This window comes from Elaeis guineensis, chromosome 10, assembly GCF_000442705.2.
Source record: "Elaeis guineensis isolate ETL-2024a chromosome 10, EG11, whole genome shotgun sequence".
NCBI classification, from domain to species: domain Eukaryota; kingdom Viridiplantae; phylum Streptophyta; class Magnoliopsida; order Arecales; family Arecaceae; genus Elaeis; species Elaeis guineensis.
In genome coordinates, this window is record NC_026002.2 from 73555614 (window position 1) to 73627702 (window position 72089).

General features: G+C 42.5%; 1 long non-coding RNA gene and 2 other non-coding genes across 3 annotated transcripts; 2 read left to right on the forward strand and 1 right to left on the reverse strand.

Moving 5' to 3' along the window:
• Nucleotides 1–2000: 2000 nt before the first annotated feature.
• Nucleotides 2001–17257, reverse strand: LOC140852131 (uncharacterized). The gene is made up of 2 exons (XR_012135058.1): nt 16717–17257; nt 2001–2251 (listed from the first exon to the last, which is right to left on the reverse strand). It is a non-coding gene; the product is annotated as an uncharacterized lncRNA (long non-coding RNA).
• Nucleotides 17258–46825: 29568 nt separating this feature from the next.
• Nucleotides 46826–46932, forward strand: LOC114912942 (small nucleolar RNA R71). The gene has a single exon (XR_003798960.1). It is a non-coding gene; the product is annotated as a small nucleolar RNA R71 (small nucleolar RNA).
• An 8443-nt stretch (nt 46933–55375) lies between these two features.
• Nucleotides 55376–55482, forward strand: LOC114912941 (small nucleolar RNA R71). The gene has a single exon (XR_003798959.1). It is a non-coding gene; the product is annotated as a small nucleolar RNA R71 (small nucleolar RNA).
• The last annotated feature ends 16607 nt before the right edge of the window (nt 55483–72089 follow it).

Sequence of the window (72089 nt, forward strand, 5' to 3'; positions counted from 1 at the left end):
ATTTGCTATTAACTTAGTTAGTAAAAATTTACAATCAAAAAATATGCATATTGATGTTGCTATAAAACAACTAAAAGGTCTTCTTTCTATTTTTGAAAAATATAGAGAATATAGATTTGCATCTACTATAATTTTTTTAAAAAAATTATATTTGAAATAAAAATAGAGCCTAAATTTTATGATAAATGTATCATTTATAGAAAAAAATAATTTGATGAGAATATTTACAATAAAATAATAAAATCTCTTGAAGAAATATTTAGAATTAATTATTTCTTATATATAGTAAATCAAGCAATTTTTTCACTCCAAAGAAAATTAGAATAGTTTCAGATATATTGAAAATATATTTAGTTTTGTATTTAGTGATAAAAAATCGAAGTCATTAGACAATGATAGTTTGAAAGAATATTATCTTAATCTTGAATGTTTCTTAAAATATAATAACTACTCTGATATTGATGATTTAGATTTATTTTCAGAGCTAACAATTTAAAAAAAATTATACAAGTAAAAAATAACAGTCCAATAAACATACTCAATCATATAAAATGAGTCGATTCTTTTTCAAATGCATATATTACTTTTAGAATAATATTAATAATTTTAATAAGTATTGCTTCGGTAGAAAAAAAATTTAAAATTAAAATTAATAAAATCTTATTTAAGATCAATAATATTTCAAAAAAGATTAAATAGATTAACTATATTATAAATTGAAAAAAAAATATTAGAAGAACTTTATTATAAAAATTTAATTAAAAATTTTGCATCTCAAAAAGTTAGAAAAATAAAATTTCAGTAAAAAATTTATATAAAGTTCAATAAAAAAAAATCATATTTTAGTATTTAGCTTTAGACATCCCAATGTGTTGAGCCACCCTCGCTCCCCTGATTCACTGAATGGCCTTCGGCCCTCTGGTCACTGGGCTGGGCCTGTCTTCCACTGTTGGTCCGGATATGAATTCTTGGTGCCACAAGGCGGGCCAGACTAACCTACCGAACAGCCCAGCCTCAAAGGGCACGATTGTTCCATTGGCACTTGGCAGTTCACTTTGGTTGGGTGAAGAGAACATCTACTTATAAGAAACCAGAGTTAACATGCTAGACCGAAACAAGACAAACATATCCATAACTACTTCAAGTTAATTGGGCAAAGACTTTAACTGACATTAATTGGCAGCCCGCAGAATTCCAATCACGAGTGGAGTTTTGAATAGATTCTCTCTTCCACATTTGAGATCCTGAGTCACGTGATAAGTCATATATGGAGCACATAGGAACACAAGGCTTTGGGTGTCCACTCAGTGCAATTCCTCGTCGCCTGTATATCTGATGATACCTCCTGGGCGTAATGCATGTGATATAACCTGGCCTGCAACAAGGCCAGATACAGCACAGGACTCACATGATTCGGCCCCAGCTTGGTTTATTTTCCACGTTCATGATTTTAAGCCCAAGCCCAAAAAGTTAGGTAATCGGACGGCTCAAGCCAGGTTGGATCAGGGATAATTGGAATCCAGTTTTTCACATCAAAGTCCAGAGTTGGGCTGGCCTCGAGCACGGATCCAATATAAAGTTTTGATAAAACTAGCTTAGAGAAATTCTTTCTGCACCACGTACAGTACGGAACATAAGCATTGCACACGATAATTGACTCACACATGAGGCTGGATAGTGGTGCGATTTTTTTTTTTTTGTCTGGCCCCATGCACGGTGCACAAAAAATTTCTCAATTAGCTTATACTTCTTTACGATGCATAGAATGTAATTTTTTAAAATTATATTTAATTATATTTATCTATTTTATTATATCTATTATCGAGATATCTATGATTAAGATACATTATCTATTTAAAATATCTATAATTTTAAATAATATGTATTTATCTATTTTAATAAATATAAATATTTTATTATATTTATTTTTCTTACCCCCAATGCAGACGTTTCCATTTTAAATCTGGTTTTTATGATTCCAAGCACAACCCCTTCCAAGCTTTCAAAATACATCATCTATCTCACAAAGCTAGTGTTCGGAAAGTAAAGAACATATTACACCATAAGCCTTGGTCTCCGCCTCTCTCAGAGAAAGAACTTCCCAATTGCAACGCAGGTTAAACAAAAGAGAAAACTATTAATTTCCATAGTGCACCCGCATCTCTGGGGAAGAGAAACTGAAGACTCTCACCAGCTTGTAAAGAAGTCCAAATGCGATTACAAAAAGATCTCTTTCAAGTTCAAACATGCTCTGAAGACAACCAAAAGTTTTCCAACAATATCGATGATCAAATGAAGCTCTCAATGCAAAAAAAAAAAAAGGTTGGAATAAAACTGCAGAAATAAATCAAAGTCTCTTAAATTAGAAATCATCATAATGCGGTAAGGAATAACAAAGATCAGAATAGTTGGTCAAACAAAAAGACAGAAGAAAAACCAAATAAACTGAGTCTATCTAGGTATAATTTCAGAATAGAGGAATTATGGGTGGCACTAGGCTTGGACGACCTAGATCCTAAGGTGAGAAATCTGCAGAATATGAATTCATTTATGCCTCAAACTTTTTTAATTTAAAGCAGTCATGTAATCAATTTTAAACAAAGAGTTTAATCATGAGATAGTGATCTATCATGTTTGTTTGAAGCAACATCGACTTTATCACTGGAATGATATCAATTTTCATTAACAATTTCACTTATAATTAGCTGGGAATGAAATTTAGAACTATGGATACCCAAGAGAAAAAGTCAATAAACAAAAATAACGGTAAGTTTCTATCAAGCAATCCTCTCTATTATTGCTTGCCCGTAGTTTACGCTTGAGGGCCCTCCTTAAACCTAACAAGCCAATTTAGACAGCGCAGCAAGTTCTATCATTATCTTTGTATTAGTACAGGCCTACGTAACATCTTAGGACGCACATCTCTACCTCGTTCACTGTACTTCAATTTAGAAACCACTATAGATCCCTCAGTCCATTCAACCAATATAAATAAATTTAACAAAAATAATTTGATTCAAGAATTTCTACTACCTCTGTTTAGCACAACCTTAACTCTGAATCCCACCAACGTTGCATACCTTTTTTGTTTTTCCAATACAAATTGAGAGTTCTTATCAAAGTTCTAATTTGGTGTCCAGCATTTCCCCAGTCTCACCATCATTTCATCTACCTATAAAATGCGCCAAAAGCCTTCATTTGTATAACAGAAATTTCTAAAAGAAGTATCCGAAGTTAAGGAGTCTAATTGTCCTTCTCCTGAGGTAACAGGACTCTCCAGTCTCTTGATAAGCTCTCCATAAACATTCCTGCTCTTTATATCTTCATAAACAAATCTGATAAGCATTTCTTCCAGAACATAGCTTCCAGAACGTGCATATGAATACCAAAAATAACCAAGAAACCCCTTACAACTGTTGTAACAAATGGCCCAGACTAATAAGATAATGAACTGCTATCACACTGTTCAGAGATGCTTTAAACGAAAGAAAACACGATCAGGGGGACAATAGCTCCTTCACCGACCAACGGAAACTTTTGGGCGGTTAAGAATGATTATTAAAGAATAAAAAGAAAAGCTGGGTGGCAGAAAAGTAAATCACTTACTCGTGCAAACCAAGGATGACGCGTGTGGAAGAACCTATACAACTATATTAGGGTTGCATTTGGTGCATCGCCACGCAATCTTGAAGGATAATATAAATTATTTTTAAGATAAATTATCATTATTAGATTGTCAGTAATATTGAATACTGTTGGGTGTAAAACCCCCCAGCCGAAGTTCGTGTCAGGAGTGACCCCGCGGGAGCCGAACTCCGTCTCCAACTTCGACTGCAGGCAAACTTCGTCCGGACTCCTACGGGAGCCGGACTCCGTCTCCAACTTCGACTGCAGGTAAACCTCGTCCGGACTCCTACGGGAGCCGGACTCCGTCTCCAACTTCGACTGCAGGCAAACTTCGTCCGGACTCCTACGGGAGCCGGACTTCGTCTCCAACTTCGACTGTAGGCAAACTTCGTCCGGACTCCTACGGGAGCCGGACTCCGTCTCCGACTTCAGCTGCGGGTAAACTTCGTCCGGACTCCTACGGGAGCCGGACTCCGTCTCCAACTTCAGCTGCAGGTAAACTTCGTCCGGACTCCTATGGGAGTCGGACTCCGTCTCCAACTTCAACTGCAGGTAAACTTCGTCCGGATTTCTACGGGAGTCGGACTCCATCTCCGACTTCAGCTGCGGGTAAACTTCGTCTGGACTCCTACGGGAGCCGGACTCCATCTCCAACTTCAGCTGCAGGTAAACTTCATCCGGACTCCTATGGGAGCCGGACTCCGTCTCCAACTTCAACTGCAGGTAACTTCGTCCGGACTCCTACGGGAGCCGGACTCCGTCTCCAACTTTGACTGCAGGCAAACTTCGTCCGGACTCCTACGGGAGCCGGACTCCGTCTCCGACTTCAGCTGCGGGTAAACTTCGTCCGGACTCCTACGAGAGCCGGACTCCGTCTCCAACTTCAACTGCAGGTAAACTTCGTCCGGACTCCTATGGGAGTCGGACTCCGTCTCCAATTTCGACTGCAGGCAAACTTCGTCCGGACTCCTACGGGAGCCAGACTCCGTCTCCAACTTCGACTGCAGGCAAACTTCATCCAGACTCCTACGGGAGCCGGACTCCGTCTCCAACTTCGACTGCAGGCAAACTTCGTCTGGACTCCTACGGGAGCCGGACTCCGTCTCCAACTTCAGCTGCAGGTAAACTTCGTCTGGACTCCTATGGGAGCCGGACTCCGTCTCCAACTTCAACTGCAGGTAAACTTCGTCCGGACTCCTACGGGAGCCGGACCCCATCTCCAACTTCAACTGCAAGTAAACTTCGTCCAGACTCCTATGGGAGCCGGACTCCTTCTCCAACTTCGATTGCAGGAAGACTTCGTCCGAGCTCCTACGGGAGTCGGATTTCGCCTCCGACTCCAGCTACAGGTGGGATTTGTCCGGGCCCCCACAGGAGCCGGACTTCCATCCTGAACTCCTGCTGAAGGTCTTGGCCTAGATTTCTCGATAAATGATCCCCATCCGGGCTTCTGCGGAAATCAGACTCCAACCGAACTTCAGCTGACAAGTCTGGACCCCCTGGCAGGCCGCAGTAACGGCCATGACTCTGCTCCACTCCCTGCGGTGGATCCTACGCGGCTTCATTACTCTCTGGCGGGTCGCAGCAACGGTCACGACTCTGCCCCACTCCCTGCGGTAGATCCTGTGCAGTTCCACTACTTTCTGGCGAGTCGCGACAACGGACGTCGCTCCGCTCCCCGCAACTGATTCCACATGGCGAGCCATGATGACAGCCACGACTCCATCCCATTACTCTTCATGATTAATTCCTTCTGGCCCCGTACGGCCCACGATGAGGCAATCATAGACAGTCGCTATCAATCCTTTGCTCCCCCCGTCTATAAAAGGGGATCCCAGATACGTTATTCTCTAAGCTCTATTTTCTATCCCAAAACTCTGTTAAAATTTTCGTTCGAACACTCCATTCTTGTTGAGGCAGAGAACTGATTTAAGCGTCGGAGGGTCTTGCCGGAGCAAGCCCACCTCCGATTTAGACTTTTTTTGCAGGTCCCGACGGCGACCGCGACTCCCTCGACTCCAGCTTCTCCGACGCAGGTGGATTTTTGCACCAACAGGATTGGCGCTAGAGGAAGGGGCCTGTGTCTTCGCAGTACCCTTGTTCTTAAAGGAGCGCTCAACGGGACCGTCTCTGATCATCTTCTCCGACATCCACTCCTCCTTCCCCCACTAGATCCTCACTCGATGCCTTCTTGCAAAGCATCCGCACGGCGACCCATGGCCTCCGCAGCCAGATCTCAGGCTCCGGCCTCGCCTCCAATTTCCCAAGTCCCACGTCCTCCGGCGATGGCTGCCGGCATGGAGCGGTCGGACAATCGGCCTTCGATGGATTTCGCCAACACTATCTCGGAAGAATCTCGGTGGGGAGCGACTGGCATATTGGCCGGACCTCCCAAGCGGCAAAAGATCAAGGAATCCATCACTTTCACCGAAGAAGATGCTTAGGGAGTTCAATTCCCTCATAACGATGCGGTCATAGTTTTTCTGAACATAGCTAATTACGACGTCCACCGCATTCTTGTCGACAATGGGAGTTCGACCGATATTTTATTCTACGACGCCTTCTCAAGAATGTCCATCCTTGACAGCCATTTGAGGTCGATTAGCTCCCCTCTAGTAGGGTTTACCGACGATGCTGTTTCGGTGGAGGGAGTGATAACTTTGATTGTGGCCGCGGGTCGATATCCAAGGCAATCCCGGGCTCTGGTGAATTTTCTGGTGGTGAAGGCACCGTCAGCCTACAACGCGATCCTCGGCCGACCTGGTCTCAATGCTCTCCGAGCCATCGTGTCAACCTACCATTTGAAGTTGAAATTCCCTACCGACCAGGGGATCAGAGAGGTCAGGAGAGACCAAGTCCTGGCCAGACACTGCTACAACATAGCCTTGTAAAGAAGCGACCAATCCGACCCCTGTCCAGTTGATGGGCTGGATGCCCGCGACGACCTCACTGAGGAGAGGGGCGGCCCAATCGAAGATCTGGTTCCGATCCCTTTGAACGACGGGAATGCAGAGCATGTGATGAAGATCGGCTCCAACCTAGGGGAAGAGGTGCGGACGCATCTAATCTACTTTCTACAAAAGAATGCGGATGCTTTCACTTGGGTTCCAGCAGACATGCCGGAGATTGACACGAAAGTCATGGAGCACCGCCTGGCCGTCGATCCCAAGCATCGACCGATGAAAGAGAAAATTCGAGATCATGCACCAGAGAGGCAGAAAGCGATAGCCGAGGAAGTGGACAAACTCCTGAAAGCTGGATTCATTAGAGAAGTCAGTTATCCTGACTGGATTTCCAACGTTGTCCTAGTCAAAAAGGCAAACGGTAAGTGGAGGATGTGCACAGACTTCAAAAAGCTGAATAAAGCCTGCCCAAAGGACAGCTACCCTCTGCCCAGAATTGATGAACTGGTGGACGCAACCTCGGGCCATGAGCTCCTCACCTTTATGGATGCATTCTCCGGCTATAATCAAATCAGGATGGCACCGAAAGATGAAGAAAAGACTGCTTTCATTACTAACCGTGGCCTTTACTATTACAGGGTCATGCCTTTCGGCCTCAAAAATGCAGGCGCAACCTACCAACGGCTGGTGAACAAAATCTTCAAGGAGCAGATCGACCGCAATATGGAGGTCTACGTGGATGACATGCTCGTGAAAAGCAAATCGTCCATGAACCACGTCACCAACCTCGAGGAGGCCTTCGACGCCCTCCGAAAATACAAGATGAAGCTGAACTCGACTAAATGTGCTTTCGGAGTGACCTCGGGGAAGTTTCTGGGCTTTATGGCATCAGGACACGAAATCGAGGCCAACCCGAAGAAAATTCACGCCATCCAGGAGATGGCCGCCCCGAAGTCAATAAAAGAGGTTCAGCACCTTACAGGGAGGGTGGCAGCCCTGAATCGCTTCGTCGCGAGGTTGGTCGAACGGTGCTTACCCTTTTTCCAAACCCTCAGGTGGCTGAAGAACTTCTGTTGGACCCCTGAGTGCCAACAGACATTTGAAGAACTAAAGAGCTACCTCGGCTCACCTCCACTGTTGGCAAAGCCAGAGCCTGGAGAAGAATTATTTTTATACCTGACGGTCTCTCCCACGGCTCTCGCGGCAGTCCTTGTCAAGGAAGAAGCAAAAGTCCAACGGTCGATCTACTACGTCAGTCACGTATTGAGAGACGCCGAGACCAGGTATACCAAATTAGAAAAACTGACTTACACCCTATTGATTTCAGCCCGGAGGCTCCGATCTTACTTTCAAGGGCACACCGTAACACTGCTCACCGACCAACCGATCAAGGTGATTCTACATCGGGTAGATGCCTTCGGGAGGATGGCAAAATGGGCGATCGAGCTCACAGAATTCGACATCAACTACTGACCCAGGCCAGCAGTGAAGGCCTAGATATTGGCAGATTTCATAGTGGAGTGTACTATCCCTGAGGAGGCCGAACCTGAACAAGGTGAAATTGATGGCCTGGAGACCCGACCGAACTCCCCCAAAGAAGAAGCAGATCCCTCTGGTTGCTTTTGGGCCCTCTACGTGGACGGGTCTTCCAACATGTCAAGCGCAGGCGCGGGCCTGATCTTGATCAGTCCAGAGGGAATCGTCATGGAGTACGCTCTGCGCTTCGAGTTCTCCGCAACAAACAATGGAGCAGAATATGAAGCTCTGATCGCAGGACTGAAGATCGCCAAAGAGCTGGGAGTAGATCGGCTCAAAGTCCACAGCGACTCCCAACTAGTAGTGGGACAAGTCAACGAAAACTATGAAGCACGGGAGGACAGCATGGCTAAGTATCTTGAAAAGGTAAAGGAGCTCGTCCCCGCCTTCAGTAGCTTCAACATCAAGTAGATTCTGAGGATGGAAAATATCAGGGCTGACCTTCTCTCCAAGCTGGCAATTCTGGCTCCGGTCGAATTGCCTAAGAATGTTCTCTTTGAAGTTCTAAAGTATCCGAGTATGAAAGAATCGCGGCCCATGATGGAAATTGACCACGAGCCCAGCTGGATCGGCCCACTGATAACATATCTCATTCAAGACCAAATGAGAAAAAGGGGGACCTTCCCAGCAGCCCCTTCGCAATAAGACTCCGTCCGGACTTCTACGGGAGCCGGACTTCATCCTCGACTTTGATCGCAGGTAGACTTCGCCCGGACTCCTATGGGAGCCGGACTCCGTCCCCGACTTCAACCGCAAGCAGACTCCGTCCGGACTCTTGCGGGAGCCAGATCTCGTCTCCGACTCCGGCTACGGGAAGACTCCGCCCGGACTCCTATGGGAGCCGGGCTTCATCCCTGACCTTGACCGCTGGTAAGCTTCATTCGGACTCCTACGGGAGCTGGACTTCGCCCCTGACTTCGATTGCAGGTAGGCTCCGTCCGGACTCCTATGGGAGCCGGACTTCACCCCGACTCCTACGGGAGCCGAACTTTGCCCTGACTTCACCTACTGGAGCCAGACTCCCGCAACCCCACCAAGAGCAGAGGGAAAAATCCCAATCAAAAAAGAAAAAGGGGAAAGCGGAGAGGAGTTAAAGAGGAAAGTGATGAAAAAGGAAAGCGATGGACTTCATCGGCGACGAATGGAAAACAAACAGCATCAAATATGCAGAGAACCTCACCTCAGCAAGGGTTGGGGTTCTTATCAAGAAGCCCAGCTTTCAAGAAAGCTCTCAACGCAAGCCCGAGACAAGACGACTTTCTCAGGGTGACGAGAAGCTCAGACCTCCGAGCTCGAGCCCTAATGGGGGGCACCAAGCCCGAGCGGCCCCAGACAAATCTGCGGTCTTGAATGAAAGGACGGGCCGATGCGATGGCAATCGGGTACCTATGAATGACACAAAGGCCGAAAGAAGCACAGCAGGCGACAATTCAACACATGGGTAAAAGAGGTAGCAAAAAATTCTCTTCTTATATTATTTATTAAATACACATTATAGAGCCATTAAGACTGAAGAAGAAGGATGACTGGAAAGGCGAGCCGACATGGCCATAACCAGTAACCTCCGGACGACCTCAAAAAAAAAAAAAGAAGAAGAAAGAGAGAGAAGGGAATACAACAATAACAACGGTAAAGGAAAGAAGTTCGGCAGGCAGCAATTCGACGTAAAGTGCGGACGAAGTAACAAAATCTCCTTCTCATTTTTCGATTAACAAGATGTACGTTACAAGATCCGGAGGGTCAGAAAAAGAAAATAAAGGGATACACCGGAGACCACTTCAAGCTGTCGACTTCTCTTCCCGGTTCCGTCCTTCTCAGCAGTATTTTCCAGTACGTGTGATAAGTCTCTCGGCTCTCGCCCCCTGCCTCGTTCTGCTCCATCACCGAAACCCCAACCCTAGGGGGAAAAGGATGGGATAGAATTCAGGGGGCAGCGAAGGCAACAGCAGCGGTGACGACGACCTGCTTCAAGAAGAACCGGAGGTATCCCAGAGGCCGCGATGGCGCCGGAGGCATGCGCCACCACCGTGTGCTCCATGACAACCACCGTCCTAGGTACTCCGACAAGGTCGGCATGCGCTACTTCCACCATCCCCGCAACAAGTTCTACTGCCCCACCATCGGTGCCGACCGCTTCTGGTCCTTCGACCCCGACGACGTCAAGAATCCTGCCACAGCTTGTGACGACAACTCTGCCTCCTTGATCGGTGTCACCCCATTCGGCTACTCCAAAACTCTCGAGTGGAAGGCCCTTGTCGGTGGACCCCGTCATTAAACCCCTGTTGTTGAAGGAATTCTCCCTCGAGCCCCCTTTAAGGCGACGAAAACCCTCGGTGACAGTTTGACAGCTAGAGAACTTGCAGGCCGCTGTTTTCCTCCTCACACTCCTCTTGGTCCGTGACATCCTCTCGAGGTTGGCCTCCGGGGCGGGGGCCCCAGTGGGAGAACTCCTCGAAGAGGCGAGGGGATTGAAGGCGGCGGAGAGCCGACGGGGATGGCAAAGACTGGTGCGAAGGGTGCTCGGAGTCAAAAAAGGCACCGATGGAGTGGCTGAGTGGCTAAACTCTCAGGCGAAAGAAAGGTGTCGACCCTCAGGCGAAGTGAAGCCCCTGGAGTAAAGGCGGGGGCTTAAATAAGCAATGGAGCCTGGTGCAGTTATGGTGGCAGATATCCCTAGGCCTACCAATGCCCGCCACGTGTCCCACTCACCGCGACATAGGGTTGACCGTTCACGGACCGCTATGGCGTGACGCTTAGGATTACACCCTGGTGGGAGCTTCGAAAGGACTTTTTGGATCGCCCTAATCAGAAAAAGGCTCCAGCACGCATGCATTAAATGCCAAGATTTTCGAGGGCGGTCGTGTGCAGAATTCGAGGAAATGACTTCGACTGTGAAAATTTTCTGTGCTTCCTTTGCTCGAAGCACGAACTCGGAAGTAGAGAGACTGATGTTGGGTGTAAAACCCCCCAAGCTGAAGTTCGTGTCAGGAGTGACCCCACGGGAGCCGGACTCCATCTCCAACTTTGACTGCAGGCAAACTTCGTCCGGACTCCTACGGGAGCCGGACTCCGTCTCCAACTTCAACTGCAGGTAAACCTCGTCCGGACTCCTACGGGAGCCGGACTCCGTCTCCAACTTTGATTGCAGGCAAACTTCGTCCGGACTCCTATGGGAGCCGGACTCCGTCTCTAACTTCGATTGCAGGCAAACTTCGTCCGGACTCCTACGGGAGCCGGACTCCGTCTCCGACTTCAGCTGTGGGTAAACTTCGTCCGGACTCCTATGGGAGCCGGACTCCGTCTCCAACTTTAGCTGCAGGTAAACTTCGTCCGAACTCCTATGGGAGCTGGACTCCGTCTCCAACTTCAACTATAGGTAAACTTCGTCCGGACTTCTACGGGAGCCGGACTCCGTCTCTGACTTCAGCTGCGGGTCAACTTCGTCTGGACTCCTACAGGAGCCGGACTCCGTCTCCAACTTCAGTTGCAGGTAAACTTCGTTCGGACTCCTATGGGAGCCGGACTCCATCTCCAACTTCAACTGCTGGTAAACTTCGTCCGGACTCCTACGGGAGCCGGACTCCGTCTCCAACTTCGACTGTAGGCAAACTTCGTCTGGACTCCTACGAGAGCCGGACTCCATCTCCGACTTTAGCTACGGGTAAACTTCGTTCGGACTCCTACGGGAGCCGGACTCCGTCTCCAACTTCAGTTGCAGGTAAACTTTGTCCGGACTCCTATGGGAGCCGGACTCCGTCTCCAACTTCAATTGCAGGCAAACTTCGTCTAGACTCCTACGGGAGCCAGACTCCGTCTCCAACTTCGACTGCAGGCAAACTTCATCCGGACTCCTACGGGAGTCGGACTCCGTCTCCAACTTCGACTGCAGGCAAACTTCATCCGGACTCCTATGGGAACCGGACTCCGTCTCCAACTTCAACTGCAGGTAAACTTCGTTCGGACTCCTACGGGAGCCGGACTCCGTCTCCAACTTCAGCTGCAGGTAAACTTCGTCCGGACTCCTACGGGAGCTGGACTCCGTCTCCAACTTCAGCTGCAGGTAAACTTCGTCCGGACTCCTATGGGAGCCAGACTCCGTCTCCAACTTCAACTGCAGGTAAACTTCATCCGGACTCCTACGGGAGCCGGACCCCATCTCCTACTTCAACTGCAGGTAAACTTCATCCAGACTCCTACGGGAGCCGGACTCCATCTCCAACTTCGATTGCTGGAAGACTTCATCCGAGCTCCTACGGGAGCCGGATTTCGCCTCCGACTCCAGCTACAGGTGGGATTTGTCCGGGCCCCCACGGGAGCCGGACTTCCACCCTGAACTCCTGCTGAAGGTCTCGACCTAGATTCCTCGACAAATGATCCCCATCCGGACTTCTGCGAAAATCAGACTCCAACCGAACTTCAGTCGACAAATCTGGACCCCCTGACAGGCCGCAGTAACGGCCACGACTCTGCTCCACTCTCTGCGGTGGATTCTACGCGGCTCCATTACTCCCTGGCGGGCCACAGTAACGGCCACGACTCTGCCCCACTCCCTACGACGGATCCTTTGCAGTTCCACTACTCCTTGATGAGTCACGACAACAGACGCCGCTCCACTCCCCGCAACTGATTCCACGTGGTGAGCCATGATGACAGCCACAACTCCACCCCATTACTCTTCATGATTAATTCCTCCTGGCCCCGTACAGCCCACGACGAGGCAATCATAGACAGTCGCTATCAATCCTTTGCTCCCCCCATCTATAAAAGGGGACCCCAGATACGTTATTCTCTAATCTCTATTTTCTATCTCAAAACTCTGCTAAAATTTTCGTTCAAGCACTCCATTCTTGTTGAGGCAAAGAACTGACTTGAGCATCGGAGGGTCTTACCGGAGCAACCCCACCTCCGGTTTAGACTTCTTTTGCAGGTCCCGGCGGCGACCACGACTCCCTCGACTCCAGCTTCTCCAGCGCAGGCGGATTTTTGCACCAACAATTACTATATTTGTTACACACAGATAATATTACATTAAAATTTTTGAAAATCTTGATTAATATGTTTGGTGTGATAATCAGATTATTGATTATGTGAAATCAAAATTTCAAAATACTCTCAATAATTTTATCCGAGTGCTTTTCTTTTTCCTTGGTGAGAAATAACGGGAATGATGTAAATGTGGTGGTGGCATGAAAAAGTGGCGGGCTGAGGGATATGGGGAACTGCACGCACCGGGGGTGGGGGTGAGGAGGGGGCGGATGCATGTGGTGCTGTGAGGGTGGTGGGGATGGGCGTGGAGGAGCTACGGAGGAGCCACGGGCAGGTAAAGAAAGATGGAAGAGCCATGGGCTGGGGCGCATGCGGAGGGGAGTGGAGGAGAGGGTTAGACATTGGATTTTATGTGATTTTTTTGAGAGATAATTTTCTCTAAAATATTTATTACAACATTATCAAAAAAGTGGTAATTTGGATAGCCACCCCTCCCCAAAGCAATCTAGATTGTCTCCCACGAGATAATTTGGATTGCCAAAATACAGTAATCGAAATTACCACATTAAATTACTAGCAATCTAGATAAATTGCCAGCTACCAAATGCAACCTAAAGGAGAAGCCAGTGCTCTCCCGATGCGATAAGTATCGCACATCTATGTTGCCACATGTCCTCCATCGAATAGCCCACATAATTCTTTGCAGCTGAACCTACAACCTATCTAATTCAGAAATCAATAAAAAAAAATGTGTCTGTCTAAGAAGCAATAAAAAAATATAGCAGTCTCTAGATTTATCATTAAAAAAGATATAAGATGCCACATGTCATGCATCAATTAGACCGCATAAAAAAAAATTACGGCTGAACTAGAAATGATAAAAAAATTATGGCTAAGCTAGAAATTATAAAAATGATAAAAAAATATGTGGTAGTCTTACATTAATGATTTTAAAAGGATAAAAAATACGTGTGCCGGATCCACTTGCTTGCTGATAGAGATCTTTGTTTAAGAGGATGGGAGGCAGGATCTCAGGATGGGACTACTTTGAATAGAGTAATCCCAGGTGGTTCCTCCTGACTATCATTTAGGAGGAATGATCTTCTGAAACTGCTGGATAATGGACCGTTTTAGAGTTATTTGATGGATTGGATAGGGAGTCAGTCTTGCCACTTGATCTATTTCGATCAATGGAGGGCACTCCTCGATCAAAGAAGTGTGGACAGACAGTGAGGGAGTGGCGGACTATAAATACCACCCTCTGGGTGGTGGGCAATAGGCATCCATAGAAGATTGAATTTTTTGATGAGCTTTTTTGGCTCTAGCTAGATTTTTGTTTGCCTACATTTCTTCCTTTTTTTTTCTAATTCCTCATTAGGTCGTATATGGGTGGTTGCCGCAGGTGTGCTATGGCCATCCGTTCCTCTTGATGCATCATCTAAGGAAGGGAGCATTTTTGATGCAACTCAAGAAAAAGGTTTGTCTGTGTTTTGCTATCATAGTTATGGGGGGTTGCTGCATTATTTGGCAGCCTTCTTCCTCCCGTGCTTCATCATGTGGGGTTAGGGTTATGGCGATCAACATGGATATGTGGCCACTAGTGATTGCCATTTGGAAAGATTGCTGCATGGAGTAGCTTCCATTCCCAAAAATCACTTCTTAGTCACTCTCCATGATGGTGTGAGGGCAAGGAAAAAAGGAAAAGAGGTATCAAAATGGGACGGTTACTGTTAAGGTTCAGCAGCCCCCAAGTTCCTTACTTTGCTTTGGGTTTTGGGTGGGGTTTGGATCTAATAGCATTAACTTAGGATTTTGGATTTGATCAGAACGGGTTCGATTTTGTGGATCTGGATATGATGATCCGAGTTGTTGGATATTTGGCTATCGGATAATGAGTTATTGGGATCTTGGGTTTTAGGGTTTTGGTTTATGGGTACTGGGCTGTTAGGTGGTTCGGCTATCGGGTATTGGGCTGATGGGTTTCAGGTTTGGAGCTTTTGGATTGTTTTTTTGGGTTTGGGTCAGCTTGGATGGCTGGACTAGGGCTAGGTTTAGGTTTCCCTTAGGGTTTGGATTGGGGTTAGCCTTAGAGTTTGGGTCCGATTCCAGATTGGGGTTGACCCAACCTGGATTGGGACAGGATCTCAAGATTAGGATCGGATCTGGGTTAGACGTATGGTGAGGGTTCAGGTTAGCTTTAGGGTCTGGGTTCAGGTTAGCCTTAGGGTTGGCATTAGGGTTCGGATCAACCTTGGGGTATGGGTTGGGTTACAGAATGGGGTTGGGCCAACCTGGACTGGGATAGGATGTTAGGATTAAGGTTAGGTTCGGGTTAGCCTTAGGGTTTGGGTTCGGTTAGCCTTAGGGTTAGCTTTAGGGTTCAGGTTGGACTTAGGGTTTGGGCTAGACTTAGGGTTTGGATTGGGTTAGGTTTGAATAGCGGTGGTGGAGACGGTGGAGGAGACGGTGGTAAGGGTTAGGGTTTTATAATTGGGAAGATCCATGGTGTTAAGGGTTCAAATTAGAGGGACCGAAATGGTGGTTGGAAGGATGAGGGTTGGTGCTGGGGTTTGGGGTTAGGCTTAGAGTTGGTGGTGGAGTTGCAGGGGTACCTGGTAAGGGATAGGGCTAGGGCTAGGGCTAGGGTTGGGCTTATGAGGATGGGGAAGTCGCAGGATAGGATTAGGAGAAGATGAAGAGAGGGATAAGAAAAAAAAGGGAAAAAGAATGATCCACATAAGGAGAAAAAGAACAGGCCAATAGATGGTACTAGAGACAGCAAGCCAGCACTGGCACATCTTGCAGATGGCACACTTTCTCATCGGCAAAGTAAGAGATAGAGCCATAGGTGTGGACTTCAAGGCCTCCGATGCGGGTCCTTAGTTGGTGGAATCGATCGATAGCAATAGGATCTAGCGGCGATGGACAATGCATGTAGATCTACTATAGGGGGTGGAAGGGTGAGGAGCGGTGAGATCCAGCCAGAGATCAAGAAGGTGGGAGACAGGTGGTGAAGGGGGGAAGTAGCAGCATGGATGAGGGGCAGAGGGGGTGGAAGTAGCAATAGTTGAGAGAGGGCCGGGGCGCAGGCCGGTGGTGGTTGAGAGATTGGGAGGTGGGGGTGGAGGGGGAAGTGGTGGAGGTGAGCGGCAAGGGGTGGGAGCGATGGAGATCGGGAAGGTGGGTGGCCGGGGGGGTGGGGGGGGGGTGAAAAATGGAAAAGATTGTTACCAATTGGTACCTTCAGAAAAAAACTTGGAGAAATAATCACTAAAACTGTGTCAACTGATGCGGTTACAAAACAAATCCATACCAAATTCGACAAGCCTCACCAAATGTTGCCCGAATTATGGCATGCAGTGATTATCTAGCAAACCAGAACTCGGCAAAAATAACTACGATACTTGGGAGGGCTGGCGAACAAAAGTTATTTAGCAAACAAACGCCAGGTAGAGAACGAGTAAGCTTATTATAAGAGCGAGAAGACAAAAATTTCTACGGGACAGGAAGTAACACTGACTGGAGTAAAAGAAACAGGTGAGATCGAGACATGGAGAAATTCCATCATTTTTTTTTCTCCTACTCCCGTCAAATCCAGCAGAAGAATGAATTTCGACCGCATTAAGAACCTAGAAGGGAAATCATAGCTAGGGTTTCTACTCACTGGAGAGGAAGCAGAGAAATTGGGGATTCGCCAGAACATCTCGTCTCGCGGTTGGCCCGGAGGACCTGCTCCAAAGATCCGGTGGTCCTTGCGGACGGCAGCAGCAAAGGAGAGCCCGGCCCGTTCCACTGGCGAGGAAACGCGAGGAGATGGAGAGAAGCAGAAACCCTAACAGCAGCAGCAGCAGAGGAGGAGGGGTGCGGGACTGGGAAGAAAAACCGCAGTTGAGCGGAAGGGCGGGGATTGTTCTTTATGTGTATTTTTGTTTAGAATAGCAGAGAAGATGAAAGGAGAGGAGAGGATTGGGGAGAGGAGGCGCCGCTGCGGCGGCTGCTGACGCGACGGAAGGGAGGGCAGGGGGTATCGCGAAAGGTCCCAAAACAGGGTGGACATTTACTAGCTGAGGAACGATAAATAATACAAAACAATAAAATGTTAGACTGAAAGAGACGGGCGCCGAGTTTGACTATGATCGTCTGGGATGATAAACACTCTCGTCGACCCGCTCCGGCTGGTATGCATTGTGACCTGACTAGCGGCATTTCCGGTGACTCAATTGGCCAGGTTAGACTTCTTTTGCAGGTTCCAGCGGTGACCGCGACTCCCTCGACTCCAGCTTCTCCGGTGCAGGTAGATTTTTGCACCAACAGAATTGGTGCTAGAGGAAGGGGCCTGTGTCTTCGCAGTACCCTTATTCTTAAAGGAGCGCTCAACGGGATCATCTCCGATCATCTTCTCCGACATCCACTCCTCTTTCCCCCACTAGATCCTCGCCCGATGCCTTCTCGTGAAGCATTCGCACGGCGACCCACGGCCTCCGCGGCCAGATCTCAGGCTCCGGCCTCGCCTCCAGTTTTTCAGGTCCCACGTCCTCTGACGATGGCTGCCGGCATGGAGCGGTCGGACAATCAGCCTCCGACGGATTTCGCCAACACTATCTCGGAAGAATCTCAGCGGGGAGCGACTGGCGTATTGGCCGGACCTCCCAAGCGGCAAAAGATCGAGGAATCCATAACTTTCACCGAAGAAGATGCTCAGGGAGTTCAATTCCCTCATAACGATGCGGTCGTAGTTTCCCTGAACATAGCTAATTACGACGTCCGCCGTATTCTTGTCGACAATGGGAGTTCGACTGACATTTTATTCTATGACGTCTTCTTAAGAATGTCCATCCTTGACGGCCATTTGAGGCCGATTAGCTCCCTCTAGTAGGGTTTACCGGCGACACTGTTCCGGTGGAGGGAGTGATAACTTTGACTGTGGTCGCGGGTCGATATCCAAGGCAATCTCGGGCTCTGGTGAATTTCCTGATGGTGAAGGCACCGTCAGCCTACAACGCGATCCTCGGCCGACCTGACCTCAATGCTCTCCGAGCCATCGTGTCAACCTACCATTTGAAGTTGAAATTTCCTACCGACCAGGGGATCGGAGAGGTCAGGGGAGACCAAGCCCTGGCCAGACACTACTACAACATAGCCTTGCAAAGAAGCAACCAATCCGACCCCTGTCCAGTTGATGGGCTGGATGCCCGCGACGACCTCACTGAGGAGAGGGGCGGCCCAATCGAAGATCTGGTTCCGATCCCTTTGAACGACAGGAATGCGGAGTATGTGGTGAAGATCAGCTCCAACCTAGGGGAAGAGGTGCGGACGCATCTCATCGACTTTCTATGAAAGAATGCGGACGTTTTCGCTTGGGTTCTAGCAGACATGCCGGGGATTGACACGAAAGTCATGGAGCACCGTCTGGCCGTCGATCCCAAGCATCGACCGACGAAAGAGAAAATCCGAGGTCATGCACCAGAGAGGCAGAAAGCGATAGCCGAGGAAGTGGACAAACTCCTGAAAGCTGGATTCATTAGAGAAGTCAATTATCCTGATTGGATTTCCAACGTTGTCCTAGTCAAAAAGGCAAACGACAAGTGGAGGATGTGCATAGACTTCAAAAAGCCGAATAAAGCCTGCCCAAAGGACAGCTATCCTCTGTCCAGAATTGATGAACTGGTGGACGCGACCTCGGGCCATGAGCTCCTCACCTTTATGGATGCATTCTCCAGCTATAATCAAATCAGGATGGCACTGGAAGACGAAGAAAAGACTGCTTTCAATACTAACCGTGGCCTTTACTGTTACAGGGTCATGCCTTTCGGTCTAAAAAATGCAGGCGCAACCTACCAACGGCTGGTGAACAAAATCTTCAAGGAGCAGATCGGCCGCAATATGGAGGTCTACGTGGATGATATGCTTGTGAAAAGCAAATCTTCCATGAACCACGTCACCGACCTTGAGGAGGCCTTCGGCGCCCTCCGAAAATATAAGATGAAGCTGAACCCGACTAAATGTGCTTTCAGAGTGACCTCGGGAAAGTTCCTGGGCTTTATGGTATCAGGATGCAGAATCGAGGCCAACCCGAAGAAAATTTGCGCCATCCAGGAGATGGCCGCCCCAAAGTCGATAAAAGAGGTTCAACGCCTTACAGGGAGGGTGGCAGCCCTGAATCGCTTCATCGCGAGGTCGGTCGAACGGTGCTTACCCTTCTTCCAAACCCTCAGGCGGCCGAAGAACTTCTATTGGACCCCTGAGTGCCAACAGGCGTTCGAAGAACTAAGGAGCTACCTTGGCTCACCTCCGCTGTTGGCGAAGCCAGAGCCTGGAGAAGAACTGTTTTTATACTTGGCGGTCTCTTCCACGGCTCTCGCGGCAATCCTTGTCAAGGAAGAAGCAAAAGTCCAACAGCCGATCTACTACGTCAGTCGCGCATTGAGAGACGTCGAGATCAGGTATACTAAATTAGAAAAACTGACTTACGCCCTGTTGATTGTAGCCCGGAGGCTCTGACCCTACTTTCAAGGGTACACCGTAACGCTGCTCACTGACCAACCGATCAAGGCGATTCTACACCGGGCAGATGCCTCCGGGAGGATGGCAAAATGGGTGATCGAGCTCACAGAATTCGACATCAACTACCAACCCAGACCAGCAGTGAAGGCCTAGATATTGGCAGATTTCATAGTGGAGTGTACTATCCCTGAGGAGGCCGAACCCGAACAAGGTGAAATTGATGGCCTGGAGACCCAACCGAACTCCCCCAAAGAAGAAGCAGATCCCTCTGGTTGCTTTTGGGCCCTCTACGTGGATGGGTCTTCCAACATGTCAGGCGCAGGCGTGGGCCTGATCTTGATCAGTCCAGAGGAAATCATCGTGGAGTACGCTCTGCGCTTCGAGTTCCCCGCAATAAACAATGGAGCAGAATATGAAGCTCTGATCGCAGGACTGAAGATTGCCAAAGAGCTGGGAGTAGATCGGCTCCAAGTCCACAGCGACTCCAACTAGTAGTGGGACAAGTCAATGGAAACTACGAAGCACGGGAGGACAGCATGGCTAAGTATCTTGAAAAGGTAAAGGAGCTCGTCCCCGCCTTCAGTAGCTTCAACATCAAGCAGATTTCGAGGATAGAAAATATCAGGGCCGACCTTCTCTCCAAGCTGGCAATACTGGCTCTGACCGAATTGCCTAAGAATGTTCTCTTTGAAGTTCTAAAGTGCCCGAGTACAGATGAATCGTGGCCCGTGATGAAAATTGACCACGAGCCCAGCTGGATCGACCCACTGATAACATATCTCAGAGACGGGGTTCTCCCCTATGATGCAAAAGAAGCTCGGAAGCTCAGAAATTAAGCCTCCCGCTACATCCTTTATGAGGGCAAGTTGTACAAGAGATCATACTCGTTGTCCCTTTTAAAATGTCTCCGGCCTTCGGAAGCTGACTACGCCTTGTGGGAGGTGCATGAAGGAATCTGCGGAAGCCATATGGGGGCTAGATCTTTATCTCACAAGTTGCTCCGCCAAGGATATTACTGGCCGACGATGCATCATGACTCGATTGAATACGTCAGAAAGTGTGACCGATGTCAGAGATATGCCAACATCCAGAGACAGCCCGCCACCGAGCTTACACCCTTGAGTGCCCCATGGCCTTTTGCGTAATGGGGGATGGACATCCTTGGACCCTTTCCTGTGGCATCGGGGCATAGGAAGTTTCTCCTGGTAGCGATTGACTACTTCACCAAGTGGGTCGAAGCCGAACCATTGGCGAAAATCACAGAAGCTAAGGTGCAAGATTTCGTCTAAAAGTCAATCGTTTGCAGGTTCGGTCTGTCAAGAACCCTAATCATCGATAACGGACGACAGTTCGCGGGAGCAAGATTCGCTGAATTCTGTGAAGATCTGAACATCTCCCACAACTTCACATCAGTAGCCCATCCCCAGGCGAATGGTGAAGCTGAAGTGACCAACAGAACCCTGCTGCAAGGGATCAAGACAAGGCTCGAAAAGGTGAAGAAAACTTGGGCAGACGAACTTTATCATGTGCTGTGGGCGTATCGAACTACCCAAAGACTGCCCACGGGGGAGACCCCCTTTGCTTTAGCCTTCGGAACGGAGGCTGTTATCCCAATTGAGCTTAAACTCCCGTCAGCGCGAGTCATGGCATTCAACGAACATCACAATTCGCAAGGTCTCAAAGCCAACCTCGACTTACTAGAAGAAAAGTGAGAGGTAGCTCAAGTTCAGATGGCAGCCTACAGACAGAAAGTCGTCCGCTATTACAATTTCCGGGTCAAGAATAAAGTCTTTAGAGCAGGAGATCTAGTGCTTCGATGAGCTGCTGTCTCGCAACCTCAGGACCAAGATAAGCTCACCCCAAACTGGGAAGACCCGTATGAAGTCAAAGAAGTAGTTCGGCCCGGAACCTATTACCTCAAGGAGCTCGAGGGAGCAGACCTCCCGCGACCATGGAGCTCGAAAAACTTACGAATGTATTACCGATAACTTTATTTTAAATAAAAGTTGTATATCTACATGTCTCCCCTCTTGGCACTAGCTTATATCGACAGGACAGTCGAAACAAACCGTGTCGGAAGCGGGAGGGGAACTTCTTCTCGACAAAGTCGAAGGCCCGATTCTCTTTAGATCGGATGGGGAGAGAGGCCCTGCAATGCCCATATGTGCCCCCACAGTCCTGTTAGGGACAGGAGGAAAATCTCGCCCTAACTTGAGCAAAGTCGAAGGCCCGATTCTCTTTAGACCAGATGGGGGGAGAGGTCCTGCAACGCCCATATGTACCCCCACAGCCCTATTAGGGACAGGAGAAAAACCTCGCCCTAACTTGAGCAAAGTCAAAGGCCCGGTTCTCTTTAGATCAGATGGGGGGAGAGGTCCTGCAACACCCATATGTGCCCCCACAGCCCTGTTAGGGACAGGAGGAAAACCTCGCCCTAACTTGAGCAAAGTCGAACGCCCGGTTCTCTTTAGACCGGATGGGGGGAGAGGCCCTGCAATGCCCATATATGCCCCCACAGCCATGTTAGGAACGGAGGAGAACCTCGTCCTAACATGAGCAAAGTCGAATGCCCGGTTACACCTAGACTAGATGGGGGGAAGGGCCCAGTAGTGCCCCTATGTGCCCCTACAGCCGCATTAGGGACAGGAGGAGAACCTCATCCTAACCAGAGTTGAAACCTGTTATAACAGAAATAGGGGAAGAACCTCGCCCTGACACCAATTAAGGTCTGGTCATTCAAGACCAGATGAGAAAAAGGGGGACCTTCCCAGCGGTCCCTTCGCAATAAGACTCTGTCCGAACTTCTACGAGAGCTGGACTTCGCCCTCGACTTTGATCGCAGGTAGACTTCGCCCGAACTCCTACGGGAGTCGGGCTCCATCCCCGACTTCAACCGCAAGTAGACTCCGTCCAGACTCCTGCGGGAGCCAGATCTCGTCTCTGACTCCGGCTACGGGAAGACTCCGCCTGGACTCCTACGGGAGTCGGGCTTCGTCCCCGACCTCGACCGCTGGTAAGCTTCGTCCGGACTCCTACGGGAGCCAGACTTCGCCCCTGACTTCGATTGCAGGTAGGCTCCGTCCGGACTCCTACGGGAGCCAGACTTTGCCTACAGGAGCTAGACTCCCGCAACCCCACCAAGAGCAGAGGGAAAAATCCCACTCGAAAAAGAAAAAGGGGAAAGCGGAGAGGAGTTAAAGAGAAAAGCGATGAAAAAGAAAAGCGATGGACTTCGTCGGCGATGAATGGAAAACAAACAGCATCAATATGCAGAGAACCTCGCCTCAGCAAGGGTTGGGGTTCTTATCAAGAAGCCCAGCTTTCAAAAAAGCTCTCAACGCAAGCCCGAGACAAGATGACTTCCTCAGGGTGACGAGAAGCTCAGACCTCCGAGCTCGAGCCCTAATGGGGGGCACCAAGCCCGAGCGGCCCCAGACAAATCTGCGGCCTCGGACGAAAGGATGGACCGATGCGATGGCAATCGGGTACCTCCGAACGACACAAAGGCCGAAAGAAGCACAGCAGGCGACAATTCAACACATGGGTAAAAGAGGTAGCAAAAAATTTCTTTCTTATATTATTTATTAAATACGTATTATAGAGCCATTAAGGCTGAAGAAGAAGGATGACTGGAAAGGTGAGCCAACGTGGCCACAACCAGTAACCTCCGGACGACCTCAAAAAAAAAAAAAAGAAGAAGAAGAAAGAGAGAGAAGGGAATACAACAATAACAACGGTAAAGGAAAGAAGTTCGGCAGGCAGCAATTCGACACAAAGTGCGGACGAAGTAACAAAATCTCCTTCTCATTTTTCGATTAACAAGATGTATGTTACAAGACCCGGAGGGCCAGAAAAAGAAAACAAAGGGATACACCGGAGACCACTTCAAGCTATCGACTTCTCTTCCTGGTTTCGTCCTTCTCAGCAGTATTTTCCAGTACATGTGATAAGTCTCTCAGCTCTCGCCCCTCGCCTCGTTCCGCTCCATCGTCGAAACCCCAACCCTAGGGGAAAAAGGATGTGATAGAATTCAGGGGGCAGCGAAGGCAACAGCAGCGGAGTCGACGACCTGCTTCAAGAAGAATCGGAGGTATCCCAGAGGCCGCGATGGCGCCGGAGGCATGCGCCACCATCGTGTGCTCCACGACAACCACCGTCCTAGGTACTCCGGCAAGGTCGGCATGCGCTACTTCCACCGTCCTCGCAACAAGTTCTACTGCCCTACCGTCGGTGCCGATCGCTTCTGGTCCCTCGGTGTTGACGACGTCAAGAATCCCGCCACAGCTTGTGATGACAACTCTGCCCCCTTGACCGGTGTCGCCCCGTTCGGCTACTCCAAAACTCTCGGGCGGAACGCCCTTACCGATGGACCCTGTCATTAAACCCCTGTTGTTGAAGGAATTCTCCCTCGAGCCCCCTTTAAGGCGACGGGAACCCTCGGTGACAGCTTGACAGCTGGAGAACTTGCAGGCCGCTGTTTTCCTCCTCACACTCCTCTTTGTCCATGGCATCCTCTCGAGGTTGGCCTCCGGGGCGGGGGCCCCGGTGGGAGAACTCCTCGGAGAGGCGAGGGGACTGAAGGCGGCGGAGAGCCGGCGGGGATGGCGAAGATTGGTGCGAAGGGTGCACGGAGTCGAAAAGGGCACCGATGGAGTGGCTGAGTGGCTAAACTCTCAGGCGGAAGAAAGGTGTCGACCCTCAGGCGAAGTGAAGCCCCTGGAGTAAAGGCGGGGGCTTAAATAAGCAACGGGGCCTAGTGCAGTTATGGTGGCAGATATCCCTAGGCCTATCAATGCCCGCCACGTGTCCCACTCACCGCGACATAGGGTTGACTGTTCGCGGACCGCTATGGCGTGACGCTTAGGATTACGCCCTGGTGGGAGCTCCGAAAAGACTTTTCGGATCGCCCTAATCAGAAAAAGGCTCCAGCACGCATGCATTAAATGCCAAAATTTTCGAGGGCGGTCGTGTGCAGAATTCGAGGAAACGACTTCGGCTATGAAAATTTTCTGTACTTCCTTCGCTCGAAGCACGAACTCGAAAGTAGGGGGACTGGTGTTGGGTGTAAAACTTCCCCCAGCCGAAGTTCGTGTCAGGAGTGACCCCACGGGAGCCGGACTCCGTCTCCAACTTCGACTGCAGGCAAACTTCATCCGGACTCCTACGGGAGCCGAACTCCGTCTCCAACTTCAACGGTAGGTAAACCTCGTCCAGACTCCTACGGGAGCCGGACTCCGTCTCCAACTTCGACTACAGGCAAACTTCATCCGGACTTCTACGGGAGCCGGACTCCGTCTCCAATTTCAACTGCAGGCAAACTTCGTCCGGACTCCTACAGGAGCCGGACTCCATCTCCGACTTCAGCTACGGGTAAACTTCGTCCGGACTCCTACGGGAGCCGGACTCCGTCTCCAACATCAGCTGCAGGTAAACTTCATTCGGACTCCTATGGGAGCCAGACTCCGTCTCCAACTTCAACTGTGGTAAACTTCGTCCGGACTCCTACGAGAGCCGGACTCCGTCTCCGACTTCAGCTGCGGGTAAACTTCGTCCGGACTCCTATGGGAGCCGGACTCCGTCTCCAACTTCAGCTGCAGGTAAACTTTGTCCGGACTCCTATGGGAGCCGGACTCCATCTCCAACTTCAACTGCAGGTAAACTTCGTCCGAACTCCTACGGGAGCCGGACTCCGTCTCCAACTTCGACTGCAGGCAAACTTCATTCGGACTCCTACGGGAGTCGGACTCCGTCTCCGACTTCAGCTGTGGGTAAACTTCGTCCGGACTCCTACGGGAGCCAGACTCCGTCTCCAACTTCAGCTGCAGGTAAACTTCATCCGGACTCCTATAGGAGCCAGACTCCGTCTCCAACTTTGACTGCAGGCAAACTTCGTCCGGACTCCTATGGGAGCCGGACTCCATCTCCAACTTTGACTGCAGGCAAACTTCGTCCAGACTCCTATGGGAGCCGGACTACGTCTCCAACTTCAACTGCAGGTAAACTTCGTTCGGACTCCTATAGGAGCCGGACTCCGTCTCCAACTTCAGCTGCAGGTAAACTTCATCCGGACTCCTACGGGAGCCGGACTCCGTCTCCAACTTCAGCTGCAGGTAAACTTCGTCCGGACTCCTATGGGAGCCGGACTCCGTCTCCAACTTCAACTGCAGGTAAACTTCGTCCGGACTCCTACGGGAGCCGGACCCCGTCTCCAACTTCAACTGCAGGTAAACTTCGTCCAGACTCCTACGGGAGCCGGACTCCGTCTCCAACTTCGATTGCAGGCAAACTTTTTTAATTCATTGATGCCTCAAACTTTTTTAATTTAAAGCAGTCATGTAATCAATTTTAAACAAAGAGTTTAATCATGAGATAGTGATCTATCATGTTTGTTTGAAGCAACATCGACTTTATCACTGGAATGATATCAATTTTCATTAACAATTTCACTTATAATTAGCTGGGAATGAAATTTAGAACTATGGATACCCAAGAGAAAAAGTCAATAAACAAAAATAACGGTAAGTTTCTATCAAGCAATCCTCTCTATTATTGCTTGCCCGTAGTTTACGCTTGAGGGCCCTCCTTAAACCTAACAAGCCAATTTAGACAGCGCAGCAAGTTCTATCATTATCTTTGTATTAGTACAGGCCTACGTAACATCTTAGGACGCACATCTCTACCTCGTTCACTGTACTTCAATTTAGAAACCACTATAGATCCCTCAGTCCATTCAACCAATATAAATAAATTTAACAAAAATAATTTGATTCAAGAATTTCTACTACCTCTGTTTAGCACAACCTTAACTCTGAATCCCACCAACGTTGCATACCTTTTTTGTTTTTCCAATACAAATTGAGAGTTCTTATCAAAGTTCTAATTTGGTGTCCAGCATTTCCCCAGTCTCACCATCATTTCATCTACCTATAAAATGCGCCAAAAGCCTTCATTTGTATAACAGAAATTTCTAAAAGAAGTATCCGAAGTTAAGGAGTCTAATTGTCCTTCTCCTGAGGTAACAGGACTCTCCAGTCTCTTGATAAGCTCTCCATAAACATTCCTGCTCTTTATATCTTCATAAACAAATCTGATAAGCATTTCTTCCAGAACATAGCTTCCAGAACGTGCATATGAATACCAAAAATAACCAAGAAACCCCTTACAACTGTTGTAACAAATGGCCCAGACTAATAAGATAATGAACTGCTATCACACTGTTCAGAGATGCTTTAAACGAAAGAAAACACGATCAGGGGGACAATAGCTCCTTCACCGACCAACGGAAACTTTTGGGCGGTTAAGAATGATTATTAAAGAATAAAAAGAAAAGCTGGGTGGCAGAAAAGTAAATCACTTACTCGTGCAAACCAAGGATGACGCGTGTGGAAGAACCTATACAACTATATTAGGGTTGCATTTGGTGCATCGCCACGCAATCTTGAAGGATAATATAAATTATTTTTAAGATAAATTATCATTATTAGATTGTCAGTAATATTGAATACTGTTGGGTGTAAAACCCCCCAGCCGAAGTTCGTGTCAGGAGTGACCCCGCGGGAGCCGAACTCCGTCTCCAACTTCGACTGCAGGCAAACTTCGTCCGGACTCCTACGGGAGCCGGACTCCGTCTCCAACTTCAACTGCAGGTAAACCTCGTCCGGACTCCTACGGGAGCCGGACTCCGTCTCCAACTTCGACTGCAGGCAAACTTCGTCCGGACTCCTACGGGAGCCGGACTTCGTCTCCAACTTCGACTGTAGGCAAACTTCGTCCGGACTCCTACGGGAGCCGGACTCCGTCTCCGACTTCAGCTGCGGGTAAACTTCGTCCGGACTCCTACGGGAGCCGGACTCCGTCTCCAACTTCAGCTGCAGGTAAACTTCGTCCGGACTCCTATGGGAGTCGGACTCCGTCTCCAACTTCAACTGCAGGTAAACTTCGTCCGGATTTCTACGGGAGTCGGACTCCATCTCCGACTTCAGCTGCGGGTAAACTTCGTCTGGACTCCTACGGGAGCCGGACTCCATCTCCAACTTCAGCTGCAGGTAAACTTCATCCGGACTCCTATGGGAGCCGGACTCCGTCTCCAACTTCAACTGCAGGTAACTTCGTCCGGACTCCTACGGGAGCCAGACTCCGTCTCCAACTTTGACTGCAGGCAAACTTCGTCCGGACTCCTACGGGAGCCGGACTCCGTCTCCGACTTCAGCTGCGGGTAAACTTCGTCCGGACTCCTACGAGAGCCGGACTCCGTCTCCAACTTCAACTGCAGGTAAACTTCGTCCGGACTCCTATGGGAGTCGGACTCCGTCTCCAATTTCGACTGCAGGCAAACTTCGTCCGGACTCCTACGGGAGCCAGACTCCGTCTCCAACTTCGACTGCAGGCAAACTTCATCCAGACTCCTACGGGAGCCGGACTCCGTCTCCAACTTCGACTGCAGGCAAACTTCGTCTGGACTCCTACGGGAGCCGGACTCCGTCTCCAACTTCAGCTGCAGGTAAACTTCGTCTGGACTCCTATGGGAGCCGGACTCCGTCTCCAACTTCAACTGCAGGTAAACTTCGTCCGGACTCCTACGGGAGCCGGACCCCATCTCCAACTTCAACTGCAGGTAAACTTCGTCCAGACTCCTATGGGAGCCGGACTCCTTCTCCAACTTCGATTGCAGGAAGACTTCGTCCGAGCTCCTACGGGAGTCGGATTTCGCCTCCGACTCCAGCTACAGGTGGGATTTGTCCGGGCCCCCACAGGAGCCGGACTTCCATCCTGAACTCCTGCTGAAGGTCTTGGCCTAGATTTCTCGATAAATGATCCCCATCCGGGCTTCTGCGGAAATCAGACTCCAACCGAACTTCAGCTGACAAGTCTGGACCCCCTGGCAGGCCGCAGTAACGGCCATGACTCTGCTCCACTCCCTGCGGTGGATCCTACGCGGCTTCATTACTCTCTGGCGGGTCGCAGCAACGGTCACGACTCTGCCCCACTCCCTGCGGTAGATCCTGTGCAGTTCCACTACTTTCTGGCGAGTCGCGACAACGGACGTCGCTCCGCTCCCCGCAACTGATTCCACATGGCGAGCCATGATGACAGCCACGACTCCATCCCATTACTCTTCATGATTAATTCCTTCTGGCCCCGTACGGCCCACGATGAGGCAATCATAGACAGTCGCTATCAATCCTTTGCTCCCCCCGTCTATAAAAGGGGATCCCAGATACGTTATTCTCTAAGCTCTATTTTCTATCCCAAAACTCTGTTAAAATTTTCGTTCGAACACTCCATTCTTGTTGAGGCAGAGAACTGATTTAAGCGTCGGAGGGTCTTGCCGGAGCAAGCCCACCTCCGATTTAGACTTTTTTTGCAGGTCCCGACGGCGACCGCGACTCCCTCGACTCCAGCTTCTCCGACGCAGGTGGATTTTTGCACCAACAGGATTGGCGCTAGAGGAAGGGGCCTGTGTCTTCGCAGTACCCTTGTTCTTAAAGGAGCGCTCAACGGGACCGTCTCTGATCATCTTCTCCGACATCCACTCCTCCTTCCCCCACTAGATCCTCACTCGATGCCTTCTTGCAAAGCATCCGCACGGCGACCCATGGCCTCCGCGGCCAGATCTCAGGCTCCGGCCTCGCCTCCAATTTCCCAAGTCCCACGTCCTCCGGCGATGGCTGCCGGCATGGAGCGGTCGGACAATCGGCCTTCGATGGATTTCGCCAACACTATCTCGGAAGAATCTCGGTGGGGAGCGACTGGCATATTGGCCGGACCTCCCAAGCGGCAAAAGATCAAGGAATCCATCACTTTCACCGAAGAAGATGCTTAGGGAGTTCAATTCCCTCATAACGATGCGGTCATAGTTTTTCTGAACATAGCTAATTACGACGTCCACCGCATTCTTGTCGACAATGGGAGTTCGACCGATATTTTATTCTACGACGCCTTCTCAAGAATGTCCATCCTTGACAGCCATTTGAGGTCGATTAGCTCCCCTCTAGTAGGGTTTACCGACGATGCTGTTTCGGTGGAGGGAGTGATAACTTTGATTGTGGCCGCGGGTCGATATCCAAGGCAATCCCGGGCTCTGGTGAATTTTCTGGTGGTGAAGGCACCGTCAGCCTACAACGCGATCCTCGGCCGACCTGGTCTCAATGCTCTCCGAGCCATCGTGTCAACCTACCATTTGAAGTTGAAATTCCCTACCGACCAGGGGATCAGAGAGGTCAGGAGAGACCAAGCCCTGGCCAGACACTGCTACAACATAGCCTTGTAAAGAAGCGACCAATCCGACCCCTGTCCAGTTGATGGGCTGGATGCCCGCGACGACCTCACTGAGGAGAGGGGCGGCCCAATCGAAGATCTGGTTCCGATCCCTTTGAACGACGGGAATGCAGAGCATGTGATGAAGATCGGCTCCAACCTAGGGGAAGAGGTGCGGACGCATCTAATCTACTTTCTACAAAAGAATGCGGATGCTTTCACTTGGGTTCCAGCAGACATGCCGGAGATTGACACGAAAGTCATGGAGCACCGCCTGGCCGTCGATCCCAAGCATCGACCGATGAAAGAGAAAATTCGAGATCATGCACCAGAGAGGCAGAAAGCGATAGCCGAGGAAGTGGACAAACTCCTGAAAGCTGGATTCATTAGAGAAGTCAGTTATCCTGACTGGATTTCCAACGTTGTCCTAGTCAAAAAGGCAAACGGTAAGTGGAGGATGTGCACAGACTTCAAAAAGCTGAATAAAACCTGCCCAAAGGACAGCTACCCTCTGCCCAGAATTGATGAACTGGTGGACGCAACCTCGGGCCATGAGCTCCTCACCTTTATGGATGCATTCTCCGGCTATAATCAAATCAGGATGGCACCGAAAGATGAAGAAAAGACTGCTTTCATTACTAACCGTGGCCTTTACTATTACAGGGTCATGCCTTTCGGCCTCAAAAATGCAGGCGCAACCTACCAACGGCTGGTGAACAAAATCTTCAAGGAGCAGATCGGCCGCAATATGGAGGTCTACGTGGATGACATGCTCGTGAAAAGCAAATCGTCCATGAACCACGTCACCAACCTCGAGGAGGCCTTCGACGCCCTCCGAAAATACAAGATGAAGCTGAACTCGACTAAATGTGCTTTCGGAGTGACCTCGGGGAAGTTTCTGGGCTTTATGGCATCAGGACGCGAAATCGAGGCCAACCCGAAGAAAATTCACGCCATCCAGGAGATGGCCGCCCCGAAGTCAATAAAAGAGGTTCAGCACCTTACAGGGAGGGTGGCAGCCCTGAATCGCTTCGTCGCGAGGTTGGTCGAACGGTGCTTACCCTTTTTCCAAACCCTCAGGTGGCTGAAGAACTTCTGTTGGACCCCTAAGTGCCAACAGACATTTGAAGAACTAAAGAGCTACCTCGGCTCACCTCCACTGTTGGCAAAGCCAGAGCCTGGAGAAGAATTATTTTTATACCTGACGGTCTCTCCCACGGCTCTCGCGGCAGTCCTTGTCAAGGAAGAAGCAAAAGTCCAACGGTCGATCTACTACGTCAGTCACGTATTGAGAGACGCCGAGACCAGGTATACCAAATTAGAAAAACTGACTTACACCCTATTGATTTCAGCCCGGAGGCTCCGATCTTACTTTCAAGGGCACACCGTAACACTGCTCACCGACCAACCGATCAAGGTGATTCTACATCGGGTAGATGCCTTCGGGAGGATGGCAAAATGGGCGATCGAGCTCACAGAATTCGACATCAACTACTGACCCAGGCCAGCAGTGAAGGCCTAGATATTGACAGATTTCATAGTGGAGTGTACTATCCCTGAGGAGGCCGAACCTGAACAAGGTGAAATTGATGGCCTGGAGACCCGACCGAACTCCCCCAAAGAAGAAGCAGATCCCTCTGGTTGCTTTTGGGCCCTCTACGTGGACGGGTCTTCCAACATGTCAGGCGCAGGCGCGGGCCTGATCTTGATCAGTCCAGAGGGAATCGTCATGGAGTACGCTCTGCGCTTCGAGTTCTCCGCAACAAACAATGGAGCAGAATATGAAGCTCTGATCGCAGGACTGAAGATCGCCAAAGAGCTGGGAGTAGATCGGCTCAAAGTCCACAGCGACTCCCAACTAGTAGTGGGACAAGTCAACGAAAACTATGAAGCACGGGAGGACAGCATGGCTAAGTATCTTGAAAAGGTAAAGGAGCTCGTCCCCGCCTTCAGTAGCTTCAACATCAAGTAGATTCTGAGGATGGAAAATATTAGGGCCGACCTTCTCTCCAAGCTGGCAATGCTGGCTCCGGTCGAATTGCCTAAGAATGTTCTCTTTGAAGTTCTAAAGTATCCGAGTATGAAAGAATCGCGGCCCATGATGGAAATTGACCACGAGCCTAGCTGGATCGGCCCACTGATAACATATCTCATTCAAGACCAAATGAGAAAAAGGGGGACCTTCCCAGCAGCCCCTTCGCAATAAGACTCCGTCCGGACTTCTACGGGAGCCGGACTTCATCCTCGACTTTGATCGCAGGTAGACTTCGCCCGGACTCCTATGGGAGCCGGACTCCGTCCCCGACTTCAACCGCAAGCAGACTCCGTCCGGACTCTTGCGGGAGCCAGATCTCGTCTCCGACTCCGGCTACGGGAAGACTCCGCCCGGACTCCTATGGGAGCCGGGCTTCATCCCTGACCTTGACCGCTGGTAAGCTTCATTCGGACTCCTACGGGAGCTGGACTTCGCCCCTGACTTCGATTGCAGGTAGGCTCCGTCCGGACTCCTATGGGAGCCGGACTTCACCCCGACTCCTACGGGAGCCGAACTTTGCCCTGACTTCACCTACTGGAGCCAGACTCCCGCAACCCCACCAAGAGCAGAGGGAAAAATCCCAATCAAAAAAGAAAAAGGGGAAAGCGGAGAGGAGTTAAAGAGGAAAGTGATGAAAAAGGAAAGCGATGGACTTCATCGGCGACGAATGGAAAACAAACAGCATCAAATATGCAGAGAACCTCACCTCAGCAAGGGTTGGGGTTCTTATCAAGAAGCCCAGCTTTCAAGAAAGCTCTCAACGCAAGCCCGAGACAAGACGACTTTCTCAGGGTGACGAGAAGCTCAGACCTCCGAGCTCGAGCCCTAATGGGGGGCACCAAGCCCGAGCGGCCCCAGACAAATCTGCGGTCTTGAATGAAAGGACGGGCCGATGCGATGGCAATCGGGTACCTATGAATGACACAAAGGCCGAAAGAAGCACAGCAGGCGACAATTCAACACATGGGTAAAAGAGGTAGCAGAAAATTCTCTTCTTATATTATTTATTAAATACGCATTATAGAGCCATTAAGACTGAAGAAGAAGGATGACTGGAAAGGCGAGCCGACATGGCCATAACCAGTAACCTCTGGACGACCTCAAAAAAAAAAAAGAAGAAGAAAGAGAGAGAAGGGAATACAACAATAACAACGGTAAAGGAAAGAAGTTCGGCAGGCAGCAATTCGACGTAAAGTGCGGACGAAGTAACAAAATCTCCTTCTCATTTTTCGATTAACAAGATGTACGTTACAAGATCCGGAGGGTCAGAAAAAGAAAATAAAGGGATACACCGGAGACCACTTCAAGCTGTCGACTTCTCTTCCCGGTTCCGTCCTTCTCAGCAGTATTTTTCAGTACGTGTGATAAGTCTCTCGGCTCTCGCCCCCTGCCTCGTTCTGCTCCATCACCGAAACCCCAACCCTAGGGGGAAAAGGATGGGATAGAATTCAGGGGGCAGCGAAGGCAACAGCAGCGGTGACGACGACCTGCTTCAAGAAGAACCGGAGGTATCCCAGAGGCCGCGATGGCGCCGGAGGCATGCGCCACCACCGTGTGCTCCATGACAACCACCGTCCTAGGTACTCCGACAAGGTCGGCATGCGCTACTTCCACCATCCCCGCAACAAGTTCTACTGCCCCACCATCGGTGCCGACCGCTTCTGGTCCTTCGACCCCGACGACGTCAAGAATCCTGCCACAGCTTGTGACGACAACTCTGCCTCCTTGATCGGTGTCACCCCATTCGGCTACTCCAAAACTCTCGAGTGGAAGGCCCTTGTCGGTGGACCCCGTCATTAAACCCCTGTTGTTGAAGGAATTCTCCCTCGAGCCCCCTTTAAGGCGACGAAAACCCTCGGTGACAGTTTGACAGCTAGAGAACTTGCAGGCCGCTGTTTTCCTCCTCACACTCCTCTTGGTCCGTGACATCCTCTCGAGGTTGGCCTCCGGGGCGGGGGCCCCAGTGGGAGAACTCCTCGAAGAGGCGAGGGGATTGAAGGCGGCGGAGAGCCGACGGGGATGGCAAAGACTGGTGCGAAGGGTGCTCGGAGTCAAAAAAGGCACCGATGGAGTGGCTGAGTGGCTAAACTCTCAGGCGAAAGAAAGGTGTCGACCCTCAGGCGAAGTGAAGCCCCTGGAGTAAAGGCGGGGGCTTAAATAAGCAATGGAGCCTGGTGCAGTTATGGTGGCAGATATCCCTAGGCCTACCAATGCCCGCCACGTGTCCCACTCACCGCGACATAGGGTTGACCGTTCACGGACCGCTATGGCGTGACGCTTAGGATTACACCCTGGTGGGAGCTTCGAAAGGACTTTTTGGATCGCCCTAATCAGAAAAAGGCTCCAGCACGCATGCATTAAATGCCAAGATTTTCGAGGGCGGTCGTGTGCAGAATTCGAGGAAATGACTTCGACTGTGAAAATTTTCTGTGCTTCCTTTGCTCGAAGCACGAACTCGGAAGTAGAGAGACTGATGTTGGGTGTAAAACCCCCCAAGCTGAAGTTCGTGTCAGGAGTGACCCCACGGGAGCCGGACTCCATCTCCAACTTTGACTGCAGGCAAACTTCGTCCGGACTCCTACGGGAGCCGGACTCCGTCTCCAACTTCAACTGCAGGTAAACCTCGTCCGGACTCCTACGGGAGCCGGACTCCGTCTCCAACTTTGATTGCAGGCAAACTTCGTCCGGACTCCTATGGGAGCCGGACTCCGTCTCTAACTTCGATTGCAGGCAAACTTCGTCCGGACTCCTACGGGAGCCGGACTCCGTCTCCGACTTCAGCTGTGGGTAAACTTCGTCCGGACTCCTATGGGAGCCGGACTCCGTCTCCAACTTTAGCTGCAGGTAAACTTCGTCCGAACTCCTATGGGAGCTGGACTCCGTCTCCAACTTCAACTATAGGTAAACTTCGTCCGGACTTCTACGGGAGCCGGACTCCGTCTCTGACTTCAGCTGCGGGTCAACTTCGTCTGGACTCCTACAGGAGCCGGACTCCGTCTCCAACTTCAGTTGCAGGTAAACTTCGTTCGGACTCCTATGGGAGCCGGACTCCATCTCCAACTTCAACTGCTGGTAAACTTCGTCCGGACTCCTACGGGAGCCGGACTCCGTCTCCAACTTCGACTGTAGGCAAACTTCGTCTGGACTCCTACGAGAGCCGGACTCCATCTCCGACTTTAGCTACGGGTAAACTTCGTTCGGACTCCTACGGGAGCCGGACTCCGTCTCCAACTTCAGTTGCAGGTAAACTTTGTCCGGACTCCTATGGGAGCCGGACTCCGTCTCCAACTTCAATTGCAGGCAAACTTCGTCTAGACTCCTACGGGAGCCAGACTCCGTCTCCAACTTCGACTGCAGGCAAACTTCATCCGGACTCCTACGGGAGTCGGACTCCGTCTCCAACTTCGACTGCAGGCAAACTTCATCCGGACTCCTATGGGAACCGGACTCCGTCTCCAACTTCAACTGCAGGTAAACTTCGTTCGGACTCCTACGGGAGCCGGACTCCGTCTCCAACTTCAGCTGCAGGTAAACTTCGTCCGGACTCCTACGGGAGCTGGACTCCGTCTCCAACTTCAGCTGCAGGTAAACTTCGTCCGGACTCCTATGGGAGCCAGACTCCGTCTCCAACTTCAACTGCAGGTAAACTTCATCCGGACTCCTACGGGAGCCGGACCCCATCTCCTACTTCAACTGCAGGTAAACTTCATCCAGACTCCTACGGGAGCCGGACTCCATCTCCAACTTCGATTGCTGGAAGACTTCATCCGAGCTCCTACGGGAGCCGGATTTCGCCTCCGACTCCAGCTACAGGTGGGATTTGTCCGGGCCCCCACGGGAGCCGGACTTCCACCCTGAACTCCTGCTGAAGGTCTCGACCTAGATTCCTCGACAAATGATCCCCATCCGGACTTCTGCGGAAATCAGACTCCAACCGAACTTCAGTCGACAAGTCTGGACCCCCTGACAGGCCGCAGTAACGGCCACGACTCTGCTCCACTCTCTGCGGTGGATTCTACGCGGCTCCATTACTCCCTGGCGGGCCACAGTAACGGCCACGACTCTGCCCCACTCCCTACGACGGATCCTTTGCAGTTCCACTACTCCTTGATGAGTCACGACAACAGACGCCGCTCCACTCCCCGCAACTGATTCCACGTGGTGAGCCATGATGACAGCCACAACTCCACCCCATTACTCTTCATGATTAATTCCTCCTGGCCCCGTACAGCCCACGACGAGGCAATCATAGACAGTCGCTATCAATCCTTTGCTCCCCCCATCTATAAAAGGGGACCCCAGATACGTTATTCTCTAATCTCTATTTTCTATCTCAAAACTCTGCTAAAATTTTCGTTCAAGCACTCCATTCTTGTTGAGGCAAAGAACTGACTTGAGCATCGGAGGGTCTTACCGGAGCAACCCCACCTCCGGTTTAGACTTCTTTTGCAGGTCCCGGCGGCGACCACGACTCCCTCGACTCCAGCTTCTCCAGCGCAGGCGGATTTTTGCACCAACAATTACTATATTTGTTACACACAGATAATATTACATTAAAATTTTTGAAAATCTTGATTAATATGTTTGGTGTGATAATCAGATTATTGATTATGTGAAATCAAAATTTCAAAATACTCTCAATAATTTTATCCGAGTGCTTTTCTTTTTCCTTGGTGAGAAATAACGGGAATGATGTAAATGTGGTGGTGGCATGAAAAAGTGGCGGGCTGAGGGATATGGGGAACTGCACGCACCGGGGGTGGGGGTGAGGAGGGGGCGGATGCATGTGGTGCTGTGAGGGTGGTGGGGATGGGCGTGGAGGAGCTACGGAGGAGCCACGGGCAGGTAAAGAAAGATGGAAGAGCCATGGGCTGGGGCGCATGCGGAGGGGAGTGGAGGAGAGGGTTAGACATTGGATTTTATGTGATTTTTTTGAGAGATAATTTTCTCTAAAATATTTATTACAACATTATCAAAAAAGTGGTAATTTGGATAGCCACCCCTCCCCAAAGCAATCTAGATTGTCTCCCACGAGATAATTTGGATTGCCAAAATACAGTAATCGAAATTACCACATTAAATTACTAGCAATCTAGATAAATTGCCAGCTACCAAATGCAACCTAAAGGAGAAGCCAGTGCTCTCCCGATGCGATAAGTATCGCACATCTATGTTGCCACATGTCCTCCATCGAATAGCCCACATAATTCTTTGCAGCTGAACCTACAACCTATCTAATTCAGAAATCAATAAAAAAAAATGTGTCTGTCTAAGAAGCAATAAAAAAATATAGCAGTCTCTAGATTTATCATTAAAAAAGATATAAGATGCCACATGTCATGCATCAATTAGACCGCATAAAAAAAAATTACGGCTGAACTAGAAATGATAAAAAAATTATGGCTAAGCTAGAAATTATAAAAATGATAAAAAAATATGTGGTAGTCTTACATTAATGATTTTAAAAGGATAAAAAATACGTGTGCCGGATCCACTTGCTTGCTGATAGAGATCTTTGTTTAAGAGGATGGGAGGCAGGATCTCAGGATGGGACTACTTTGAATAGAGTAATCCCAGGTGGTTCCTCCTGACTATCATTTAGGAGGAATGATCTTCTGAAACTGCTGGATAATGGACCGTTTTAGAGTTATTTGATGGATTGGATAGGGAGTCAGTCTTGCCACTTGATCTATTTCGATCAATGGAGGGCACTCCTCGATCAAAGAAGTGTGGACAGACAGTGAGGGAGTGGCGGACTATAAATACCACCCTCTGGGTGGTGGGCAATAGGCATCCATAGAAGATTGAATTTTTTGATGAGCTTTTTTGGCTCTAGCTAGATTTTTGTTTGCCTACATTTCTTCCTTTTTTTTTCTAATTCCTCATTAGGTCGTATATGGGTGGTTGCCGCAGGTGTGCTATGGCCATCCATTCCTCTTGATGCATCATCTAAGGAAGGGAGCATTTTTGATGCAACTCAAGAAAAAGGTTTGTCTGTGTTTTGCTATCATAGTTATGGGGGGTTGCTGCATTATTTGGCAGCCTTCTTCCTCCCGTGCTTCATCATGTGGGGTTAGGGTTATGGCGATCAACATGGATATGTGGCCACTAGTGATTGCCATTTGGAAAGATTGCTGCATGGAGTAGCTTCCATTCCCAAAAATCACTTCTTAGTCACTCTCCATGATGGTGTGAGGGCAAGGAAAAAAGGAAAAGAGGTATCAAAATGGGACGGTTACTGTTAAGGTTCAGCAGCCCCCAAGTTCCTTACTTTGCTTTGGGTTTTGGGTGGGGTTTGGATCTAATAGCATTAACTTAGGATTTTGGATTTGATCAGAACGGGTTCGATTTTGTGGATCTGGATATGATGATCCGAGTTGTTGGATATTTGGCTATCGGATAATGAGTTATTGGGATCTTGGGTTTTAGGGTTTTGGTTTATGGGTACTGGGCTGTTAGGTGGTTCGGCTATCGGGTATTGGGCTGATGGGTTTCAGGTTTGGAGCTTTTGGATTGTTTTTTTGGGTTTGGGTCAGCTTGGATGGCTGGACTAGGGCTAGGTTTAGGTTTCCCTTAGGGTTTGGATTGGGGTTAGCCTTAGAGTTTGGGTCCGATTCCAGATTGGGGTTGACCCAACCTGGATTGGGACAGGATCTCAAGATTAGGATCGGATCTGGGTTAGACGTATGGTGAGGGTTCAGGTTAGCTTTAGGGTCTGGGTTCAGGTTAGCCTTAGGGTTGGCATTAGGGTTCGGATCAACCTTGGGGTATGGGTTGGGTTACAGAATGGGGTTGGGCCAACCTGGACTGGGATAGGATGTTAGGATTAAGGTTAGGTTCGGGTTAGCCTTAGGGTTTGGGTTCGGTTAGCCTTAGGGTTAGCTTTAGGGTTCAGGTTGGACTTAGGGTTTGGGCTAGACTTAGGGTTTGGATTGGGTTAGGTTTGAATAGCGGTGGTGGAGACGGTGGAGGAGACGGTGGTAAGGGTTAGGGTTTTATAATTGGGAAGATCCATGGTGTTAAGGGTTCAAATTAGAGGGACCGAAATGGTGGTTGGAAGGATGAGGGTTGGTGCTGGGGTTTGGGGTTAGGCTTAGAGTTGGTGGTGGAGTTGCAGGGGTACCTGGTAAGGGATAGGGCTAGGGCTAGGGCTAGGGTTGGGCTTATGAGGATGGGGAAGTCGCAGGATAGGATTAGGAGAAGATGAAGAGAGGGATAAGAAAAAAAAGGGAAAAAGAATGATCCACATAAGGAGAAAAAGAACAGGCCAATAGATGGTACTAGAGACAGCAAGCCAGCACTGGCACATCTTGCAGATGGCACACTTTCTCATCGGCAAAGTAAGAGATAGAGACATAGGTGTGGACTTCAAGGCCTCCGATGCGGGTCCTTAGTTGGTGGAATCGATCGATAGCAATGGGATCTAGCGGCGATGGACAATGCATGTAGATCTACTATAGGGGGTGGAAGGGTGAGGAGCGGTGAGATCCAGCCAGAGATCAAGAAGGTGGGAGACAGGTGGTGAAGGGGGGAAGTAGCAGCATGGATGAGGGGCAGAGGGGGTGGAAGTAGCAATAGTTGAGAGAGGGCCGGGGCGCAGGCCGGTGGTGGTTGAGAGATTGGGAGGTGGGGGTGGAGGGGGAAGTGGTGGAGGTGAGCGGCAAGGGGTGGGAGCGATGGAGATCGGGAAGGTGGGTGGCCGCCGCAGGAGGGGCGGTGGGGGTTAAAGTGGTGGAAAGTTCTGGAAAGAGGGGGGGTGGGATGTGGTAGTTAAGTGGGTGGGCGCATAGAACAGTCTATGCACTGGTTACGTGTAGATGTTCTATGCACCCCTTTTATATATATGCCCTCATAAGAAAAATGGTAGAAGGCTTTAAAATGGTGATTAGTGTATTTTAAAAATATAATAATATTCAATTGAAAAAATATTTTATTAAAAAATTTAAAAAAATGAGTAGATTATGGCAAACTAAATATTATACAATATTAGCATGGATTAGCAGAATTTTTTTTTGAAAATCTATGTTGGTTGGCATAAATTAACAAAAAAATAGTTACTTTTTTTTTTGAAATGATAACGCAATATGTTTACTAAATAATTTTATTTAGATCAACTTAATATATGATTTACTTAATCTAGTATCTTGAATATAACTTAATTTGATCAAGTTAGAAAATTTAATAATATTCATTTGAAAGAAATATTTTATTAGAAAATTTAAAAAAAGCAGATAATGGCAAACTAAATATTATATAATATTAGCATAGATTAGTGGATTTTTTTTTGAAAATCTATGTTGGTTGGCATGAATTAGCAAAAAAATAGTTATTTTTTGGATATGTTAATGCAATATGTTTATTAAATAATTTTATTTAGATCAACTTAATATATGATTTAATTAATCCAGTATCTTGAATATCACTTAATTTGATCAAGTTAGTATGTCAATAGGAAAATATACAATGTTACTTAATTTTTTAAGAAAAGGGGGTTACTTTATGATTTACTTTATGATTTAATCATTTTGTTGGATTTATTGTCCGATTATTGTATACTTTGTGAGGGTATATGCTTCAGTCAAATTTGGGGAATAAGTAACATGATAATATAAGCAGGTATTATTAATTCGATGCATTATGCAGCTTGAGAAATAGCCCTCCATCATTTTTTTGGGTTTAAAATTTATTATTATTACTTTGCTTTATATTTTTTGAATTTGAACACTAATATTTAACTGCTTATGGTTGTAAACATGTTTACCATCAAAATTTAATCGAAAGTCATAGTCGAGGAGATAACCGATAGATTAGGCATGCACGAGCCACTTTATGGATTAGAGGTTCAGGTTGATGGGATGCTTAGGGTATGTATCGAAATTGTACTCGAATATATAATTGGGTCGCCTGAAATTCTTAAAACTTGGGAGCTTTCGATGCATGATCTAAAAGAAATTGAAGAGTTTGCTGCAGGGTTTGCGATAAATAGATTACAACAACGATTGAAATTTGAGGTTGAAGATTTCAACTTCAAAGTTAAAGAATATTATAGGTGTATGTACGAAAGAATTAATGATATTCATGAACAATTTGGGTATGAGCATAGATAGTTGCAATGGAAGTATGATCTGTCACTTGATAGGTACAAGAGATTGTTAGATGACTACAGTATCCTAAAAAAAGAAACTAAAAATTATAAAAAAATATTCCATCTAGATTTTGAATCATCAGTTGGTGAAAATATTATCTAGGAGTAAAGAAAAATGTTTTGGGAGTGTATTGATGCACGGTTCTGCATTATATATTTTGGGTCTGGGTAGGACAAGTTTTCCTTTTCATCATGCATCTCTTATGCAATTATAATATCTTTTGGATTGCTCACTGATATTTGCTTATATTTTATCAATGGATGGAGATAATGTTAACTTGGCCTATACTCCTTTTTTTTTTTTGGGGGGGGGGGTTTGGGGGTGTACATCTCTTGCATCATTTTCTTAAAAGTTTTGATATTTATGTGTTGAAAATATCTATGCCGAATAAAATTCAGCTACATTTATTAGATCATACATGAAATATTTTGTTATGCATCCCAAATCTAAGATTGATAAACAAATAATTTCATTTATGATGAAAATTAGCATGAGTTTTTTGGAAGAATTTCTTTCTATCAAAATTTTGCTAAATTGAGTTCCATTATTCTCTATAGGCCAATTTGTGTTTGGAAATTCATTTCTGTGGTCTAATTGCTTCATAAGGTATTTATTGAATTGCTATTATCTTTCTTTGATCTTCAGCATATTCCTCTAAATTGCATTATTTATTATTGGACTTGAAGGCTGGGCTAAGAACCTAAATTTATTTACCATGGAACAAATTTCTATTTATTTATGCTATATTCTTCTCCAGACTTTTTCTATTTGGTAAAAAAATTTGTTTGGTATGTGGTTCGGGTTGAATTACTTTTGGATCTAATTTATTCTTCTACACTATAGAATGAATTTGGAGGAAGTATCTAGGGAGGATAGGGAAGTACATAGAAAGAATAGGATAAGAAGGATGAATATCATTATTCGACAAAGAGCTAGAAGATTGTTCAAAATGAAAGGTTACACGGGCAATACTAATAGAAAAAAAGAATATTGGCATATACATTGTTATTGTGTGGTGAACAATGAAGGAAATATGTATACCATTGCATACGAAAGTTCAGAGAGTCTTGATCAAAATAGAGTATCCAGTGCTGATGTCGACACACACAGAGCAATGGGTGGGCATGATATCTTGGGAGAGAATCTTATATTATGTAAAAAGAAGGCGGCATTTATTATATTCTGATCTATATTAATTATATTCTAATCTTATAGTATTTATTTGTCAATATCAAAATTCATTGAAATTTCAGTTGATGACCCTTATGTAATTGAGAAGATTCTGGTCCAACTTTTCCTAATAGATAGAGTAAGCCATTTGGCAATGGTGCAATTGTTTGTTTCAGTTTTCTCATAGTTGGACAAAAGTTTAATTAGATTTAAGATTTCCACCTTTTTCTTGGTGCTATAGGTGGCTTTACCAAACCATTAAACATTGAGATTCTCAAACATCAATATCAATTTTATGGAGCTTTATTTTGGTACAAAAAATATGTGCATAAATCATGCAGTGCATCCAGACTTATATTCGATCTATGTTGTTGTGAAGGAAGAGTTGATTTATCATTATTGAAATAAACTTCGATTTTCTTGGATGCTTTATTAGATTATAATGGAGGAAGAAGATCTTCAAAATTTTGAGAAAATATTAGAGCACTTGATGTTTGCCTTTCATCGATCGGAGACAAAATTGATAATGAAATCAATAATAGATCTGGACCATCTATATTTTGGATCAATGGTCAGAATCATTATAGAATGGGCTTGCTTTTTCCAGTTGAGGGAGAAAGACCTAAATTTACATAGTTATATATATATATGATACTAGAAATGAAGCGAGTAATAGACTGAATGTACTAAATTCGGATGATGGTTCATATGATATGGATTGAGAAATTATAGAAGGATTGATGAAAATATTTGATGAAGAAAATCAAATTATCAAGACTTTTAAAATGCCCAAAGATTATTTTGAACGATCCCAATTGTCATCCGTGTGTCTAAAATTATTAGGAAGATGTGATGGAGATAGCTTATAGTATCACTACAAGAAAATAGGGATTTAGTGACTAAAAAATTGATTGCAAAATAATAAAAATCGATTGCTAATTTATTTTATGATCAATTTTGCAATCGATTTTAATCGATTGCAAAAATTATGATTGCAAAACTTTGTGATCGATTTAAATCGATCGCAAAATTTTACAATCGATTTAGCAACAAAAAAAATAAAAAAATAATTTAAATTTTATAATATTTTACTTTTTAAAATCAGTTGCAAAATTGATCACTAAAATCGATCACTAAATCGATTGCTAAATTTAATAAAATTTTTTTATTAATAAATCAATCACAAAATCAGTCACTAATTATTTTTAAATTTTTTATTAATAAATTTGATTGCTAATTATTTTTAATTTTTTTTAAATTAATATATCGATTGCAAAATTGATCGTTAATTTTGTTAAAATATTTTTTATTAATTAAATTGATCATAAAATCATCGATAATTATTTATAAATTTTTTATTAATAAAATTGATCATAAATTAATTATTAAATTTATTAAAATATCTTTTATTAATAAATTGGTAGCAAAATTAGTTCCTAATTATTTTTAATTTTTTTATTAATAAAATTAATAGTAAAATCGATCACTAATTATTTTTATTTTTTAAATTAATATATCGATCTCAAAATTGATCACTAATTTTGTTAAAATATTTTTTATTAATAAAATCGATCATAAAATCAATCGATAATTATTTTTAAATTTTTTATTAATAAAATTGATCATAAAATTGATTTTTAATATTATTAAAATATTTTTTTATTAATAAATTAGTCATAAAATTAGTAGTTAATTATTTTTAAATTTTTTTATTAATTAAATCGATCATAAAATTGATTGCTAATTATTTTTATTTTTTAAATTAATTTATCAATCATAAATCGATCATTAATTTTATTAAAATATTTTTTTATTTTTAAAATTGATTGCTAATTATTTTTTAATTTTTTAATTAAAAAATTAATCATAAAATTAATCATAATTTATTTTTTATCATATTTTAATTTTTAAAATTGATCATAAAATTTTTATTTTATATTTTTTTAATTTTATATTTTTTTTTATTTTTTATATATTTTATTTTTTATATTATTATTTAAAATAAAATTTGACTGGCATGGTCTATGGAGCGAGGAGTGCACCAGCGATTGGTTCCCCTCGGGTTCTCACGGTCCACTATGGACTGAGGGCATTTTTCGCCCATTTCTCGTGGCTTACGGTGAGGGGAGGCCGTTGTGGGCGGGTCGATGAGGGGAGGCCATCGTGAGCGATTGCTGAGAAGGGGAGGAGGGATCGTCGCAGGTGGGCCTACATGGGTAGGTTAGCGGGGAAAGGGGGCCATCATAGGTAGGTCGGCGAGGGGAGGCCATCACGGGCGGTCGCTGGGGAGGGGAGGGGGGCTGTCACGGGCAAGCCGGCCAGGGGAGGCCATCGCGGGCAATCATCGGAGAAGGGAAGAGGGGGTTCGGATGTCGGAGAGGGGAGGGAGGGCCATCGTGGGTGAGCCAGCAAGGGAGGCCATCACGGATAGACCGATGAGGGGAGGCCATCACGGATAGACCGATGAGGGGAGAGGGGGCCATCGCGGGTGGGCAAATGAGGGGAAGTTGGAGCAATCAGGCAGATGAGGGGTGGCCATCGCTGGCGGTCGCTGGGGAGGGGGGGTTATCGTTGGCTAGCCGATGAGGGAAGGCCATTGCAAGCGGTCATCGGAGAGGGGAGGGTGGGTCATCGTGGGTGGGTCGGGGAGGGAAAGAGGAGGTTCGGGCATTGGGGAGGGGAAGGGGTCCATTGCAGGCAGGCCGATGAGGGAGGCCATCATGGGCAAGTCGGTGAGGGGAGGCCGTCGCTGGCGATCGCTAAGGAGGGGAGAGGGGGCCATCGTGGGTGCGTTGGTGAGGGGAGGCCGGAGGGGAGGGGAGGCTGTCACGGGTGAGCCACGGGGAGGGGAGGGGAGGGGTGCCATCACGGGTGGGCTGGCGAGGGGAGGCCATCGTGGATGGGCGTCGGAGAGAGAAAGAGGGGCTTCAGGTGCCGGGGAGGAGAAGAGGAGAAAATGCCGTGGAGGGGAGGGGAGGGGAGGGGAGAGGAGGAGAAGAAGGTGGGTTATAAAGAAGAAATCTATAGCACTAATTAATTTTTTTTTCAAATTCAAATTTAGATTCTTCGATTGTAAAATATTAAAAAAATTTTGTGATCAAAAAATCGATCGCAAACTTAATTACATAATAAAAATAATTCAAAAATTTTATGACTGATTTTTTGATTGCAAAATTAATATTTTTCAATCAAAATATCGATCACAAACTTATTGATAGATTAAAAAATAATTTAAAAATTTTGTAATCAATTTTTTGATCATAAATTATTTAATATTTCATAAATAACAAATTTTGATGATTGAAAAATTGGTTGCAAAATTCTTGGGCTATTTATTAATCTATAAATAAGTTTGTGATCAATTTTTTGATCATAATTTTTTTTTAAATTTTAGAATCAAAAAATTAATCATAAAATATTTTAATTATTTTTTAATTTAAATATATTTATAATTAATTTTTTAATTATAAAATAATAAAAAAATTATGATCAAAAAATCAATTACAAAATATTTAAATTATTTTTTTAATCTATAAATAATTTTATGATCAATTTTTTGATCATAAAATTAATATTGTGCAACCAAAAAATTGGTCACAAATTTATTTATAGATTAAAAAAATAATTTAAAAATTTTACAATCAATTTTTTGATCGTAAAATTTTTTAATATTTTATAACCAAAAAATCTATCGTAAATATATTTTGCAACTAAATATAATTTTTTTATTTTAAAATTTAAAATCTATCTTATCATTTATTATCTATATAATTATCGTTAGAGTATCGTTACAAAAGACCACCTCGATCCGATAGCCTTAGCTATGTCGATCAATAAAATTTGATTTCGATGGTTACAAATGATCGCATGATGATCTGATAGATAAAGACTACCGATGAATCCAAAAATCATAATGATAATTTTGATGATATTTATAGCATACTATCAAAATTTTACTTCAATCGGACATCGTTATCATGGTCAATTCAGCACAAAATGATTTAGACTGTTAAATAAAAAATAAATGATCAAAAGGCCGAACGATGTCTGATTAGAAGGCAATTTTGATCTTTGCTACTACTTTGATCATTTGGATAGTGGTGATCGTAAAATTCAAACCGCTTGCCTTCAGGTTGTTGCACACTCCTTGGAGTCTTGGCTGAAAATTAGGGAGATTAAGCGGTCTAGAATTACTATCTTGATTACCTTGATCCCTCCAAATGAAGTTGGGATTATTCGTCCATCTCGGATTATAGGTGTTGGAGAAAGGATTGCCCTACTGCCTGTTGAAGTTAGATACAAATTGAGCTTGCTCTACCTACTGACAATCAGAACTTATATGAGTCCCTCCATACCAATCACAACTCAAAACTGTGTTAGAAATAACATTAGCAGTACCAAGTTTCCCAAATATTTTTACAAGAGAGTCAACTTTGGCATTCAACATATTGATACCATCCATATCATACATACCTAGTGCTCTCTTAGGCATATCTCTCTTATTTGACCGTTGATAGTTATTGGAAGCCATCTCTTCCAACAACTCATAAGCTTCTTCAGTTGATTTACCCATCAAAGCTCCTCCTGTAGCTATATCTATAGTAATTCTAACTGAATGTGTTGGGCCATTATAAAAAGTTTGCACAATTAACCAATCAGGAAGACCATAATATGGACACTTTCTCTGCAAATCTTTATATCTTTCCTAAGCTTCATACAAAGATTCACCATCCAATTGAACAAAACTAGTGATATCATTTCAGAGTTTTGCTATTTTACCTGGGGGAAAATACTTACTCAAGAAAGCTTGTAACAAAGCATTCCAGATTGTAAAAGAATTTGGAGATTTGGAATTCAGCCATGCCTTAGCTTTGTCCTTCAACAAAAATGGAAATAACCTTTACTGAATTGCATCCTTACTAGCTCCATTGATCTTGATAGTGTCACATATCTCTAAGAAATTGGCTAGGTGCTCATTTGGGTCCTCCATAGTTCTTTCACCAAACTGTTCTTGTTGCATCATCTGAATAAGGCCAGGTTTGATTTCAAAATTATTGGCATTGATAGTTGGTCTGACAATGCTCGTCTATGCCCCATTGACATTTGGCATTGCATAGTCACGTAAAGTCATCTGGTTCTCGATCATGTCTACTAGCTGTTGTTCTTTCAGTCTTTATTCTCTCCTTAGTGTATGCAATATATGCTCGATCTCTGGATCAAAATCTTCCAAATCTAGATTACGGCCTCATCTCATGCACCAAAACTAACCTGAAACATAAAAAAAATAGATCAAATAAAATCAAATCAGCACAGAATTTTAATGAAAACAAAATAGTTTAGATTAATAAGAAAATTTTTCTTGTTGATATTGAAAACACTCTTCTCCGATAATGGTGCCAAAAACTTATTGTCCCCTTAAAACTATCCCACAAGTGTATGGATCGTAAGTAGTAGTAAAGGATAAATAAAGTATCATTCCCACGAGGAAGAGATTCATGTACCAAAGTACAAATTTCCTATATTATCTAGACAAGCCAAGTTCAAATGATTAAATCTGAAATTCGATTAACTGAAAACTGTTTATAGCACTTAAAGTCAAATCAAATGCAACTTCCAAGATTCAAAATAAATGATGGATGCCTAGAACATAGATTTTGTCACTTGATTTTCTGTGATCATTTTAATATAATGGATTGGTTTCATTCTTATTAGTAGCAATTACTAGATTCCTTCTTTTGTATGTAATAATCTCTTTCAAGACTCAACATTAATCTTAAGCCTACTTTTGTAGTCTTTAGTTTTAATATGAGTTCATTAAGCTTCTTGGATGTCTTCAACAAAAGTCACAATTGAGTGTTCTTATTTCTAAGTAACGCTACCAAGGTTTGATATTTTTACCAACTAATGTCACACTTCATCTTTCGATCCATTATGTAACACCTTAGACATGCAATTAGTAGCCAATTAATCACACAAATTAAATTCAAAAACACCAAATTACACCAACAAGAATATCTGATTAAGAGCATCAAATGATCACAAGAAAATCAAGAACTAAATCTAAGTTCTAGGACAAAATGTCTAGCTACTCATGGATAGAAAATCACACACAATATTCATTGAATAAAACAAAACAATATCCATTTTTAAACACTAAAAATTCAGCAAACTAAAATACAGAGGAAGAAAGAAAGAAAGATGGCTAGATGATCAGATCCTAGCTCTCTCCTCTCGGTAAGCAGCCCTTGGATTTTCGGTCTTTTACCCTAAGCCTTCTAGCTCTCTAACTATCTCTGTGTTCTAGCTTTTTGCCTCCCCTCTTTGATCTCTCTCTCCAACTTCTCTCCAGCCCTTTTTAAAGACTCCAGTCCTTGCATCATTCATGCGCTCATGTATATGTGCCAGCTCCCTTCTTGCTTTGTCCTTGTGTCTATCTGTGCATGACACATGGTGGCTCCAATGCTCTACTCATGCCTTCACGCCATGCTAGTTGATAGCCCACCTTCCGCTCCTGTTGGACACGTGCTCTCCACAAACACCCATGCACTCCCACCTGGTATTCTCGTGAAACACATGCCACAAATGTCTGTGAAGCACCCAGCTACCTACCATGTCCAGTATGCTAATTCCTTACGCCCAGCCCCCGCCTTTGCCAGATCTTCCTCCTCTATTTTTCTGCCCAGAAAATCATCCATTCTCCCTTTATTCCCTCTGATTTGCTTTCTTAAATTTTTGTTCTTTCCTTCCTAATATCTCTCAATTTTCTCTCTTATCAAATCCCTCAAACTAAAGCTCTTTGAATTTTTGAAAAGATTTGTTCATGAATCGCATCAGAAAATCAAAGCGGAAACTATCTCGCCCGTAGAAAGACATCGAGCTAGCTTGAACTGATGTCGAGTCGGCTCTTATGATGTTAGGTTGGCTTGACTACGTGCCATACTAAACTTCTAAAACTTTTGATCCAAGTTGGATCGATTCAAGCTCGAGCCAGCTTGTCTGAAACTCTTTTTGGTGGATCCTTCATTTGGTGAATTCCTTCATTATGCAAGCTCAACTTATTTCTTTTTTTATAGACACCTTAACACCTTCAAAACATAAAGAAGATCACAAATTAAATAAATACAAAATAAGACCCGAGAAACTAAACAAAGTAGTTAATAAATATAGAACTAAATCTAAAACTAAGTATTTATGACCACCAAACATATGCAATTTATTCCTCGATCAAATGCCCCCAAACTTGAATTTTTGCTTGTCCTCAAGCAAAAGAAAAAACCATTCAAAATAAAGGACAACACTCCAAACCAAAATTCAACATATCATCATACTCAAAGTACCTATTATGCAAACATCAATTCTTTAACAAAAAAAAAACTAAGCATACTCATATTCTTTGGTTCCATTTTTCATATATAATTCCAAATCCAATCATGCTCATCATGTAACTAATACAATTGAATCATGTATCAACTCAACTTGCAATCACCCCTTCTCACTACTACAAATAAGGTAGCAAACTATGGATTTTATTCTTCTTTTAAATTTTCTCTTCATTTTTTCTCTTTTTTTTTGAATAATATTTATTCTTTCATCTTTAAGCACTTGCTTTTTGATGTGAATGCAAATATTTATGATGAATGCACCTGGTTACTCAACAAGTTACAAACTTAAAGTACTTTGTATACTCATATTTCAAGTTGCCTTTTGATGTAAGAGTAAACATTGGTGATGAATACCCCTAGTTACTAAGCAACTCAAAATATTGGAGTAAATTAACTTTATGCACACATCACCTTATTTACTTAAACCATGTTTAGGACTAGCTCAAAGGGGATAATCACAAGAAAAGCATCACACTCATTTTTCATACATAGTCACATTACTCACACAAGTTTGTAAGGAATATGTACTTCAACTATCATACAAATTCCAGCATGCTTGATCATTCTTTACAAGATGTTACTTATTCCAAATCAAAAATTGATGCTTGACAAATAATAAAAAATCCGAGATGATTTATTACTCTACTAGTTCTCAGTTTCACATGCAGGTTAAACTTTTCACACCTTCTTTCACATAAATCAGGTTTGAACGGCATTAAAAATAGAGTTTTCAAAAAAATTTGCTCACAAAACACTATCAAATCATCATCAAATCATAAATCTATCTCCCTAAACTAAAATTACAGATTATCCTCAATGTGAAAGAAAAGAAGAAGGAAAAACTGATACTCCCCTATTAGCAAAGCTGAATATATAGCTTTCCTCAAATCTAAATTCTGCATTTATGAAGAAATATTAGCCTCGTACTTAATTCTCAAAGATGCACAATAAAATCAAAGGGGGTTACGGTCATAATTATTTAATGAAAACTAGTAGAAATAAAGAAGTTATAAAAGATAAAAGAACAAAACAAAGATTTAGCTTGGGTTGCCTCCCAAGAAACGCTTGTTTATGATCATTAGCTTGACTACCACACAGTTTCTAACCATATTTTATATTTTTCAAAGGGTAGGCCACCCTTTTCGATACCACATCACCCACAAAGTAAGATTTTAAATGCTGCCCATTAACCTTGAACAAACCAGTAGTCTCACTATAAATCTCCACAGCACCATATGGATATACTTTTGACACTGTAAATGGTCCTGACCATCTTGATCTCAACTTATCCGAAAATAATTTAAGTCGTGAGTTGAAGAGTAGCACTTGCTGCCCAACTTCAAAATCTCTTTTCTGAATATACTTGTCATGCTAAAATTTGATCTTTTCTTTGTAAAGTTGAGCACTCTCATAAGCATCTAATTGAAACTCTTCTAACTCACTCAACTAAAGTAATCTTTTCTCACCTACAACCTTTAAATTCATGTTCAGCTCCTTGATTGCCCAATAGGCTTTATGCTCCAACTCAACTGGTAAATGACATGATTTTTCAAAGACCAGCCTATAAGGTGACATACCTAATGGAGTTTTGAAGGCTATTCTTTATGCCCATAATGCATCATTCAGTTTGTTTCACCCAATCTTTCCTTAAACTACCCACAGTCTTTTCCAAAATCTGTTTTAACTCTCGATTTGCAAGCTTCATTTATCCATCAGTTTGGGGATGATAAGCAAGTGCCACCTGGTGAGTAACCCCATATTTCTTTAATAAGGCATTAAAGGATTGATTACAAAAATGAGAACCTTCATCATTGATTATTGCCCTTGGAACTCTAAACCTCGAGAAAATATTCTTTTTGACAAACCTCATCACTACCTTAGAATCATTGGTAGGTTTTGCAATAGCTTTAACCCATTTAGACACATAGTCCACTGCTGCCAAGATGTACTGATTATTAAAGGAGAAAGAAAATGAGTCCATGAAATCCACTCCCCATACATCAAACAGCTCTACTTCCAATATGTTATTCAAGGGCATCTCATGCTTCTTTGAAATGTTTCCAACCTCCTGACATCGATCATACATGCCCACATACTACCTGACATCCTGATATATGGTAGGCCAATAAAAACTAGATTGCCATACCTTAGCAACAGTTTTGGAAGTGCTGAAATGACCACCACACTTCAAAGAATGGCAATGCTCAAGAATATCCTTCATTTCCTCCTACAGCATACATCTTCTAATCATTCTATCAGCACAATGCTTATACAGCAATGGCTCCTCCCAAAAATAGTGTTTCACCTCCCACAAAAACTTCTTCCTTTGGTGGTAATTTAAATCAGAAGAAATAATACCACTCACCAAATAATTTATATAATCAGCATACCAGGAAGTTATGAATGAAACAACCAACAAATGTTTATCTGAAAAATTTTCATTAATGGGTACTTCATCTGCTTTAGGTTGTTCTAATCTTGATAAGTGGTCTGCCATCACATTCTTCATACCCTTCTTGTCTCGAATCTCAAGGTCAAACTCTTGTAACAACAGCACCCACCGGATTAAGTATGGCTTCGCATCTTTCTTGATCAATAAGTACTTGATTGCTGCATGATCAGTGTATACAATGACCTTGGAACCTATGAGATAAGATTGAAACTTGTCAAAAGCAAATATAACAGCAAATAATTCTTTTTCAGTAGTTGCATAATTTAATTGTGTATCATTTAAAGTTTTGCTAATATAATAAATAACATGCAACTTCCTGTCTTTTCTTTGGTCAAGAATGGCACCCAATGCAAAATCACTCGCATCACACATCAACCCAAATAGCAAACTCCAATCTGGTGCTGCCATAATTGGGGCTGAAATTAGCTCCTACTTCAACCTGTTAAAAGCATCCAAACAATTTTTATCAAAATCAAAAACAACGTCCTTGTTCAACAAATTACAAAGGGGTTTAGAGATTTTAGAAAAATCTTTTATAAATCATCGATAGAACCCTGCATACCCAAGGAAGCTTCTAACCCCCTTAACATTAGTAGGTGGCAGCAACTTCTCAATGATTTCAATTTTTGCTCTGTCTACCTCAATACCTTATGCTAAAATTTTATGTCCTAAAACAATACCTTCCTGCACCATAAAGTGACATTTCTCCCAATTCAACATCAAGTTGGTCTCCTCACAATGCTGCAAAACTGGAGACAACTTAGCCAAATAGTTATCAAAAGAAGATCTAAATACAAAAAAATCATCCATAAACACATCTACAATCTTTTCAATAAAATTAGAAAATATGACCATCATACAACGTTGGAAAGTCGCAGGTGCCTTACACAACACAAAAGGCATCCTACGAAATGCAAAAGTACCATAAGGACATGTAAATATTGTCTTTTCTTGGTCCTCAAGAGCAATAAGAATTTGGTTATAACTTGAATAACCATCTCAAAAATAGTAGTAGTCATACTTTGCAAGTCTTTCTAACATTTGATCAAGAAATGATAAAGAAAAATGATCCTTACGAGTAGCACTATTAAGTTTTCTATAGTCTATACAAACTCTCCAACCAATTACTATCCTAGTGGGAATTAATTCATTATTCTCATTATTCACAACAGTCATCCCATCCTTTTTAGATACTACCTACACTGGACGAATCTATGAACTATTAGAAATTGGATAAACAATACCAGCATCTAACCATTTAAGTATTTAAGCCCTTACCACTTCTTTCATGATAGGATTCAACCTTATTTGATTTTCAACAACAGGTTTATGGTTATCCTCCATTAATATTCTATGCATGCATAACGAAGGGCTAATTCCTCTAAGGTTTGAAATAGTCCATCCTATGACCTATTTTCTAGATCTCAACAAATGCAATAGTTTATTAAGTTGTTCATTAGATAAAGAAGCATTAACAATCATAGGTAAAGTATCATTCTTACCTAATAATGCATATTTGAGATATAAGGATAATGGTTTCAGCTCCAAAACTGATGCTTGCACATTGGAAGGAGGAGGAAGTGGCTTACCTTTTTCTATGTCCTCAAACTGCATCCTTCTCACCTTCAGCATAGGAAATGTAGCCTCCAGAGTATTTGCAACCTCTACAACCTCCAAGTTCATATCTTTATTTGTTGCTGCATTCACTAAATAAGTTTCAAAAAGTTCATTAAGATGTTCAAACTGAAAAATATTTCGGGTTAACTCATCAATACAATCAATGTGGCAAACACTATCAGTGAAAGAAGGATACTTGGCTGTCCTATTTAAATTAAATTCAACCTCTTCTTCACCGACCTTCAATGTTAACTTACCATTTTTTACATCAATTATGGCTCCAGTTGTGGTTAGAAATGGCCGACCCAAAATGATAAGAATTTCTGCATCTTCCTTCATTTCTAACATAATGAAATCCACATGAATATAAAACTTTCTTACCTTAACTAAAATATTTTCCACGATACCCATAGGATACTTCACTGATCTATTTGCTAGCTACAAAAAAATGGTAGTAGGCTTAAGCTCTTTCAAACTGAGCTTTCTGAAAATAGACAAAGACATCAGTGAGACACTAGCACCCAAATCATATAAGGCTTTACCAAAATCAACATTACCTATGGTACAAGGGATAGAAAAACTCCCTGAATCTTTAAGCTTTGGTGGAAGCTTATTCTAAATTATTGCACTGCACTCCTCAATCGAGGCAATGGCCTCATAGTCATCTAGTTTCCTCTTGTTAGACATGATCTTCTTTAAAAATTTTGCATAGACTAGAATCTAAGCCAAAGCATCTGCAAAATAAATATTAATGTGAAGTTGCTTAAACACTTGCAAAAAGTTTTCAAATTGTTTATCTAATTTGTTTTGCTTCAATCTCTACGGAAAAGGAATAGGGGGAACATAAGATTTGATTGGTGGTGGTGGTGTAGACTTGATCTAGGTCCAATTTGATTCTTTTTCACTTTATTCACCTGGATATGGGTTGGTCACTTCTTCATGTTTCAATTCATTTTCATCACCCACCATAGTCTCACTACTTATCTGACCAAGTTGCTTGCCACTTCTCAATGTAACTGCTTTATAGTGCTCCTTTGGATTCACTTCGATCTTGCTAGGCAGATTTTCTTATCCACGTGAATTAATTAAACTTGTTAACTGCCCCATTTGCATTTTCAAGTTTCTGTTATAACTGGCCAACTGATCTATTTTGGCCTCCAACTTCTCAAATCTGTCTGAAGTCACATTGGCTAACTTTTCAATTACCATCTCCCAAGACTGCTTACCTTCAGGTTGTTGCACAACTCCTTAGAGTCTTGGCTGAAATCAGAGAGATTAAGCAGTCTAGAACTACTACCTTGATTATCTTGATCCCTCCAAGCGAAGTTGGGATGATTCCTCCATCCCGGGTTATAGGTGTTGGAATAAAGATTGCCCTACTGCCTGTTGAAGTTAGACACAAACTGAGCTTGCTTTACCTGCTGACAATCAGAACTTATATGAGTTCCTCCACGCCAATCACAACTCAAAACTATGTTAGAAACAACATTAGCAGTACCAAGTTTCCCAAATATTTTTTACAAGAGAGTCAACTTTGGCATTCAATATATTGATACCATCCATATCACATACTTGATGCTCTCTTAGACATACCTCTCTCATTTGACTATTGATAGTTATTGGAAGCTATCTCTTCCAACAACTCATAAACTTCTTCAGTTGATTTATCCATCAAAGGTTCTCCTGCAGCTGCATCAATAATAATCCTGACTGAATGTGTTAGGCCATTATAAAAAGTTTGCACAATTAACCAATTTGGAAGACCATTATGTGGACACTTCCTCTGCAAATCTTTATATCTTTCCCAAGCTTCATACAAAGATTCACTATCCAATTGAACAAAACTAGTAATATCATTTTTGAGTTTTGCTACTTTACCTGAGAAAAAATACTAACTCAAGAAAGCTTGTGACAAAGCATTCCATGTTGTAAAAGAATTTGGAGATTTGAAATTCAGCCATGCCTTCACTTTGTCCTTCAAAGAAAATGGAAATAACCTTAATCGAATTGCATCCTCACTAGGTCCATTGATCTTGATAGTGTCACATATCTCCAAAAAATTGGCTAGGTGCTCATTTGGATCCTCTGTAGTTCCTCTACCAAACTATTCTTATTGCACCATCTGAATAACACCAAGTTTGATTTCAAAATTGTTGGCATTGACAGTTGATCTGACAATGCTCGTCTGCACCCCATTAACATTTGGCATTGCATAGTCACATAAAGTCATCTGGTTCTCGACCATGTCTACTAGCTATTCTTCCTCCAGTCTTCATTCTCTCCTTAGTGTATGCAATATACGCTCGATCTCTAGAACAAAATCTTCCAAATCCAGACTACGGTCTCATCTCATACACCAAAACTAACCTGAAACACAAAAAAATAGATCAAATAAAATCAAATCAGTATAGAATTTTAACAAAAACAAAACAGTCTAGATTAATTAGAAATTTTTTCTTATTGATATTGAATACACTCTTTTCTGGCAATGGTGCCAAAAACTTGTTGTCCTCTTGAAACTATCCCACAAGTGTATGGATCGTAAGTAGTAGTAAAGGATAAATAAAGTATCATTCTCACGAGGAAGAGATTCAAGTACCAAAGTTTAAATTTCCTATATTATCTAGACAAGCCAAGTTCAAATGATTAAATCTGAAATTTGATTAACTGAAAACTATTTATAATACTTAAAGTCAAATCAAATGCAACTTTTCAAGATTCAAAATAAATGATGGATGCCTAGAACATAGATTTTGTCACTTGATTTCCTGTGATCATTTTAATATAATGGATTGGTTTCATTCTTGTTAGTAGCAATGGCTAGACTCCCTCTTTTGTATGTGATGATCTCTTTTAAGACTCAACACTTATACTCACATTAATCCTAAGCCTACTTTCGTGGTCTTTAGTTTTAATATGAGTTCATTAAGCTTTTTGGATGTCTTCAACAAAAGTCACAATAGGGTGTTTTTATTTCTAACACTACCAAGGTTTGATGTTTTTATCAACTAATGTCACACTTCATCTTTCGATCCATCGTGTAACACCTTAGACATGTAATTAGTGGCCAATTAATCATACGAATTAAATTCAAAAACACCAAATTACACCAACAAGAATATCTGATTAAGAGCATCAAATGATTACAGAAAAATCAAGGACTAAATCTAAGTTTTTGGACAAAACGTCTAGCTACCCATGGATAAGAAATCATACATAATATTCATTAAATAAAATAGAACAATATCCATTCTTGAACACTAAAAATTTAGCAAACTAAAATACAGAGGAGGAAGAAAGAAAGAAAGATGGCTTGATGATCAGATCCTAGCTCTCTCCTCTCAATTAGCAGCCCTTGGATTTTCAATCTTCAACCCCATGCCTTCCAGCTCTCTAACTATCTCTGTGTTCCAACTCTTTGCCTCCCCTCTTCAGTCTCTCTCTCCAACTTCTCTCTAGCTCTTTTTAAAGACTTTAGTCCCTGCATCATTCATGCACTCATGTACATATACCAGCTCCCTTCTTGTTCTATCCTCGTGCCTATTTGTGCATGACACAAGGTGGCCTCAATGCTCTGCTCGTGCCTTCATGCCACCTGGTTGACAGCCCACCTTCCACTCCTGTTGGACATGCGCTCTCCACAAACACCCATGCACTCCTACCTGGTATTCACATGAAACACTTGCCACATGTTGGGATTTCATGATTTTATGCATGCAAAATTTTTTAAAAATGAGTACACAGTGAAAATTTTTAAAATATAGATTAAATCTAATTTAATCTAAACATGCATAAGATTAAATTTTAAAATCATAAAATAAGATCGATAAATATGAAATAGGATTCAGATTCAGAAATTAAATAGAAAAAAATAAATAAAGAAGATCTAATCTTCATATCTTAGTGCGGATCGATCTACACCACGAACTGATGATCATAGATGTCTTCTGAAGGTCTCTTGAAACCGCACAAGTATCTGATCTCTATGGGTATCCACATCAGACTTCAATCTAATCAGAAGCTTTTTGATCTCACTGGAGTACTAGCTCTCTTATAAAGATTGCATCTTGATGGTTAAATTTTTTTTTTCTCTCAAGATACTCTTAAAAAAATATAAATAGGAGGATGATGATCTCTACGCTAGAGATCATGAGAAGAATATTTTTTTCTCTTTTTTTTTCTAAAATCCATGCATCACATCTCTATGCTAGAGATGTACGAACATATGTCCAACTCTTGAGCAAGGAGGAGAGAAAAATCTATTAGATGTATGTCCTAGAAGTCAATATGGCTGACACATTGTAAAATATCTAGGACATAATTTTATACTTAATATATTGATATGATCAATAAAAGGAGCAAGTTCTTTTTCATTCAAGTATAATGTATCCTTGAATCATCCATGAAATTAGTTTCGATACATATTCTCAAAGTGTTGAGAATTAGAGACATGTATTTGATTCCTAAAGACTTTCGATCAAAGGATCATCGTGAGGGCGATGATAGATCCGGATAGACTGGCACACAAATCACTTTCTTCAGGATAGATGGGTCTTTAATCTACTATGTAGAGACACAAGATGATAAGCACGGATGGTTGTTAGAGAATAATTAGCACTGAGCGTGATCATACGAGAGATCACTTGGATTTTTATTCAATCATTAGTGATTGTTTCGATACTGTAGTTATGTGACTGGTTTTTTGACTTGAGATAGTATTGTTACTCGTAGTGAGGCTGCTGGAGTTTGATTGACATATAAATATGGGTCTCAATAAGCCTTTGTAGTAGATGTTGGCGATAGTTGGTCCACTGTAGAAGTGGGGTGCGCATCAAGATAGGATCTATCGACCTTGATAGAGAGGAATAGTCCTATAAAATTTGAGAGGCTAAGTCCAAGAGTCTGTGGCCATAGCAGTGTGATTGATAGAAAAAAAGTTTTCATAGAAGTCACAACTAGACTTGAGCTAATCAATCTATCATATGACTGATGTTGAGGTTTGACGATTTATCCATGACCTACCATCTAGTCAAGACTCACGATAGAGGAATTAAATCACATGTTAACTACACCTAGAGGTTCATTTCAGTTCTACTGGGTTGTCATTACATACTGCTAGGTGTCACTGGTGGATTGTGAGAGCTCACTAGGATTATTTTAGATCGACAATTCTTGTTGAGTTAGAGTAGAATTATTTTGATCCATTGAAAAGAGTTTCAATGATACGATAATAGAGACCATTGTATGTCTTACTATCAGATAGAATTGAATCTATGAGGTCACACAATAAAAAGATTAGGCCTGAAATAAGTAATTGAGCTTATGAAGTATCAAATTGGATTTAGAGAAACTCATTGGATTCATGGTAACTTTGCTAGCACGTGGTTGGACCCAATTTCTCTTTCTACTGAGATTATTTATTTGATAAGTTAATTCTAACTTAATTACCTACTAATAATCTACATGAATAAAATTCATGAGACTCCAATTATTGGATGTCTAAGGTTATGGATCACATAAATTAAGGATGCAAGTCCCTTATGAATCTCTTTGATAGTTATTATGGGGCACCACTTTGATTTGATCAATTTGGGCATATCCATTAATTAGAGGGCCTTTGATTTTCATATGGGGTATCTCTTTGGTGCAAAAAATAGTATCTAATTATGAGTGTAAGGGCTCCAATAGTTGGTGTCTAATGGGCTTCCTAATGTAAGTTGGATAACTTAAGTTAATAGAAATTCTAATGCAAGTAAGACTTGTATTATGAGATTGAATAGGATTCAATCCTTATGTCTATTTAAAAGTACCTCCTTTAAGATCTCTAGAGCATCAAAATCTATAGTCCCTCACACCTAAAGGCTCTCCCCATGCCCTCTCTTCCTCTCTCTTTCTCTTCTCTTGGGTGTTCTATACACCCCTTCCTTCGGACGCACGTCCCAAAGAGTTTCATACTCAAAAGAGTTTGGGTGCCTCTTTCTTACTCATTTCTAGCATCTGGTAGTAGCATATAGTAAGAAAAAACTCTAGAGAAGAGGAGAAGAAGAAGATCAAAAAGAAAGATCAAGTGTTGATCGTGATCCAGGCTTCGTTTAGATTCAACAGGCTGAATTTTGGAGAATCAAAATTCAAACTATAGATGATTATTTCAGACTGATCCAAAGTGAATACTTGTAGAGGTCGGATACTTATGCGGCTAACAGAGAACCTCATCTCTTTCAGATTCAATTTTGAAGAAAGAGATTACGAAATAAGTATGTGATTTGATCACAATCTAAATTTCAACATATATCAATTTCAGCATATGAAATAGATCCATGTGGTTTTATATTTTTATGTATGTAAAATTTAGATTAAAAATATTTTAATCTTATTCTTTTTTATGATATTTAGAAAATAAAAATTTTGAAACACATATGCATGCACCAAATTCCAAATCTTCATACTGGTATCAGAGCCATGAATTTTCATATACTGAATTTTGATATACATATTTTTAAAAAGATTTCAAAATTAATTTTTTTCTTGATACATTAGATGTATGGATGGATCTTCAAATCTAAAATTTAATTTTAAATTTAGTTTTAGAACATATAGTTGATATGTTGTTGCATATATAAATCTAAATTTTGATCTAGAAAGAGTTCTAATTAATATTCATGTGAAATATAGATGCATGCATGAAATCTGAAATTTTTTTATAATCTGAATTTTGATTCATATATGTGATATATGATTGTATATTTAGATCATAAATTTAGTTTTAATCTCATTAGTATATGAGATATATGATATCATGCTTAGATCTGAAATTTTGTTTAGATCTAATTATACATGCATATATATAATGTATGTTTGTATGTTAAAATCTAAAAATTATTTTTATATTTTAAAATTTACTTTCATGTAAAAAATTTAGATCTGAAATATAATTTTAAAATCTAAAATTTATGTTTGTGCATGAGAGTTTTGATCATGAAAAAAATCAAAAATTAGGTCATGTAACAGGATTACATCTAAGATTTTTGATATGAGTCATATGGGTCTAATTCGATTAAGTAATTGATCAAATCGAGTCAAGTATTAAATTGAGTTAGATCAATTAAGTTAATGATTATACAATTATTGTTGATCAAATCGATCGAGTCTCATATGTAGAATCGATTAACCTAAGGACCAAATTTGGCTCATTGGTTTGAGCCCGATTCGCTTGAGCTAACCAATCCTGATCAATCGATCTATTGATGTCTAAGGTAAGTTAATGAGACATGATTATTTAATTAGTTTCGTTAGCTGATCTGACTAATTCATTGGTGTCTAAGGAAGGCAACGGGGGAATCCCACCGTTTTCCACTTATCTGGCCAATTTGGAAGATTGGGTCTTGAATTAGATTGTTTAGCGATTTGGTTTAGCCCATGCCAATTAGATCAGTCATATAATAACTGATTAGATGAGATCTAAACCCAAACCTCTTTACAAATATTAAGTCCATAGGTCTTCCACCATTGTAGATGTGCAGGTGTGTTACCAATGTTGATTATTCTCGATTGATTACAGTGGTTCAGTTATATCAAAACACACAACCACTCTATTAGCAAAGAGTTGCTCTAGGATAAGGATGGAGTTGAGCTCAATATCTGTTAGATGAGGGATCCAATGATGGCCTTGCACTTGCTTGTGAATGATGCGTCGGGCTTAACTAAGAAGTGTGAGCAATAACTGTTAGGTGAGCCCACATGACTTAGAGACCAAGTGGCTATAATATGCTTAGTGAAGTATCTGAGTAAAGAGTTGCCTACGTATCGGTGTACATATTACCAATAACTGTTAGGTGAGGTGCATGTCATCGGTGGAACCGCAGCACTCACAAAAATCCTTTATCGCGTTAGGATTTTCGTTTCTTTTCAAGGGAGTGGAGGGATTCAAAAAATTAGTGAGAGTCATTATTTACATCTTAAAGTTCTTAGAAGTAAATTAAAATATTAAGTACAAAAGTCTAACTTGAATCTCTACTCTTACAGTTAAACAATCATGTCAGCCTCAAACCCTCTAACTCACATCTTTGAAACCAATCATTTGATCGATAATAATTATAAAGACTGATTTAGAAACCTCAAGATTATCTTGACCTCAGAAAAGTTATATTCTCGATCAGGATCCCATTGTGTTACCAAACCGTCTTACTGCTAAGTAGAGAACTGTTTTTGAGAAGCAGATGGATGAAGACAGTCGGATCAAGTGTTATGTGCTGGCATTCATGTCAAATAAATTACAAAGCCAACACGATCATATTCCCACTGTCTGGACTATGATCTTGCAAGAGTTATATGATGAGCAAAGCCATACTACACGCTTTGAAGTGTCCAGGAGACTCTTCAATCTCAAAATGTGCGAGGGGCAGTCTGTCCATGAGCATTGTATGATAGTGATCAAGGACATTGAGGAGCTTGGAAAGCTTGGGCTAGAAATACAAAAGGAATTGTAGATAGATCTGATCTTTCAATCTCTTACCAGTTCATATAGTCAATTCATTTATGAATTTTCAAATGAACAAATTTGACTGCACTATTTTCGAACTAGTCAATATGTTGGTCACTACGAATGGTACCTTGAAGAGTTCAAGAGACACTGTTCTTACTGTGGAGTGGACTTCTTCTTCCAAGAGAAAGTCTACTGGAAGGAAGAAGGTTAAATCCATAAAGAAGCAAAAGAAAAAGAGCAAGCCAAAGAAGGATGGTCCAAAGATGGCTGAGGCAAAGGAAAAGTATTTTCACTATCATGCCGAAGGCCACTAGAGGAGGAACTATCTGAAATACCTGGAGAGCCTGAAGACCAAAAAGAGTGATAAACCTTCAGAAGGTATGCTCATAATTGAATCTAACCTTATGATTTCTTTTACTTCTAGTTGGGTATCAGACTCTGGCTCGAGTGCTCATATACGTACCTCAATACAGGATCTGATAGAAAGTAAGAGGTTGAGGGAAGGTGACATGATCCTTCGGATCGGCAATGGAGCAAAGGTTACGGTAGAGGCCATTGGCACTTACCCTCTTCGATTACCATCTGGTGTTAGATTAGAAAGACCGTTATTATGTTCCATAGCTGTTAGAATTTAATTTCTGTATCTATGCTAGCACAGGAAGATTTTGAAATTAGTTTTAATAAAAACTTTTATTCCATTTATTTATGAAATAAATTGGTTGCACGAGGTTTTTTAATTGATAGTCTTTGTCACTTGCATGTTGATGCGAATGTGAATCTAAACGAACAAAAAGTGAGTGCCGTAAGTCAAAAAAAATTTAGAGATGAGATTAATCAGAAATACTTATGATACCATAGACTAGGATATATTGGAGAGGATAAGATAAACAGACTGAAAAAAGATGAAATCCTTAGCTCTCTTAATCCAGAGTTGTATCTAGCTTGTGAATCCTACCTTCGAAGAAAAATGGCTAAGTTACCCTTTGTAGGACATAGAGAAAAGGCCACAGAGTTATTTACCTTGGTACATACCGATGTGTGTGGGCCATTTGATGTGCAGGTCAGGGATGGTTATAACTACTTCATTACCTTTACCGATGACCTATCTAGATATGAATATATGTATCTCATGAAACACAAGTCTGAGATTTTTGAAAAGTTCAAAGTATTTAGGCATGAAGTAGAAAAATAGATAGGCAAACCCATTAAGCTTCTTTGATCTGATCGAGGAGGTGAATACCTTAGTCAAAAATTTTTAGGATATCTTAAGGACAATGGTATAGTCTTTCAGTGGACCCCTCTTGGAACACCTCAGTTTAATGGGGTATCCAAAAGGAGGAACAGGATCCTATTGGATATGATCAGATCCATGATGAGCTTCACTGATCTATCCTTATTTCTTTGGGGATATGCCTTGTTAACTTCCATTCACTTGTTGAATAAGGTTTTTTCAAAGTCCGTTCCTACCACACCATATGAGATATGGTTCAGTAAGAAGTCAAATCTAGATTATCTTAAGACTTGAGAATGTCCGACCTATGTCAAGAGATAGATAGTAGAAAAGTTGGAGGATAGATCTATTATAGCTTACTTTATAGGGTATCTAAAAGAATTCATGGGATACTACTTCTACTTTCTACAAGATCACAATGTGATTGTGAGTCAAAATATCATATTTCTGAAAAAATAGTTTATCCAGGATGGCGGCAGTGGGAGGTTAGTGAAACTTGAAGAGAAGGCTTCTGAAGAGTCTAGAGCTATAGATCCTCAGAAATCCATAGTCCATGAGCCAATAGTTGATGTTCCTCTGCCATCTCGTAGATCTAGCAGGATTTCTCAATCTCCTGAAAGGTACATGGGTATGCTTACAGAAGAAATAAAGAAAATATTCTTTATGGGAGATAGGGATCATGGTGATGATCCCAATACCTTTGACGAGGCGAAAAATGGTTAGATGCTATAAAGTCAGAAATTGACTCGATACACTCGAACCAAGTCTGGACTTTAGTGGATCCACCTGAAGGTATTGTACCTATTGGATGTACATGAATCTACAAAAAGAAGATAGGTGCTGATGGTAAGGTAGAGATCTATAAAGCTAGGCTTGTGGCTAAAAGTTATAGTCAGTACGAGGGCATTGATTATCAGAAAATTTTCTCGTCCATAGCCATGCTGAAATCCATCTGCACTTTGCTTGCTATTGCAGCTTATTACGATTATGAAATCTGGTAGATGGATGTGAAAACTGTCTTCCTAAATGGATATCTTGAGGAAGATATCTATATGAAGCAACCTATGGGTTTCATGTCCGGTGATGGTGATCACAGAGTCTGCAAGCTGCAAAGATCCATATACGGATTAAAATAGGCTTCTCGGAGTAAGAACCATCATTTTGATGAGGCAATCAAATCATTTGATTTCTTCAAAAATGAAGAGGAACCTTGTGTATACAAGAGGGTCAGTGGGAGGATGATCACCTTCCTCATATTGTATGTGGATGATGTTCTTTTTATTGAGAATGATGTTCTCATACTGACCACGGTCAAAAGATGGTTGTCTAAGGAATTCTCCATGAAAGATCTAGAGAAAGCATCCTATATTCTTAGAATAAAAGTCTATAGGGATAGATCTAAACGGATGCTTGGTCTATCACAAAAGCTATACATAGAGAAGGTATTGAAGAAGTTCAACATGAAAAACTCTAAGAGAGGTCTCTTACCTCTAAGGCATGGTATTAGTCTCTCCAAGATGATGTATCTGACCACATCTAAGGAGGTGTAGCGCATGAGTAGGATTCCATTCCTTATGCTTCGGTGATAGGAAGCCGCATGTACGCTATGCTATATACTCGACCTGATATTGCCCTTGCTATGAGTGTCACGAGTAGGTATCAGTCAAATCTAGATAAGGAGCACTGGATAGCTATAAAGAATATCCTTAAGTACTTAAGAAGGACTAAAAATTTATTCTTGATCTTTGGAGGGAATTCTGAGTTGCGAGTCAAGGGTGTATTCTTATTCGATATATTAGAAGGATTCTGAATATTCGATCAATAGAGACTGAATATGCTATAGATATGTAGGATGAATTCTAATTTTAATATTAGTTGTAGAACTAGATGTCATGCTATGACACAGTACTGCAAAGATAATGGCACCATAGCCCTTGATAAGGAGCTAAGGTCTCATCAGAAGTCCAAACACATAGAGCACTGATATATGTGACTATCTCATATCGAGGTGCGAAGAGTAGACCCTGCAAAAAATGTGGCAAACCTGCTGACTTAACAGTTGAGCCAACCCAAATATGAAAGTCCACCTTGGAAAGATGGGACTTAGATTTATGGCCAATTGGCTTTAGTCCAAGTGGAAGATTGTTAGATGTATGTCCTAGAAGCCAATATGGCTGACATATTGTAATATATCTAGGACATAATTTTGTATTTAATATATTGATATGATCAATAAAAGGAGTAAGTTCTTTTTCATTCAAGTGTAATGTATCCTTGAATCATTCATGAAATTAATTTCGATACATATTCTCAAAGTATTGAGAATTAGAGACATGTATTTAACTCCTAAAGACTTTTGATCATAAGATCATCATGAGGACGATGATAGATCCAGATAGACTGACGCACAAATCGCTTCCTTCGAGATAGATGGATCTTTAATCTACTGTGTAGAGACACAAGATGACAAGCGTGGATGGTTGTTAGAGAACAACTAGTACTAAGCATGACCATACGAGAGATCACTTGAATTTATATTCAATCGTCAGTAATTATCTCGATGCTATAGTTGTGTGACTGATCCTTTGACTTAAAATGGTACTGCTACTCGTAGTGAGACTATCAGAGTTTGATTGACACATAAACATGGGTCTTAATGAGCCCTTATAGTGGATGTTGATGATAGTTGATCCACTGTAGGAGTGGGGTGCACATCAAGATAGGATCTATCGACCTTGATAGAGAGAAATAGTTTTATGAGATTTGAGAGGCTAAGTCCAAGAGTCTATGGCCACAGCAGTATGATTGATAGAAAAAAATTTCTACAAAAGTCACAACTGGACTTGAGCTAATCAATCTATCATATGACTGATGTTGAGATTTGACGATTTATCCATAACTTGCTATCTAGTCGGGACTCATGATAGTCAGACTAAATCACACGTTAACTACACCTAGAGATTCATTTCAGTTCTACTGGATTGCCACTACATACTGCTAAGTGTCACTGGTGGATTGTGTGGATTGTGAGAGCTCACCAGAGTTATTCCGTATCGACAATCCTTATTGAGTTAGAGTAAAATTATTCCAACCCATTGAAAAGAGTTTTAATAATATGATGATAGAGATCATTGTATGTCTCACTACCAGATAGAATTAAACGTATGAGATCACACAACAAAGAGATTAGGTTTGGAATAAGTAATTGAGCTTATGAAGTATCAATTGGGTTTAGAAAAATTCATTGAATTTATGATAATTTTGCTAATATGAGATCACACAATAAAAAAATTAGGTCTGAAATAAGTAATTAAGCTTATGAACTGTCAATTGAATTTAGAGAAACCCATTGGGTTCATGGTAATCTTGCTAACACATGGTTGGACCCAATTTCTCTTTCTATTAGGATTACTTATTTGATAAGTTAATTCTAAGTTAATACCTGCTAATAACCTACATGAATAAAATTCATGAGACTCCAATTGTTGGATGTCTAAGGTTATGGATCACATAAATTAAGGGTGCAAGTCCCTTAAGAATCTCCTTGATAATTATTATAGGGCGCCACTGTGATTTGATCAATTTGAGCATGTCCATTAATTAGAGAGCCTTTGGTTTTCATATGGGGTGTCTCTTGGGTGCAAAAGAGTTGTCTAATTATGAGTACAAGGGCTCCAATAGTTGGCGCCTAATGGGCTTCCTAATATAAGTTGGATAACTTAAGTTAATAGGAATCTTAATGCAAGTAGGACTTGTATTATGAAATTGAATAGGATTCAATCTTTATGTCTATTTAAAAGGATCTCCCCTAAGGTCCCTAAAGCATCAAAATCAGTAGTCTTTCACACCTAAAGGCTCTCCCCATGCCCTCTCTTCCTCTCCCTTTCTCTTCTCTTGGGTGTTCTATACACCCCTTCCTAGGGATGCATGTCCCAAGGAGTTCCATGCCCAAAAGAGTTTGGGTGTCTCTTTTTTATTGGTTTCTAGTATCTGGTAGTAGCACATAGTAAGAAGAAACTCTAGAGAAAAGGAGAAAAAAAGATCAAAGAGAAAGATCAAGTGTTGATCGTGATCCAGGCTTCGTTCATATTCAATAGACTGAATTTTGGAGAATCAAAATTCAGATTATAAAGGTCTATTCCAAGCTGATCCTGAGTGGATACTCATAGAGGTCAGACTCTTGTACGGCTAACAAAGAGTCTCGTCTCTTTCAGATCCAGTTTTGAATAAAGAGATTGCGAAACAGGTATGTGATTTGATCACAATCTGAATTTCAGTATATATCAATTTCAGCATATGAAATAGATCCATGTGGTTTTATATTTTTATGCATGTAAAATTCAAATTAAAAGTATTTTAATTTTATTCTCCACTGCGGTGTTTAGAAAATAAAAATTTTGAAACACATATGCATGCACCAAATACCGAATTCTTATAAAACTCATATCCAGAACTAGGACAAAAGAGAGAGAGAAGAGGCCCAATTGTTGAAAAATGTATCCCAAAGTCAATCATCAGCGTGTTGATGGTTGTATTATTTAATATAATTATGTATGAATTAATTAATAAAATATTTATTTGATAATTTTTATCATAAGCTTGTACATCTTCTACATCGAACTTCTGTATTATGATGAAAGTCCTTAGGACTATTTTAAATCGATGAAGGAGGATTTATCATTTAGTCCTTAAATGAGTTCACGACCAAATGATATGCTATTACTAGGATGATAGATATATCAAGTGTAGGTCATTGTGTGCCATATAGGTTGGTTGTCATCTTAATCAAGGAGCGTGGAGATGCTGGTATGGCATGCAGTAAAATATAGGAGTATATTTCACTGAACGTGACCAACTCTGGAGTACTCTGCTGTTAAGAGTCACTCTGAAAGTATATGGGTATAAGTATCCCTCCGACCTGAGATCACCATAGTGACTTGCAAGCAACTCACTGTGCTTTGATGTCAAACTACTTGAATTTCTAATTCAGGATCGAAAAGTTTCTGGGCACAGTCAAGTACTTGTGAAGTCGATGCGTGAGTCAAGATGAAATTGATCACTCCAAAAAATTAGAGAAAATACTTTGTGTTTCAATTTAGTAATACCTTGGCCAGGGCAATTCTTGTGAGGAGTCACAAGATTTATCAAGTTGAGACACATAATGGATGTACTGTTAAGAGTTGATAGTTTAAACTCTAAGTTATCCTAACATTAAGGGTTAAAGGAATGAATTATATGGTAACTATATCCAAATAGATTCTTGAGTGTTGCTTTGTATACATTCGATCTATCCAGACGTTGGGTACCATTGCGAGATGGTTACTCCGATTGGTACAGCAATCAGTTTCTGTGCTACTGGCTTAGATTCAAACCTTTAGGGTCACACATATTAGAAATTTCTCTTCGATCACATGACTAATCTGAAGAGTCTTAGTGGATGGGGATTCTAGTGAAGAGTCCCACTGGATGGAGACTCTATTGAAGAGTCCCACTGGATGGAGACTCTAGAGAAGAGTCCCACTAAATTTGGACTCTATTATTAATGAAGGATTAGTTAGTGATTAGACTACTAATTAGCTCAATTTGATTGAGTATTAAAGTTTGGATCAAATTTGATTGAATTGGATTCAATCAGGTCAAGTCTGACAGGTTATAAGATGACCTAATCACAAGAGAGAAATGATTCTGATTTGATCGGATCTATGGCTCAATTAATTTATTAATTTGATCAAAGTTAATTGAGATTGTAGGAGCTTAATTAAATTAGTTTCACCATATTTTATTTGGATCTACTTGGATTGGATTTGAAAGAAATCCAATTGGTTAAACCCTAGAGTCCCAATGAGTGGAATTCTCTATCTTGCGCCACCCAATTTGTCTTATGCCTTTTCTCATCGCACAAAATCAGTTTTTGTATGAGAAAACTAAAAAATAATCCTTCTTTTGTTGCCCATTAAGGATAGGAATTACTTTATTTTGATTTGAATTTAAATTGATTTGAATTTTAACTTAAAACCTTATCTATATCCTTCCACACATTGGCAGTTTCTAAAGGTGCCCATTGTGTACGAGAAAATGAAGTCTTTCTAATTGATTTTTGTACTTAATTTTTTTTGATAAGTCTCTTTTTAAGTTAGATAAGGGTGAGAAAAAGTTAGAGTTAAATTGAAATTCAAAATGATTTGAATTGTAACAAACTCCAGCCCTTATCCTATTTTATCTGGTTTGTGCGACAATCATAAAAGGCCATAATTTATATACCAAAAAAAGAGAGTTCTTCACTATAAGATACCAAAAAAAAATTGGGGTAAAAATCCTTCTTTGGGACATGAGGTTTGGGTGGGTTTTCATCTTTCGTGGCGTGAACAAAAGAGGAGACCATTCTCCTCTCGGGTGAATAATCTAGAACTATTCTAGATTTCTGGATGAGAAAAAAACTAAAGAGAAGAGAGTCTTTATCTAATTTTTCTCCACCATCCAGCATTCTTCTTTGATCCATCTTCGACATCAAAAAAGTTTGAAATGATCGAAAAAGGAGATCAAGTCAAATCTGCCATCAGAAGCCGATTGTGCGAGCTAGCACTCCCGTGGAGGGCTGATTGGTTAGAGGAGCTTCATGTGGACCATCCGTAGAGGCCAGACGCTTATACGACTGCGAGCAACTAGAGAGGACTTCCAGATCTACATTCTCAATTATAGAGTTTGACTACCCATACTCAGGTATTAGGTTTGGAACCCTAGAAGTGGTAGATTAGATCTATTACTAAATGCTGCCTTTTAGTTCACATGCATATCATTTTACTTTTAGATTTTTATACATATAAATTCATATCATCGATTTATTTATAAAAATTCTAAGATCAAATCTTATGTATACATTTATAGATTAAATAGTTTAATCTAATATCTTTCATTGAAAAATTTTTGGAATGCATGCATGAAATCTCTGCGCATCCCAACAGTGGTATCAGTGCCACGATTCGATATGACATGATATTATATGCATATAGATCTATAATTTAATTTAGATTAGATCTGATATATGATATTTAGATCTAAAATTATTTATAGATCTGATTGCACAAATTGATATAAGGTTGTCCTGCTGTAAGGTTTATCCCTTACAGTGCAAAGATTGTCTTAATTTGTGCTGATCTTTATAAAATCTAATTTTAATTTAAAATATATAAAATTTATTTATGATAATTATTATCTAATTTTGATATGATCAAAATATTTTAATTAGATCTAAAATAATTTAGATTAGATGATCTGATAGCGAAGTAATCAGATCGAATTTGTCATCAGGTCGTCCAGTCATAGGAGGTAATAGAGATTAGATCTCTCTTTTTCTCATTCAATTGGGTCTTCTTATGATGTGTAAAGGTGCCATTGTGACTATATCTATGAAGATGAATGTGAAAAAAAAACTTTATTTTTTTCAAAATCCTAAGATTGTATATATAATACATTATATGAAAAGTAGATGCATCTAATCTTTGCAAATAAAATCTAGAATCATGAACATATTTAGAATAATTCTAAAATAATTTATGAATAATTTTATTATTATTTATATAAAATTATTTTAATCTAAAATTAATGTAATTATTGTAGTTTGCCTATTAAGTCGACTCAGTATTATTTGAGTCGACTTAAGATCCTGATTTCTCGCTCAATTTCTGTTGAGCTGACTCATGTTACAGACTAAAAATTATGATTAATAATTTATTATCAATGAGTCAACTAAGTCTTGAAACTTAGTCGATCCATTGTGATGAGTAGGCTCAATCCAGGGATGAGCCGATTCAAGTTTCAGATTTAAATGATTGTGTATAAAATTAATTATAAAAATATTTTATAAAATTTAAAACTATTTTTAAATATCGAACTTCTATCCACAGCCTCAAATTTAATTGAGAATTAAGTTGAACCTATTAGATCTAGAATTATGAATTAAAGATCTAATGTCATTCGTATAAAATATGGATGATGGATTTATGGATTAGCTTGATCAGGTCCTCCTAATTGGGTTAGATCTAGGGTTAGAATCAAAAATCAAATAGACTAAGAAGAGAAATTAGATTAAATCAGGATTTCTTTAGAAATAATATAATAGTTGTAGTTGGTCGAGTCCATGTCTTTGATTAGACCCAAATGAACTTTGATCTTGAGCTCAGCAGTCGAACCCAAATCCATAAGTAGATCCAATTGAAACCGATTAACCAGTTGGTGTCTAAGGTAAGTTTGACAGTCTTGATCGATGGTTATTAATTGAGAGCTACTCGCATAAATTGAGTCTATGATGAGTTAATGGTATATCCCTCCCACTGATCTCACTTATCTGGCCAACATGGTGAATCAAGTTTTGATCAGATCGCTTAATGATTAGGATTGACCCATGCTTACTAAGAAATCAGTTTGACTGATTTAGATACCCCTAGTTTGACTTGTCTTTATCCTTGACATGACTTGATGAACTCAGTGGGAGGATTGATGACTTATCAGTTCGATCGATTTGTTTCTAATCCATCCTGATCTGACTTGGTGAAGTCAGTGGGAGGATTGAGATTAGTTGGTCTATGTATTTAATTTTGATAAATTATGTTAATCAAATCTTCTAAATTATTAGATCCATAAAATGAGCTAGTTATGGTGATAACTAGATCATAGCCTCTCATTAAGGTGAACGATAATGGATCCATTATTTTTGATTGATATTATAGGCGCCATCTGTCTGGTGTTTCTCTGAATAATAAAA